The 71,707-nt window shown below is 36.9% G+C and overlaps 4 protein-coding genes, 1 long non-coding RNA gene and 1 pseudogene across 13 annotated transcripts; all 6 read right to left on the reverse strand.

Moving 5' to 3' along the window:
- Positions 1-13,774: 13,774 nt before the first annotated feature.
- LOC121266996 lies at positions 13,775-18,220 on the reverse strand (annotated as a pseudogene).
- Positions 18,221-23,909: 5,689 nt separating this feature from the next.
- LOC121266997 lies at positions 23,910-25,104 on the reverse strand. The gene is made up of 3 exons (XR_005940959.1): positions 25,055-25,104; positions 24,945-24,976; positions 23,910-24,814 (listed from the first exon to the last, which is right to left on the reverse strand). It is a non-coding gene; the product is annotated as an uncharacterized LOC121266997 (long non-coding RNA).
- Positions 25,105-25,114: 10 nt separating this feature from the next.
- Positions 25,115-27,371, reverse strand: LOC121266995 (kinesin-like protein KIN-4C). Of its 2 annotated transcripts, none has more exons than XM_041170883.1 (3): positions 26,007-27,371; positions 25,808-25,924; positions 25,115-25,364 (listed from the first exon to the last, which is right to left on the reverse strand). In XM_041170883.1, the coding sequence occupies exons 1-3, from the start codon at positions 26,106-26,108 to the stop codon at positions 25,329-25,331; spliced, it is 255 nt and encodes an 84-aa protein (XP_041026817.1). In that variant the 5' UTR covers positions 26,109-27,371; the 3' UTR covers positions 25,115-25,328. The 2 variants fall into 2 exon arrangements, with proteins under 2 accessions (XP_041026817.1, XP_041026816.1); XM_041170882.1 differs by having other exon boundaries at positions 25,115-25,441.
- Positions 27,372-30,055: 2,684 nt separating this feature from the next.
- LOC121266994 (QWRF motif-containing protein 3-like) lies at positions 30,056-33,298 on the reverse strand. Its single transcript, XM_041170881.1, has 7 exons — positions 32,508-33,298; positions 31,763-32,475; positions 31,236-31,355; positions 31,009-31,125; positions 30,838-30,927; positions 30,650-30,757; positions 30,056-30,361 (listed from the first exon to the last, which is right to left on the reverse strand). Exons 3-7 carry the CDS (start codon positions 31,344-31,346, stop codon positions 30,254-30,256), a joined length of 534 nt encoding a protein of 177 aa, XP_041026815.1. The 5' UTR covers positions 31,347-31,355; positions 31,763-32,475; positions 32,508-33,298; the 3' UTR covers positions 30,056-30,253.
- A 4,745-nt stretch (positions 33,299-38,043) lies between these two features.
- LOC121266992 (protein EMBRYO SAC DEVELOPMENT ARREST 30) lies at positions 38,044-52,287 on the reverse strand. Of its 5 annotated transcripts, XM_041170876.1 has the most exons (12): positions 52,190-52,287; positions 51,667-51,919; positions 51,412-51,496; positions 48,414-48,484; positions 48,250-48,338; positions 47,925-48,162; positions 41,920-42,032; positions 41,517-41,607; positions 41,102-41,230; positions 39,864-40,417; positions 38,743-38,916; positions 38,044-38,681 (listed from the first exon to the last, which is right to left on the reverse strand). In XM_041170876.1, the coding sequence occupies exons 2-12, from the start codon at positions 51,832-51,834 to the stop codon at positions 38,558-38,560; spliced, it is 1,836 nt and encodes a 611-aa protein (XP_041026810.1). In that variant the 5' UTR covers positions 51,835-51,919; positions 52,190-52,287; the 3' UTR covers positions 38,044-38,557. The 5 variants fall into 5 exon arrangements, with proteins under 5 accessions (XP_041026810.1, XP_041026805.1, XP_041026808.1 ...); XM_041170871.1 differs by having other exon boundaries at positions 38,044-38,916; XM_041170874.1 differs by lacking the exon at positions 52,190-52,287 and adding an exon at positions 51,995-52,183 and having other exon boundaries at positions 38,044-38,916.
- Positions 52,288-56,239: 3,952 nt separating this feature from the next.
- Positions 56,240-69,540, reverse strand: LOC121266993 (probable glycosyltransferase At5g03795). 4 transcript variants are annotated; one of them, XM_041170879.1, is made up of 5 exons: positions 69,382-69,540; positions 68,853-69,105; positions 68,637-68,721; positions 62,710-63,277; positions 56,240-56,970 (listed from the first exon to the last, which is right to left on the reverse strand). In XM_041170879.1, the coding sequence occupies exons 2-5, from the start codon at positions 69,018-69,020 to the stop codon at positions 56,490-56,492; spliced, it is 1,302 nt and encodes a 433-aa protein (XP_041026813.1). In that variant the 5' UTR covers positions 69,021-69,105; positions 69,382-69,540; the 3' UTR covers positions 56,240-56,489. The 4 variants fall into 4 exon arrangements, with proteins under 4 accessions (XP_041026813.1, XP_041026811.1, XP_041026812.1 ...); XM_041170877.1 differs by having other exon boundaries at positions 68,829-69,105; XM_041170878.1 differs by lacking the exon at positions 69,382-69,540 and adding an exon at positions 69,199-69,364 and having other exon boundaries at positions 68,829-69,105.
- Between the last annotated feature and the right edge of the window lie 2,167 nt (positions 69,541-71,707).

Consider the following 71,707-nt stretch of genomic DNA (forward strand, 5'->3'; position numbering starts at 1 on the left):
GTAAGGAACAAGGATTATTAATGATATTATGTATTGTTTTGTTTTTCATGTATGAGATTAATTATAGAATGAATAATGATATATGCAAATATAAAATGTACAAGGCTTGTGCAGACCTTTCATAAAAAAATGGATTCAAAATGTGAAAAATTCACTTTTTTATAGTAGGATCCTGGACCCACCTTTTTTACAAAAAGTTTACGCAAAATTTGTGTATTTAAAACTTGTCTCTAGCATTATTTTTATCGCAACATGCTCATAGTAAAGTTTGTAATAGTCATTGATCGAGGATTGACCAAGGCATCGTTGTCATATGACAGACCCAGCCAAAGCATACTTAGATAGCAAAATTAATTAGAATGGCTTTCATCAAATCATAGTGATTTATATGTGCCCCCCAACCAATAAATATTCATTATAGGATTAGGCTATCGTTGCATTCTTATATTTTTATGGTTTTAAGTTCATAATACCTTGCCTCTCTGCTAGGGTTGTAATATGGTTGAGTTCAAGCAAGTTATGACTTGTGAAACTCGACCACATTATACCAAAACTAATTCAAACTTGAAGTTTTTTGAACAAGTTCCAATTGAGTAAAACATAGCTTTGTTTGTTTTGACAATTCCTCTCAACTCATCTCATGTTATCTAATCATTGTAACTTTTTTAAATTCTTACACAGAAAGAAAAAAAATTCAACTTTTTCAAATCTTAAAACAAAAAGAATATTAAAAAAATATATTCTAATAATATTTTATTCAACTTTTAACTTTAATCTCAACTTGTCTCATCTTATCTGCAAAAACAAACGTGGTTGTACAAGTTCAAACTCAAACTTAGATTCGACGACAACTTTTGCTGAATACTAATCCAGTACTAGGCTTCACTAATAATAATAAAATATTATTATATATAACATTGTATCAATTAAATCTTTTTTTAATATGTCAACAAAAATTCCAAACAATCAAGAAAAGAGGGCAAGCGTGTAATTTCAAGTAATTTCCCGTTACTTGACATGTTTGCCTTTGAAAAGAAGACACCCATTTTATAAAGCGTTCTTCTACACTTAAGCCGCTATAGTAACTAACACCACACACTGCCTATGTGGCTTTTTTTTTGTGTTATTTGCTACAGTAAAACAAGGTGTTTTACTCAAAACCCATCTTCCCTTTCCCCCCAAAACAGTGCATTCAAATTTCTCTCTTCCGCTCAGTTCCTGCAACCCCATCTGCGTGATGTCTGCTATCGTTCGCGTGTCGTCTGCATGTCGTCTGCCTTATGTTGTGCTGTTTGCTCAAAACCCATCTTGCCTTCGAATTTCTCTCTCCCGCTCGGTTCCTGCAACCTCGGCCCTCCCGCTCAGTTCCTGCCGCTCCTCTGCCATTGTCCGCGTGCCATCTTCTGTCGTCTGCCTTCTGTCGTGCCTTCTGGGTGTGCTGTGCGTCTGCCATCTACCTTCCGCCCTCTACATTGTGGTCATTCATTTTACTGCTTAATCTTCTTAGGTTGGATTTGTTGAGATGTTTCTTAGTCTTTTATCTTAGGGAATCTGATCCATGGGGTTGCACCAACAACACTTTTGGTTATTGCTACATTTGTGACTTTTCTATTTTCGTATGTTTTAGTTGGTTTTCTTCAGCATTTTATATTAAACATTGTTAGTTTAATTATTTTGGGAGTTTTAAAGTTGAAAATTTGTATTCAAAACAGCATCTAATTTACTTTGAACTTTACAATTCAGTCAGTACCGTAGCCCATTTAGCATAACATGGTATTTGATTTTCTTTTGAGTATTGCATACCATTTTCACTTGCTAAATTAGCTAAATGTAAACTGAAAGTTGCTTGGAAAACTCTTTAATACCCCGTAAATAAGCTTTCAAGATTTAGGAGTATTGCATACCATTCTCATTTACTTAAAATGTCCTCAGTTAGATGTATGTGATGCAAGGATAAAATCATAAAATTACTAATTCTAAGATTTCTTTGGGCAGATCTAAACCATATGTTACCCTCATAAAATCAAAGGTTGTTTTAAATATAATCAGAGGCTGTTGTGAGGTTCAAAGTAAACTAGAGGTTGTTTTAAATACAATTTTCCAACCTTAAAACTCCCAAAATAATTAAACTAACAATGTTCAATATAAAATGCACAAGTCAGATGCACACTAAGAAGACCAACTAAAACATACAAAAATAAGATAACAATACGCTGAGCTGCAGAGCATAGAAAAGTTACAAATGTAGCAGTAATCAAAATTGTTTTTTTCTAGTAATGTCGATTTAATATTATGATAATGGACTAATGGTTTTTTTCTTGTAATGTCGATCTAAAAACTCAGTTGAAATAACATGATGGACAAAGAGGAAGATAGAAGGCCACCTAGGCCTTCTACACCAGTTCCACCGACTCAGGTATGATACATTGGTCATTTATAAAAGGAAGGTGTCTCGATTCCAATAGTTAATGTATTTTTATTTGTGTATTGTAGGTCTCTCTTTGTCCAGGAAATGTTTACTACCCCCCATTTATGATTCATCCAAATATATATCCGAATTCATATACGTACGCATGGGGTAGCCAGGTACATTCCATTTTAAACTTTCAATTTTTTTTCTTAAGTTCATTGTTACATGTTCTAACATCGTGGACGAGTATAGCCCCCACCAATGCCACATTTTCCAACAACGTTCATCTACCCTCCGTCGACTAATGCGGAGGAGTCGGGTTGTGTTCAACAAACGATCCATGTATATTCCTTTCTAATCTTTTATTTCTTTTTATGCGTGCATTTTTATCCGTTCTAATATTGTGCCTGACTGCAGCCCCCACATTTTCCAACAATGATCATCTACCATCCGTCAACTAATGCGAAGGAGTCAAGTCGTCTTCAACAAACGATCCAGGTAGATTCCTTTCTAACCTTCCAAAGTTTTTCCTAAAGTGCATTGTTACCCGTTCTAACACCGAGTCGAATTACAGGCCCCATCAATACCACTGTTTCCAACAACGTTCATCTACCCTCCATTGACTAATGCGGAAGAGTTAATTCGTGTTCAACAAATGAACCAGGTAGATTCTTTTCTAATCTTTTATTTTTTTATGCCTACATTTTTATCCGTTCTAACACCATGCCTGATTGCAGCATATGAGTATTTCGAAGATGTTATCACCTTCAATACGACATACCTAACAAATAGATACGATATGTTGTGTGCTCCATTTGTTGGTATAAATCATCATGGGCAATCTATACTGTTAGGGGCTGGCTTGATTTCAAGCGAGGACACAAGTACTTTTGTGTGGTTGTTTCAAGCATGGTTGGAGTGCATGGATGGTCGGGCTCCAAAAGTGATCATAACAGACCAAGACCGAGCAATGAAGGCTGCTATTGCGTTGGTATTCCCAGACACGCGCCATAGATATTGTTTATGGCATATAATGCGAAAACTGCCTGAGAAATTAGGATCTCACGCTGCCTTCAACGTAGGGTTAAAGACTGCAATCCAGAGTGCCCTATATGATTCACAAACATGTGATGAGTTTGAGGAGAAGTGGGGGTAACTTATTCAGAAATATGAGCTAGCAGAGAATGCATGGCTGCAAGGGTTGTTTAACGAGAGGTCGTTCTGGGTACCGATGCACCTTAAAGGAGTTTTTTGGGCTGGCATGAGCACAACATAGCCTTTTGAAATCATGAATGCTTTCTTTGATGGGTTTGTGCATTTTGGTATGACGTTGAAAGAATTCGTCGATCAATTTGACAATGCACTTAGGAAGAAGGTGGAGGTCGAGACGATAGCTAATTTCAATTCCTCCAACCAAACCATCCCATGTTCATCTACGTTCCGCATTGAAAAGCAGTTTCAAGCAGTGTATACGAATGTAAAATTTAAAGAGGTTCAAAGAGAGGTCTAACTGCATACTTATCAATAAGGAGGGTTGCATTTACACCTATGATGTTTTAGATGAAATAACAACAGATGATGACCATGTCAAGAACATAAAGTACACAATTTACTTTAATGATGAGGAGATTGATCTAAAATGCAAATGTGCATTGTTTGAGATGAGAGGGATTGTCTGTAGGCATGCATTGAACATTTGTCAGATGAATAAGATTCATGCGCTACCAAAGAAATACTTGTTGGATCGATGGAGAAATAACTTAAAGAGGAGATACACAGTGGTAAAAAGTAGCTACGATGACTTGCGGCAAAATGCGGATTCACGAAGGTATGAATTTGTGGTGAAACGATGTGTGAAATTAGCTACCCATATATCATCGAGTGATGACAATGTTATTGCATTCATGCGCCACTTGGATGAGTTTTGAGAATCAATTTAAAGGATTAACACTTGAGTCCGATTCGACGAAAGTAACAGAGACTATGGTCACGAATAAGGGTAAGAAAATATTAAGCCCACACTTTGTCAGAAAGAAAGGGAGGCCGCCAACAAAAAGGAAGGTTCTGCCTGTTGAGAAGGCTGCTACCAAGCGAAAGAAGAAACATGTAATAAATTTTCTCCAAGTATTTATTACATGCATTGCTTTCCACTGCATGCATATTTCTTTTTAATGGATGTATATTTTCATATTTGAAACTTATTTAGACACATAGAAAAATATGTGATGATACGAACCAAGATTGTGAGGTGTTGGAAGCTCCAGAAAATGTTGAGATAAAAAAATTTTATGTTTATTAATTCTATATTGCTTCCCACAGCATTCATAACCACTCTCTAATGGCGTTTTTTTTTTTTTTACTTTAAATTAGGAGCAGATATCCAGTGCAGCCGTGCCTAATTTTGTGGTTCTAACACAGTGAAGTACTGTCACACAACCAACGCCATCGGGCAATAAGTAGCTTCTCCAAGAAGATTGTGATGTAGAAAATATGTAGTTTGGATATTGTTTTGTATTTTTATGGATTTTGGAAAACTGTGATGTGTAGTTTGGGTATGTTTTGTATTTTTATGGATTTTGGAAGACTTTGATGTATTTTTATAGATCTTGGAAGACTGTGATGTATTTTTATGGATTTTTGGAAGATTGTGATGTATTTTTATGGATTTTTGGAAGACTGTTATGTATTTTTGTGGATTTTGAAAGACTGTGATATATTTTGATGTAGTTTGAGAATTGTTTTGTATTTTTATGGATTTTGGAAGACTGTGATGTATTTTGATGTAGTTTAGGTATTTTTGCATTTTTATGGATTTTGGAAGCATGTGATGTATTTTGAAGTAGTTTGGGTATTTTTTGTATTTTTATGGATTTTGGAAGCATGTGATATATTTTGATGTAGTTAGGGTATGTTTTGTATTTTTATGGATTTTGGAAGCATGTTGATGTATTTTGATGTAGTTTGGTTATATTTTGTATTTTTATGAATTTTGTAAGCATGTGATATATCGCCACCTATATTAGGTGTTCTGATGTAGTTGGGTATCGTTTTGTATGCTCATGGTAGTGATTTTAGTCCTGATTAACAATATATGTGTCATCCTAAAGCAGTGCAGTAAAACAGTACAATTAACAAAAGATTTCTAACACAGGCCTTAACATTAATGCAATTAGTACAATTAATATACATTAATCTCTACAATTTACTTCTTCAAAATATATTTATAGTCCAAGGCAACCAAATATTATTACAATTGATAATACCCAATAAATACATAATAATATTCATGCACATCTATTCTCTATGAGCTGCTTTCCAATTTTCTTCTCTTACTTGTAAAGAACATTCTCTCTCTCGACTAGTTTATCTTTCATTTTCTGAACTTTATGCTTGTGCAACAATAAATCGTCCTCCCTTTTTCGAGCTACATTATCTCTTGTGCGTATTTTCTTCTCTACCAATTAAAGTATATCTGCCCGTATAAAGAATTGACACATTTCTTCTCCCTGCATACAAATTGTCAATTCCAAGATTGTTAAATATGACAAATTAAAAAGTAATAAAAAATTATGATAAAAAAAAATGTTTTACCGTGTTATACTTCGGGTAGGTGTAAAATTGCCTTCCAGGATTTTTGTTAATATGAGAGGTCTTCAATGGGGCTTTCAAGCCACACCAACAAGTTGGTGCTTCCATTTGTAACTCATCAATAACACATGATGATTGACTCGAGGCCATAGGTGATCTAAATGAAATATTCAGCACATTCAATTCCAATTTAGAGAGAAAATATATGACTCAAGTAGTCGCATGTACATTGCCCCCCCCCCCCCCCCCCTCCCAACTCAAATGGTAAGAAACATGGATTGGTAATGCATCATCATCTCATTCCTTATCTGTCATCACATGGCCCACCAGCACCACTCCACCTTTCAACCAAGACCCAAAAATTCAATAGCATAACAAAGATCCATTTCAAATAGGCAGAGCAACTATAATTTGCATTTTTCAGAAACCTAAAGCTTAATACACAACATGTCACAGAATCCAAGCATATGAAAACATTCACATTTCGTGTGATATGAAGTTTTAGTTGTTGCTCAACAGGGACCATATTGTTGTGGTGTTGGTGCTGACAAAGCCTGGGGCATTGATATAGTGGACTCTCATTACAAGGTTTGTCTATATGCAGGCATCAACATTATTAGTGGCATCTATTGGATGACTAGGTTAGTATCTTATACGTTCCTCCAATTGTAAGGTTGGAAAATGAATTTTGACAATATATGCAATTGACAGGTACATTCTTTGCAACCCAAAAGATTGATTTACTAAGCCAATCAAGATCCACATGCTCAAATGCTTTTACATGCATATGTTTCAAAATATACTTGAGCATTACAATGCTAGGAGAAAAAATGACACTAATTTGACATGGCCAAACTTTCTATCTAGCTGAACTGCCGCAGATAAACTGAGTTGGAAATGAACCAAACAACTGAACAAAGCAATGCTCAAGTATAAGGCTCCCTTCTCCCAATATAGTGAAACAAGCATCATACACCAACAATGAGTGAGCAGTTCATATTTCTATCGAATAATGAAGCATTAATACCCATATCGAATAATGATAAAGATATTTCTGCAAATTTAAAGAAAATAATACCCAAAATATAGGAGAGCAATCATGAGAAGCAATTAGTAATTATCCATAACTAATTAACTACTTCCTAAATAATGCATACCTCAGAAATCATAATCATAATCAAAAATAAAAAACCAGCTCAGAAAGCATACCTTTGAGCTACTTCATTTTGGCAGAGGGAGGGAGGGATGGTGTCGACAGGGAAGAGGGATTCAGTAGAGGGAGGGAGGGAGGGATTTTGAGGGGGGATTTTGTAACCCCCGCTCCTTTCTTCTTATGTAAGCTTCTCTTTTTCTTACGTAAGGCTCCTCCTTTCTGACGTAAGCAAATTTCAATGACGGAATTATGCAACAGTCTGCCATTCTTTCTGGCGACTGCGAGCATCGTCATGTGTGCCGAACCATGACGACGTGCCTCTCGAGATATTAGGTGACTTCTAAGGCACGCCCAATGTTTTAAATGTACTGAAAATATTTATATGAGGTATTTCCAGTATCGTTGAGTTAAACTTGTTTTTAAATGAGACAATTATAATATTTTGATGAGCTCCAAAATATTATAATTGTCGGAGATCATTTTAATATTAATTATTAAAATGATTCCAGTTATTTTAAATATTATGGGATTTAAATTATATTGAAGGCTTTAATTAATTTAATGGTTTTATTCTCTTAAAGATATTAAATAAGACTTCATCATTTTATTGATGATGAAGAAATATTATTTTATAAACTAAAGTTAGTTTAAAATAATATTTACCTTAATTCCTCTGAGTGCTTTTAATTAAGTTAACATTTACACATTTTCAAATCAGTATTTTAATATCTCAACATTAGATCGTTTTGAGGACCCAAACACGAAGGGACTGGATTAAGTACCCAGACCCCCTCTCTTTCCCCCTCACTTTTCCCCAGCCCACTCTCTCTCCTCCCTCTCCCCAGTGTACGCGATACGCGGCTCCCCCCTATGCCCGAACTGCTCCACGCCTCAGCCCAGCGCCGCCGTGCGTCAGCAGCCCTCACCGCCGGCACCACCAGCTCCCCCTTCCTCCGGTGAGCCTCCCCGTAGCAACCTCTCCTTCTCACGCTCTCTCTTCCTCTCCGCTAGAAGCATAATGCCCAAATGGGCTTGCTGTCCTTAGCGCCGCCGTGCGCCGTCCTTCGGCGCCACCACTTCCACGGCAGCTTCCTCTGCCACCGGCCACCACCCTTCAGCAATCTCATCTCCTTCCATGCAGCCACCTTCCTCCTCCATCGCACACATGCACACACGAGGAGACCCACGCACGGCTTCACCATGCGCGGCCTCTAGCGCTGCCGTGCGCAGCACCCACGACCACTAGGAGCCACCATGGACCTCCCTCTACCTCCCCCTTCCTCCTCCACGTGAACCATGGCCAGTAGCCTCTCACTCATGCATGGCCTCCCTCTCCCTCACACGCATGGGTTGCACACCGTGCACCGCCACCCACGGTGGGTAACGACCGTCATCAGCCTCCTTAGGCCACCACGAAGCCAACCCAACCTTCCATGGCCCCAATTTGCCACCCATGCACGCACACTCTCTCTCACTCTCCCACGGCTTCTCACCCACTTCACGGCCTTGAACCGCCGCCGTGAGCCACAGTGGCGCCACCTCGATGCCACCACAAGAGCCACCACATTTCCCTTAGCCGAACCATAGGTCCAAACCACCACTTTACGTGGTGGGTAATCACTGCACGTGATGGACAGTCACTGCATGTGACTGACCGCCATTGTACACCGTTAGGTACGCTGTGTACCACTCTTCATAACCACCAACACAAGGCCTTCATGAGCCCTTCCAAGACCACACTTAGCTATTCAAACGCCCAAACAGTCAACGTACGTGGGTTAGCCGCCACGTATGACCTCTCCAACGTCATTGGCTGTGATGATCAACGGGCAACGCACAGGTTAGTCCGTCGATAGTATAACTCTCTATCCCTTGTTAATTATGTTAGATATTGATTAGTTGATTAGATTGTGGACTGTGTTGTTAGTATTAGGGGAATGACTGGGTTGTATTGAGATGCGCTATGTAGTGCGCTGTGAAGTGTGGGCATATCTGTGTAGTGTGGTGACGTGAAGTGCTGTGTATGTGAAGTGTTGGGCATATCTGTGTAGTGTGGTGAAGTGTTGGGCGTATTTGTGAAGTGTTGTGGACTGTGCTGGGTAATGCAGTTGTGGAGGTTGTGTTGTAATGATGGCGTGGTTGTGCTGTGCAGTGTAGTTGTGGGGCATGTGCTGTATGGATGTCGTGGCATGTGGAGTGGGAACAATACACGCTAAGTGTACTCTGTGGGATAAGAAGAGTATATATAGAATATACTCTCTTGGCATATGTGGAGTGGGAATAGTACATGCTGAGTGTACTCTGTGTATATGTAAAATATACCCTCCTGGCGTATTGTGGAACGGGATGAGTACACGTGGAGTGTACTCCATGTAATGGAGTGACGCACTATACGGCGGGTATGTCGTAGTGGTGATGTAGCGTAACGTGGGAAAAATGGAGTACACACAGAATGTACTCCATATGGTGGAGTAATGCACCATGTGAAAGGAGTATGTGAAGGGAGTTATACTTCATGTGGTAGAGTGATGCACCATATGGCGAGTATGTCATAAGGGTGATGTGGCGTAGTGCATGTAAATGAAGTATGTGAAGGGAGTTGTACTCCATGTGGTAGAGTGATGCACTATATGGCGAGTATGTCATAAGGGTGATGTGGCGTAGTGCATGTAAATTAGTATGTGAAGGGAGTGTACTCCACATGGTAGAGTGATGCACCATAAGGCGGGTATGCCATAGTGGTGATGTGGCATATGTGAAGGGAGTATACGTGGAGTGTACTCCACAAGGCAGCGACACTCCGTGTGACTTGTCGTAGAGATAAGGATGGTTGTACAGTTGATGGGCGTAGAATGTAGTGAATAGTGTCGGGAATTGTGGAACAATGTCCCAAAGTAGTTATGGTGCAGCCTGTAGTCTAAGGTAACAAGTGTCACCGTGATGGACTTATAGCTAGGAGTATGCGTGAAGTAGCAGAACAAGTGTAAGAGTACGCAACGGAAGCATGACTGGGCAACGTCACGAAGTGACGTGGTTATTGACAGTCGTGCTTGTGATGGATGAGACGCTGGCGTAGAAAGTGGTGAGTTGTGTCGGGAACTATGGAACAGTGTCCCGAAATAGTTGTGACGCGGCCTGTAGTCTGAGGTGACAAATGTCACTGTAATTGACTGCGGCTGGAAGTATGGGTGTAGTAATAGAATAAGTATAAGAGTGCGCAACGGAAGCATGATTGGGCAACGTCACGAAGTGACGTGGTTACGGACAGTCATGATTATGATGGGTGAAGAGTTAGTGTGGAAATGGCGTAACGGGAACGTGACGAGATGTCAAGATGTGACAGGAGTACGCGAGGAACCGTACTTGTGATGAGTTAGGAGTTGGCGTAGAAGTGACGTAACAGGACGTCGGGTGACGTGACAAGGTCACGGTGTAGCTTGAGAGTAGTCTCGAGCTATATGACGTGACATAAGGTGTAATGGTGATTAGAGCCTTGTCGCACAAAGTGTTGGGATGAACTGTAAAAAGGGACGGATAGCATGAAGAGTCATGCTAGCCGGGTCAAGAGAATGTTGGTATCAGAATATGACCCTCATCCCTACGAGCAGGTGATCAACATGTTATATGTTAATCTTAGGTGATAAAGGGGTAAGGTATATGTGTAATCTGGTGAGACACGTGTACCAGACGGATTCACCATATGTAATGGGTAGTCTGTCCTGAGCACAGTTACATAGTGCTTAAGCCTCAGAGCTGGCTTAGAGCCGTGTGGCTTGTATGGATGAGAATGAGGATTAGTATGGGTTAGGATGTATGGCGGTAGTGATGGGTGTATTGTCTAGGATTGAGATGCGTGACTTAGTTGGCCTAAGTCATGCATCAAGATGAGTTCAATAAGGAGAATAAGACGAATGTCTTAGTGTCTTAATCCTAAGGTGAATCATGGGTTCACTTTAGTGGATAAGCACTCAAGGCAAGACGTTGAGTTGGAAGATGTGGTGACCGTAGTGGTCCCCGAAGGTTTTAACATAGTGAAGGGCACGTAAGTGCACAGGATAGAAGGAGAGTGTTTCAAGTATAGTGTAGTTCTATTTCTAGTTCAGTTGCCTATATACTAGATAGAGAATGACGTTAAGATTATGTATGCATGTAGGTTGCCAGCTGACACTCGCATGAATGGACTGCATGGTATGAAAGTAGCATGGAGTCCAGGTAAGTATTATGTTCATGCCCTTCTGGAGTTTTCTAGAAATTACGAAAAGAAAATGAAAAGCTCTTCTCTTTAAGAAAATGCTTACGAAAGAAGATGCCATGCTTTCAAACGTATAAGTACGTACGGCCCCTCCATGAAAGCCCATTTTTACGCACCCAAAGTTATTAATTGTACGCATGCGAATAGATGACTATAAGATGTATCTATTGTACATATTTTCAAAAAAATGAACTGATGTAAATGCATGAAAGACGAGCTTGAGCCGACGCCTTCGTGGATCCTACGGACCGACGTCGTCGCGAGCGCTACAAGGTGATGCTTGCGGATGCTGCAAAAGGCGAAGTTTAAGCCCGTGCTTTATGTTTTATGGATGGTACAAACTGATACTTTTATGAATGCCACGAGGTGATGCTTGTGGATATCATGAAAGAGGATGTTCAAGCCCATGTTCATGAAGTGATGTTTTCTCATGAAAAAAAATATTTTCTCATGAAAGGACTGTTAAATGAAAGAAAGAACTGAATGAAAGCTCCAGCTCTTTAGAGCTGACATGAATGAATGAAAGAATGAAATGAAAGCATGAAATGTATGAAGATACATAACGGCCACATGAATGAATGAAAAGGGGTACCCAATGAACGAATAGGTAGATTGCAATACTGGGTAGTAGTACTGGTAGTGCACCCAGTGCTACACCCTAACGGAATGGGATTCCAACACGTGGCAACGGGCGAATCCATTGGCCATAGGGCCGTTAACCCTAACACACGGGGCGTAACAGTGTGTACTGGCCTATGAAAGTGAAAAGAAAGAATGTATGTACGTATGTATGCACGCACGCACGAACGAATGCACTTTAAGAAATGAAGGCACTGACGAGTGAAACGTTTTACGAAAAGAAAGGAAAACCCCGTCCAGTGACGTTTTCAAATGAACGCACGTATGCACGCATGCATCTATGTATAGTATGTACGAATGATGAATGCATGAATGAAAACCTACGTTGTTATATTTTAACTGCATGAAGTATGCTTACGAGTCTTCGACTCATTTTAGTTTTTATGCATGTCCCTCTCCCCAACAGGGAAGGAAATGAAGTACGCGTCGGGATGGACACGGCCCATGAGGAAGAGCACGGAAGTCTAGGCAAGAGGCTTAAATGTAAGAGAGGCCTTTTATTATTAAAAATGATGTTTTCAGTTGTAAACCTCTCTTATCGTAAAAGTAAATTTTATTTTATAAACGTAGAGTCTTACACCCTGGGAAGAAGCAAAAAGTTTTAAATTGGACAGTAATTCCCATCGTCCTTTCTCAAAATATTTTACAAAAAGACCCACCACAAGGACGGGCGTTATAGATTTTTCTTAGGGTTTTTTGCTTCAGAAGAGGGAGAGGGATTCGGCAGAGGAGGGAGGGATGGATTCGAGGGGGATTTTTCTTAGAGTTTTTCGCTTCGGAAGAGGGAGGGGAGAGAGGGATTCGGCAAAGGAGGGAGGGATGGATTAGAGGGGGATTTCTCTTAGGGTTTTTCGATTTGGAAGAAGGAGGGGAGAGGGATTCAGAAGAGGGAGGGGGAGAGAAGAGGGAACACGGGGGGAGGGTGGGAGAGCAGAGCAAATCGTTTTTTTTAGTGGACCGGGTTTGCCAGATCATCAGTGTGGTGTATGAGAACAGACCGGCCTAGGAGTAGAATTTCTCTTTTATAAATGGGAAATGATATGAATCCAACTATTTTTAAATTTCTACGCAACTATTGAATAGATTATTATTATTATTGTATAATTCAAATCTATTGAAATCAACTAAAATTCGAATAAATTTAAAAAATAATAATATTCTATTAGAGTTATGTAAAAGTTTTAAATTAAATAGTTGTATCTATATATTTTTGTTTATAGATACGTGAGGTAGGAATGCTTTGTTTCTTTTTCTTGTTGGACAACATGTCCTCTATATGCAAGCCAGCATCCTTCAAAGAGGCAGCAGCTCTACAACAATGGCAAAAGTCTTATTTGTTTTTACAACTTCTATTCAAAAAAAATATATTCTAACAATATTTTATTCAATTTTTAACTTTAATCTCAACTTATTATCTCGTCTGTAAAAATAAACAAGACCTTAATTAACTACATATATCATAAGTACAATAAACGTATAATAAACAAAAAGATATATATATATATATATATATATATAGTACTTGTTATAAAATATGTGTTTTGTTTTCTAATAAACTATTCGGCCCACTTGCTACAGTCCTAAACCAAAATAATTTGACTGGACCTAATTACATTATATATATTGCTGGTATGGCGCTAATTAATTTAACTGGAACTGAAATCACCAAATCACATCAACACAACGGAGAGAGAGAGTGTGTAAAAACTGGGAATAAAAATTTCAGCATGTATTCTTCTTTGTTTGTTATGTACCGTAAGTCTAACAAAATTACAGAAATGAGATCCCAAAACTCTGATTGAAAATTTCAGTATGCAGTTTTCCTCGTAGGTTCTGTACTTAAAAAAATTACATAACTGACTCTCGAGCCTTTTAAGTTGACCCATGGTGAAAGATCAACAGGTAATATTGTTATCAGCTTGCCTTCTTGACCGCATCAATCTTTCCCCCAGTCATACGTTTGGAATGTTTTGATGCATGAACAGGAGGATCCACCAACCTTACACAGAATAAATTTGAATGCCGATTTCCTCTGGACGGGTTAGTAGAAGCCGCTGAATGATAAAACAGTAAGAAATCGTTGAATATCAAATACCGCTGCAAATAGTAAGTAATCTGCACATCCTATTTTAGTCATTTGGGTCCATTTCCTCGTCCCGGTCCCAGACCAGAGTAACATTTGATTTACCACCACTGTCATAAGATTCTGGCAATTCAACTACGTCAATTTCATATTCCAATTCATTCTCAAAGTTGCCCCCCTCTTTTCCAGCTGACTCTGAAACAACAGCTTTGTCGCCACGTTCCATCCATTTGGGGCAATCATCTTCCCCTCCATACAGAATCCTGCCATCGTCGACTTTTACATCAGTTGGAATGTCAGGAGAAGATGTTCTACAAGAGCATTCAGGGAGTGGATGTGAGAGGAATGAAGCTGGTTTTGATAAGAGGGACTGTCTTGTAAGGCCTTCCTCACCCAAGCTTTTGTTAAGATGTTCCCTCACTATGAGCGTCCAATTGTACTTGGTATGGTACATATTGTCACGAGTAGTGTTGAAAAGTTCTGCAAGAACTTTCCTGTTTGAAAGACCAGATAATGTCAGAAAATGGAAAAGAACGATACAAAAGCAAAAAACCATTCCAAGTAAAAGTTTCATGAAGATTTTTTGTAAGAATAGTAGCAACCAAAAATTGGTCAAAGTGCAACAAAACTGTTTAATATCCATAGAAAGTTAAGGTTTCAACTGCTAAACGTTTTTCTTGAAGAAGATACCTAGTAATTCTGCCCAGAAAAGATTAAAAATTAAAAAGAAAATATAACAGACGGAGAACCAAACACTAGGTCAAATAGGAAAATTACATTTACAAGCCAGTGTGGAGGATTTAAAATACTTAATTTGCAACAGGATTTAAAATCTTAAACTTCTCTACAAATTAAATCTTGCCAATTCAGCGGATACCCTCCATAACAGATTGCAAGTAGAACTCCATTAAATAAATATAATAATTTCAATAGTGATGCAGATACCCACGAATGGTGATGCTGAAAAAAAAAAACTTCTTCAGTCCATGTCTATGCGCTCAAGCATCTGTAGATCTAGATACAAGGCAAAATACTACAAATGAAAGCACTGCTTTGGCAATAACATTATTCTCACGCAATAAAAAGTATAGGTTGAAGGCTTCCATGTATGCAGACAGATAAAATTCAACCAAATTATATTTGTTGTATGATTCCATACTGAACCACCCATTATAACTTAAACAAATCGAATTTGTTCAATTAGCTTTTGATTCTTTTGTGCGGGATGGGCGGATGCACTAACAAAGGCATTTTAAAAATTCAAAATTGTGAAAAGGCAAGTAAAGGCATATCAGTTTCATGCACATCTTACCTGTCTGGTCTGTATGTTCTAGAAAGACCAGTCTCATACAATCGCTGTCCCATGGCCAGATTTCTCAAGAAATTGAGAAATCTGGCCATCCACTGCCATCATGGTTAAAACCAGGAAAGAATGCATCGGCTTCCACAGAGACAATATAACCAAGAGCATCCCATAGTAACCTGTGCGCTTGCATCCTCAGATCCACGGTCGATAGGTCTGGTTCTGGTTCTGTGTCAATCTCAGTAATCCAACCATACCAGCCTTCCTTTTCATGTTGATAGATGGGTCTATCAGGAGGTGGAGGCAGAGGCCGAGGCCGAGGACCAGCCTTTTTCCATTCTTCTTTAAGTTCTTCCTCACTTTTGGCAGGAGGCATTTGGAAAAGATCTAGAGGAAGTGGGGTTTCAGGTCCAACCAAGTCATACAACTCTTTCTTGCTGCAAAGGGAAGTGCGATCGACTAAGTTGGTAAACATGGCACGAAGAGGGATCAGAACACCAAAAGTTTCAGAACCAGCCTGGTATATTATTGTCTTAAGGAGGATAGCCCATTGCTAGAAGGAGAATTCCAACCTGCAGAGGTTATGCATAAGCAAATTGATGCACTACAAAATAACCATACTAAAATTATGTGGTGCATGTTTTTTAAGCATTGGGGCATCTGTTTCACCAATGCTCGGTTATTTTCACAAAAGTGAAAATCAATGAAAGGCGCAATGCAGAAGAGAGAGATCCATTGTTATTACAAAATAGGCAGGAAGTTAGGACTTGCTTAAAATTAAACCCTAAACTTGCAAGCATTAACATGGACATTGCAATATACTCTTGTCGAGTCTCTATTGACTAAGAGTGACTGAGACCCGTGTAAATTACACTTGATGCTATTTAAATAATAAAAAGTGCTCCCCAGGAATGCCGAACAGAATTTCAGTGTAGAAAAAAACACACACAAATTGTTATTTTTTACACATGATTAAGCTATCTTGCAAGCCTTTATAAGTTGCAAAATACCACCTGCAATTCAGATACCTGAGTCATAAGCCTTGACCACCAATTGTGCTTTTTGACCTGTCCTATTTACAATCATTTAACCGATAGAATAAAGAATTCTGTTTAGATGTAGTATAATAGTTGGCTTAACTATATTATACTAAACACGATATAATTAGCCAAATATAGTGTGTTTAGAATCTGGAACACTAGAGACTAGTCAGGACTACATGTAGTATAACATTAGTTCCTCATTAACAATTCCTCGTTTGATCATCTGTGCCCTCCGATACTGTATAAGTTCAGTATGAACATCCTACAAAAGTAACGAGTAACAAAGATAAGGAAAGCTAGAGATTGAATGAAACCTTTCTCAGTCATGATTTTGAGGTAGAAACATACGGGAAATGTGAAAATATCTTTTTTACTTGAAGTCTAAAAAATGAATTAGTTATCAAACAAAGAAGCACAAGAACATTCAAACAACAATTGATACTATTTAGAGTAACCAATAGTAAAATGGACACTTTGATGCTTGACAATGATACATTAGAGAAAACTTAAACGTCCAATACAGAAGAGAACAGGCTCCAACAGCTGACCTGAAAGAGTTCTGCACAACCATGATATGCCAAGGTGTCCCTCAATAAGCCAGGATGAAAAGCTAAGAAAGGTTGGCCCCATCCTCGTAACCTGTGGAAAAGCACAAACCAAATACTCATGAAGCGCAGGCAAATAATTTCTGAGATTTGGGAGTCATAGGCAAACAATTTCTGACTTTGGTTTTACATATGCATAATGATAATGACATATAACAGCAGTTTTCCTCTAAAGAAACCATTTATTTATTTTCTTTGGTTATAAACTTTTCGTTGAAATCCCTCTATTGGCAAGCTAAGGCAATTTTGACACTTGGACCATTATCATGGTATTCCCCATGAGAGCAAAGACCACCACAAATTTAACACATCAGGATTTGTTGTCCTCTAAGCATCAATATTTGTTCCATGATGTTGGGAATAAGTGTAGCTAAGACTAACTCGAAGTATAGTAGCAGAACTAAACGAAAGAAATTGATGACAATCACACAGAAAGAACACCAAGAATTAAGTGGTTCGACTCAAAATGAGCCTACGTCCACTGGTGGGGTCGGTATCGAAGATTTCACTATCAACAGAGATGGAGTACAAATCAATACAACAAAACTTCACAAGGAAGTTATCTCTCAAACTCACTCTAGACTTCTCTCTCAAGAAAACACTAAAACAAGAGCAAAATGTATTCTGAAGAAGATAGAAAGGAAATGGGCGCCGTTTGATATTTATAGGAAAAGTGAGAATTCACTTTTGTGAACATTGGCTCGAGCGAACGTCGAGCGAGTGTCGAGCGAACGTAGATATTCTGCACTTCACTCAAGCTAACAGTTGTGCGAGACTCGAGCGAAGCTCTCTGCCTGAACTCGCTCGAGCTGGGTGTCGAGCGAGGATCGAGCGAAGCTCTCTGACTTGGATATAGCTCGAGCTGAATGTCGAGCGAATGTCGAGCGAAACTCTCTGTCTGAATTCGCTCGAGCTGAGTGTCGAGCGAATGTCGAGCGAAGCTCTCTGTCTGACTTCGCTCGAGCTGAGTGAACCTCCGCTCGAGTGAACCTACGACACATGCACTGTTCAATCTGAATTCAAGCCACCTCCTAACACATGATTCATACCTCTCCAGCATTCGGTGCCCAAGAATCTGAATATCTGTACGGAATTGCAGTGCATGGAAGGCAACTCTACATCTAAGCCTCTGAAACTCAACCATGCTACCCCGGTTTTTAGTGTTTCGTTTCCTACCCCGGCACTTTGCTGACTCTATTGTTATGAGCCTAAAGAATAGGGAGGCTGTATGAGAAGTAAGGGCTACGTGGGATAGGGGAATATTTATTTGTTTGTGGGTATATTTGTCTTTTACTCATTTGTTCAGTTGAGTCCATAGGAATGGGTCAATGGGCCTTAGTGGTAAACGTGGGTAATGGGTCTGGCACCAGTCCGTGCACGTAGAAGGGTCGTTATTTCTAATTCCTGCATTGCATTGATGTATTTAAAGTACTTTATGAAGTAATGGACAGATGTTTTTTGAGTCCCAAAATTCCGTGTGAATTGTGGAGGTTCTCTGGCTCCTTGAATTGCCAAAATTTATCCTAATTAATCTGAAGGGGATCATAGCAAATTGGTTTCAGAGCCGTGTTCCTGCGACATGGCAGAGGGCACACGTAATGCGCAACTAGCAGAGGCAGTCGCCACCTTGCGTGGGGAAAATGCTTCCTTGAAGGAGGAGCAGAGTACACAAAGAGCACTATTAGAAGGAGTATTACAACAACTTAACAATTTAGCCTCAAGCTATGATAGCTTGGTACAGATATCGGCTAAATTGAGTTCAAGAGAAGGAACTTCAAGTAACATGAGGATGAATTCAAATCCTCTATTTGATGGTCAAGGTGGAATCCAAGCAAGAACACTTGGATTGGATTTTCCACACTTTGACGGTGGAGACCCAAGTGAGTGGATTTTGAAGGTGCATCAATTCTTCGCGTACTGTCAAACTCCAGAAAACCATAAGCTGCAGATTGCTTCTTTGCACATGGAGGGGAGGGCATTGACATGGTATTACTGGCTGATGGAGTCCTGCCCGGTGGCTAGCTGGGAAGAATTCTTGGTTGCTCTTCGCATCAGATTTGGACCCTCCGCATATGAGGATCTAGTGGGTGGTTTCACCAAGCTGCGACAAATAGGAAGTGTGGAGGAATACCAAACTGCATTTGAGAACCTGTCAAATAAAATCACTGGGGTAAGCGAAGAATTTCGAATTAGCACTTTTATAAGTGGACTAAGAGATGAATTGAGAATTATAGTTACCATGTTCAAACCAAATACACTCTCAGCTGCTTTTGGTTTCGCCCGATTGCAAGAAGAGGAAGTAGGGAGGAGACCATCCAACCACCGAAACACAAACACACAGCATAGCTCATATTCAACCACAGCCAAGCCTCAAACACTAAGACTACCCGGACCCAATCCCATACCAAGATTACCAGCCCCTCCAATAAACCCAAAACCCAACCTGAACCATCCTAACAAAAACTAGTACCCCATAAGGCGCATCAGCCCCACTCAAATGCAAGAAAGGAGAGATAAGGGTTGTGTTATTATTGCGATGACAAATATCACATAGGGCACAGGTGTAGCAGACCTAAATTGTATTTGCTAGAGGGTATGGAGTTAGAGGTGGAGGAAGAGGAGGAATTGGAAGAAGAAGAGACCCACAACCAGCTTGACACCGTGGCCATACTAGTGGCACAACAAGCGGAACTACTACGCATATCCTTGCATGCTATTGCAGGAGCTCCTTCTCCCAAAACCATGAGGTTAGTAGGGAAGATTGGTACATGTTCAGTCATTGTTCTCATTGATACTGGTAGTACGCACAGTTTCATAGATGTAAATGTAGCAAGGAGAGCAAAGCTGCCAATGGAAGATGGCCACCTGGTAGTCCAAGTTGCTAATGGGGATACTCTTCCTTGCCGAGGTTGCTGTAAAGCAGTGTTCTTAAAATTACAAAGTTGTAATATTTTAGCCAATCTGTTTTTACTAACTTTGGGAGGGTGTGATGTTGTATTGGGGGTAGATTGGCTAAGAAGTTTGGGAAATATCCAGTGGAACTTTGCAGATTTAAGCATGAGTTTCCTTGTGGAAGGAAAGAATATGTTTTTGCAGGATTTAAGGCCGCCCGAGAAGACCTTAGAGGAAGAGGAACACAATTTGAGCAAGACTACACTGATAGAAGGAAGAGGGATCTGGTTGCAGTTCATGGAGGCCAAAGACACCAAAGGAGGAGTACCAGTAGAGCCTGCCATACAAACTGTTTTGGATGGATTCAAAATAGTGTTTGTTGAACCCTGTGGACTCCCACCTCCTAGGAGTCACGACCACCAGATCCAACTGCAGGAAACAGCCAAACCGACATGTGTTAAACCCTATCGATATCCCTACTACCAGAAGGAAGAAATTGAGAAGCTGGTCAGGGAAATGTTGAAAGCAGGGATCATTCAACCAAGTCAAAGTCCCTACTATTCACCAGTCCTCCTGGTGAGGAAGGCGGATGGGAGTTGGCGGATGTGCATTGATTACCCGGTTTTAAACAAAGATACAATCAAAGATAAGTTTCCCATTTCCAATATAGATGAATTGTTGGATGAGTTTAATGGTGCTAAACTTTTCTCTAAGCTTGACTTGAGATCAGGCTATCATCAGATCAGGATGAGGCCTGAAGATGTGCCCAAAACTGCCTTTCGCACACATGATGGGCATTATGAATTTTTAGTAATGCCCTTCGGGCTCACTAATGCCCCATCGACCTTCCAGGGATTGATGAATGAGATATTCAGGCCATATCTCAGGAAATTTGTGTTGGTTTTTTTTTATGATATACTTGTATACAGTAAATCTGTTGAGGAGCATGTGGTTCAATTAAAGGTTGTTCTATAAGTTTTAAGACACCACCAGCTGTATGCTAAGGCCTCAAAATGTGTTTTTGGAAGCCGAGAAGTAAAGTATTTGGGTCATGTTATTTCTGAAGAAGGTGTCAACGCAGATCCATTAAAAATTACAGTGATGTTAGAGTGGCCTGAGCCTAAAAATCCTAAAGCCTTAAGGGGATTTTTAGGGTTGACAGGTTACTACAGAAAATTTGTGAAAGGATATGGGAGCATCGCAACCCCTTTAACAGCATTATTAAAGAAGAATTCTTTCAGTTGGAATGAGAAGGTCAGTCAAGCTTTTGAAGCCTTAAAGGAAGCTATGGTGACACCTCCTATCCTTTCACTACCAGATTTTTCAAGAACATTTGTGGTGGAATGCGATGCTTCAGGGAATGGACTAGGAGCTGTGTTGACGCAGGAAGGAAGGCCACTAGCCTATATAAGCCAGGCTCTAAAAGGAAAAAATATGTTCTTATCAACTTACGAAGAAGAGTTATTGGCTCTAGTCCTGGCTATTCGAAAATGGAGGCACTATTTACTGGGGCACAGTTTTAAAGTAAGGACAGATCAGCAAGCACTGAAATACCTACTGGAACAAAGAATTGGAAGACCTTTTCAACAGAAGTGGGTCGCAAAGCTGTTAGGCTTTGATTTCAGTGTAGAATATCGCAGTGGGAAAGGAAACAAGGCAGCGGATGCACTCTCAAGGCTACCAAGTGAGGAAGAAATACCAGACCAAGAGAGGAGTTCAGTTATGGGTTAAACCAAAGCAATCAGTATGGTCACTGTTAATTGGTGGGAAGAGCTCCGTCAAGTTTACAATCAAGATCCCCAGTTGCAAAAGTTACTCAACCATTGCCATCGGGGTGATCTTGACCCTCTTAAGTACCAAGTCAGAGGAGGGTTCTTATTCCATAAAGGAAGGCTCCACCTGGGAACCCTACAAGCACAACAAGAACAGATCATGCAACAGTTTCACGACGGGCCCATAGGAGGACACACCGGGTCACTCAAGACACATTCCAGGATAAAAAGGGAATTCTTTTGGCATGGTATGAGAAAGGACATCAGAAGATACATAAGGGAATGTGAAGTATGCCAAAGAAATAAAACAGAAAATCTCAAACCAGCAGGGGTCCTACAACCACTGCCCATACCCAATAAAGCATGGGTGGATATCAGTATGGATTTTGTGGAGGGATTGCCTCCATCAAACGGGTACAATGTAATCATGGTAATAGTGGACAGATTCAGCAAGTATAGTCATTTCATACCACTAGCTCATCCATACACAGCAGCAATAGTCGCAAAAGCATTCATGGAGAACATATTCAAGTTACATGGCATACCACAAAGCATAGTGAGTGACAGAGATGCAATATTCACCAGCCAATTCTGGAAGGAGATCTTCCATTTAAGTGGCACTAAGCTTTTGATGAGCTCGGTGTACCACCCCCAAACAGACGGCCAAACAGAAGTGATGAACAAGTGGTTAGAAGGATACCTGGGGTGCTTTACCAGCGATAGACCCAAGGATTTGGCCAGATGGCTAGCTTTAGCCGAATGGTCATATAATACCTCAGAGCACTCCTCAACGGGATTTAGCCCCTTTGAGGTTGTGTACGGTCAAGCGCCGCCACGGCTACTTCCTTACGAGCCTGGGTCCACGGCAGTGCAGGCCGTTGAAGAGGAAATGAGAAGCCAAGACGTCATACTCACTCTGGTGCGTGAAAACCTACTAGAAGCTCAGGTGCGGATGAAAAACTATGTAGACAAAAAGATAACACAACGCGAATACCGTATCGAAAAATGTCCGTCGCAGTAAGAAGAAACTTGAAGCTATCACCCAAATATTTCGATCCGTTCCAGATTATACAAAGGATCGGGAAGGTAGCCTACAAGCTCGATCTACCCGAAGGATCAAGGATCTACCCAGTATTCCATATATCATGCCTTAAAAAGAAGCTAGGAGCTAGGGTAAACCCAAACCCTAAGCTACCATCAGTTATGGAGGATGGAACCTTGGCTCCCAGACCAGAAAAGGTACTAGAAAGAAGATTAAAGAGGAAGGGAAATAGAGCCGGAGTAGAGCTCTTGATTCAGTGGAAGGGATCATCAGAGGAAGACGCATCATGGATGGATCTGGAAGAGTTGAAAAGGAAATATCCAGACCTCGAGGGCGAGATCTTTTGAGAGGGAGGCCGTGTTATGAGCCTAAAGAATAGGGAGGCTGTATGAGAAGTAAGGGCTACGTGGGATAGGGGAATATTTATTTATTTGTGGGTATATTTGTCTTTTACTTATTTGTTCAGTTGAGTCCGTAGAAATGGGAAAATGGGCCTTAGAGGTAAATGTGGGTAATGGATCTGGCACCAGTCCGTGCACGTAGAAGGGTCGTTATTTCTAATTCCTGCATTGCATTGATGTATTTAAAGCACCTTATGAAGTAATGGACAGATGTTTTTTGAGTCCCAAAATTCCGTGAGAATTGTGGAGGTTCTTTGGCTCTTTGAATTGCCAGAATTTATCCTAATTAATCTGAAGGGGATCATAGCATCTATCCATTTGTCATTAGTAGTTTCCCAATCCGAATGAGAGAAGGGAGTTACCGACGGTAGTGCGAAAATCGTGAGGAGGACGTCGACGGTGATAGCTCCAAAAACCAAGGGTTAAACGCACGGTGAAGGGAGAGAGAAGTTGAGAGGAAACCGATTGAAAAGTGTCTACTGAAAGGTGAGGATTTTTGGACTTGAGAAGAGATAAAAGCAACTGCAAAATCATGGGTTTGGTGCGTACGGGTTGGAGAAATATGCGGAATTGCAGTACAAGAGGGAAACCGTGGAGAAGAAAAATAGTGCAGGAAGAAGTAACTTACCAAGTGACACCGTTTCAAGATTTCTTCAAGTGATAGCTTGTCGTGGGCCGGGCTTCATCAATTCTGGGCTGGGCTTTGGCCCAGGTGTTACATCATTCAAGTCTCTTATATCTCAATTCTTCTCTATGATTTATCGTCTCAAATTTCCAGACAAAAGAAAATGAAACAAATTAAACATGAAAGCCTGCTCCTAAATTAACATGCCAACGAAACTATGTTGAATAAATTTCAAGCATTTGAGACGATATTGAATCAACATAATTTAACCAATGCGGGATAGAAATTTAATATCTCATTATTCTCATCAATTGAAACATACCACCAGAATTAATACCTGTTACTAATTTATAGAATATTAAAGTTCTATTTTCACCTCACGAGAATAACAAGAATCACTCGAAGTTCTGAACTTATTGCCCCAATTCTCACATCACTTGATCTTGCAACAATTGTGTCTTGCCGAATCGTGTTACTACAAACTCTACCTCCTGTCAAAGTTCTGGATTCATTGACCCAGTTCTCAAGATTTGATCTCACAATAATCATCTCCACATTCCTCATGCTTTAGCAATCATTTTCCATGAAAACATTTCCTTAATTAACGTCTTTTGCCCTTTTCTTTTCTTTTTCGTTGTTAGCCAACTATTTTATAGATATCAATGAAACCTCAAATACATAACAGACGCTAACACACTTGTTTAGGCTTCGGACAGAAAATTCAGGATACGACAAATAAGAAACTGTTTCAAGTGTTTTTTAAAATAGATTAGCCTGCAAAAATATTAGTTACTGACGGTTTCTAATCTAGCCATTAAAGAAAAGAAAACCACTTATTATCTCCACAATGACATACTCAATAAGGCACAAAACCTCTATATGGATTCATGAAGTGGAAGGATTAAATAAATAACACTCATTCTTCCAATTGACGCTCATACTCAGCACATATTTCATATACCCGCACGGCGACTTCAAGCACATGTTCAATTGCCAGCATTAGATTCTTCTCAATAACAAGAATGTGTTAGTCATCATTATATAACGCCAAATCATTTAGTCATCATTGCATTCACAAACCAATCCTTCAAATACAATTTCTTTCTACGTTGTCCTTATACGGGTATTATAAATACCTGAATTCCAGGACCATTTCCATTTGCAACATCTGCATATAAAAGATATCCTGTCAACAAGTTATAAACATTGAAAAAAATGAACTGCATGATGCAGTATATCTCTTAACTGGAAGTTTCGCATGAGGAGGAAACCTTTTGAGATTCTAGAAGTCGTTTCACAACCTTGTCGGTTCTATGTTTTTGTCTCAAAACTTGAGCAACTTGCAACCCAAAGCATGAGTCTAGTCTCTCAGAACTACGAATGCCATTGAGACTTGAGATGGCAGGGGCGATTCAATATTCACCTGTGCCTCCAGGATATTCAACTTTTGAGCACCATCATCAAGAGTCGATGAAATATTTGCAAGATTGCATCTCAGTTCCTCAATATATTCCTTCCAATTAATAATGGAGTAGAGAATGACTTAGTAGAATGACCTATCATTCACAGAAACAGCACTGGCTCACAAAGACTTATTCTCATGTTCTAGCTCCTGAATCTTCTTTTTGTAATACTATTTAAGAATCGAAGTATCAACATTTGTAAACCGAGTAAAATATGAAAGATGTACATGATGTCAGAAACGAATTAAAAACATACAAATCCAAAGGTCATAAGAGATATAGAGTTTTGAAACAAAATCTCATAAACAAATATGTAGATGGCCAAGAAATAGATACGGTTTTTAGTTCTGATAAGCAAGAGATTCTCACATTTAATCAAGTGATTTATCAGATGATTTTTGCAAAATCAAATAGGCGATCCATGAAAAGGATTTTTAAAAAACCAAATGGCACATTCCATCTGTAAAAGCCAAAGGTTAATAAACATCTGAAACTAGCAAATAATCACATACAACTTTTCTTATACAATGATATACCTGGAGTTCCTCAAATAGTGAACCGACATCCCCACGATAAAATAGAAGCTCAGCCTGCGACTGCTCAATTTGTCTCCTCATTCTCTGCTCCTGAGCTGCCATTGGATCACGGTTGATCTACATCAAGAAAGAAGGCAAGTTCGTCAGGAAGAGAAGCACGACATGACATGCAAAAATAGAAATACAAAAGAAAACTTACAACTGCCCTGTTCTGAATGTTATGAGCACGATTTGCATACTTCAGAGTGTTTATTGTTTCCTCAACATTTGTATCAGTAGGACTGACACAAGCTTCAATCATAAACAAATTATGAAGCAATAGAGAGAAAAAAAGGTTCTAAATTCATCTTCAGCAATTTCCAGATTATTCTAAAAGCTCTTGGTGAAACAAACTCATTTTAAATAAAGGAAGGAAATAAATAATTACATATCCTATATAAAACCTCAACCAACGTGGAGTTTTAGCACCTGAATCATCTTGGTATGGTGGGAGAGGGAAAACAGAATGTATTCAATCACTTTCAATACCTAGCATAAGCAATGCATTACAAGAAAAATTACATTCATCAAATCTGTAGAAGTAATTCAAAACGTGTACAAGAAAAATTACATCCATCAACTCTAACTTTCAAAACTACATTCATCAACTGGCAAATAATTCTCCAACTCATCTGTAACCCATAATTTGCCTACGCATTCACATCCATCTATTCTTAAAATCAAAATAATTACACTAAGGTTGGATACAATAATTCTCAAACCACTACAAACAGCAAAATACCAAATTTGGATATAACCTAATGCCAAACAGATTACGCTACAAATTTAAACATCTCAAAATTCTTCAACTTCCAATTTGTCAACTGCAATGACAGTTCCATAAAATATGCATTATCAAGTGAGCATCAATCCTCTCGTTGGAAAGCAGGCTTTTGAACTTCAGCGTCTTTGCATGTTAAAGCTTCATTGTTTATACATGTATCAACTAAGGGGAAAAAAAAGTCATGACAATAACACATACACTAATAGCTACGTATATACCTGCAGCTACAATCCACTAAAAAAAAGTCATACTTACTAATATATAATGCTAACAGCTACGCAAATTCACAGGGACTTATTTGCAATAAGTTCCAAGTGGCACGCACGACATATCCCGAAGGTATTAACAATAGCAAATTAAAAATATTGAACTAGGAGAGTAGCCCACATTATTCTTTCATATGTATCAATCAAATCTAACCATGTGCCTCTTCAACCACATCATTATTCATTCTTTACTGGTGGAATATTTTTTTTTGTTACATATTTGTGATCATTGTTATAATTTCTAATACTTTTTGTTCAATGCTGATTTGGTCTTTAATTTTGTGACAAAAAACCAAAATAACATTCCAAGAATCTAAAACCAGATGGGTCCATTATCATCACATGCCATGACACTATTTATGTATATATTTTATCACAAGCTATGTTTCTTTAGATTTTGAGAAATTAGCTGTTAGCATTCTGGGTTAGACCTGTTATGTTTTCTGGGAGCGAACAGATTTGAGCATGCATGGAATTATTTATAATTTATGTGCATTAGGTGATTTTCTTTTCTCCACGCATGAATTAGAAAAATTCATGTCTCTACAGCTTTGCTTGTAGAGAAGGTCTTTCCTTACAAGAAAAGAATTTAAGTTGTAGCTGGATTAACAATTGCCAGATTTTTAGTTCCGTAACAAATAATTAAAATAAATTAAGAAACTTTTGTTGTCCGAGGTTTGAAAGAGAATTATCTTTATATTTAGAAATTTTTATGATTTAGTGCAGAGAAAAATTAAATAATGGAAGGAAAAGAGGCAAAGATTAAAAAAAAAAACTAAAAAACTCAAGCGTCTGTTGGTTATCTCTTTGGAAGGAGTTCGCCTGCATTGACAACAAATGTTGCCTTGATGTAGCTCAAGAATGCAATAAAAGTGCATCTTGATTGCTACTTAAAGACTACCAAAATTAGTTTTTCTATATGCAAATTATTTTCTATATATTGATATACATTGAAAGACGTGGGGATTAATACGTTTTCTTTTGGTTGCTTAATCCTTTTGCACTGGAACCGGATTACTTCATGCTATTCACTTGACATCCAAATCTAACAGATCCAATGTCTTTCACAATTTTTTTTTTTTGAAAAAGAGAGCTAAAAAAGAAGACATATTGAAGGTGTAGATTATACTAAATTTGTGCAGAACAAACAAACCTATATGGAGTGTCCCCACCAAATTTCTTTCGATTGACAAATCCAGAGAGTAGCTTTATGTAACAACCATCACATTCAATATCCTACTCAAATCTTATGGAGTATTGGAGGACCAATGTTCTGTTCTTATTGTTGAACTCTGGTATCTTTGCAAATATTGCATCAAGATATGTCTGAATACCTATAAAAGTTTTATTTCTCTTCAGAAAACTACTTTAACCGCCTATGCCAACAAGGTTTCTCTTTATTAGTGATAACATATTCCTAAAACAGAAAAAATGCAGTTGATATTTTGGTTTCAACCCTGCTTCATCACCAAATTCCAGTGTTGATATTTGGGGAAGAAAAAAATAGCTATAAATATTTTTGCTGCAGCTAGCAAAGATAACAATTAACATCAAAGTATTTGGAAAATGTGTCTAGTTATAATATGGGGCCTAATGCTCACTCTTCTTCTTTTATAATTGTTATTATGAGTCTTACTAGGGGAAGATCTAGTTGTCTGATACTGCGTAGACTGATCCATAGCAAAATGGGGCCTAATGCTCACTCTTCAAGGCTGCATTATTTTTCTATGAAGAATGATGCATAATATTATAGTGCATTATAGTTTCTTAACATTTTCTCATCATGCTACCCCATTAAAAAACACTTCAATCTTTTGTTCATTTTAGGAGTTTACTTGCCATGCTATATAGATCTGAAGAAATGCTGTAAAATGAATTGGTGGAAGCGTTGTACATGTTGAATGCACCAAGATGTAGTGGGGGAGATACAAGTGAGGGTTACCTAGAACTACAATCCCTTAAAATTGTTGGGTCCCCCATTAACACTACCATCTAAATTTCTGCTGAAATATTATTTAAAACAATACCTGTAAATTTTAAATGTTTTGAGTATCCAAATATGAACCCTAAATTTTGAAGGTTCAAATTCAATGGAAAATTGCACCTTGATCATATGGTTTTATTTAAGTATTCAAAACATTTTTTTTTTGGCAATATAAGATTAAAGTTATTGACGGTAATATATTATTTAAACCAATGTCTTGGAATATTACTTCCGAATTCTGTATTCCAAATGGGGTTGTCCAGCATAGTCTATTACATTACCATGTGTTTATAGATATTAAAGCAAAAATGATTGATTATATACAAGATATTATAACAAAGATTTTTACAATGAGCAGCAGTGTAGTCATGCTACAGATTATTGGCCTTATAAAAACTGTCTATATAGCCTATATTTCTTATTAATCACATTCAGATTTATTTAATTTCATAAATCAATTTTAAAATGGAAAAAGTCAACTAATTTTGTTGGTGAAATGATGTTCCTTTGACCAATATAGCTGACCTTAGTAAGCAGAACATGTTCCTTTGGTAACTAAATCTTGATTTTATTTAATATTTAGTTAGCTACACAAATTCAGATGTTATCAACCACAAAAAAACCAGTGAATGGTATACAACATCAGCAAACAAAAAACAAGTGAATGGTATACGAAATCAGCAACCAAAAAATTGGTGAATGGCATACAACATCAACATTCCAAAACCCCCACAAAACATAGATCAAACAAGCACAAAATCGCAGATCTATTAAACACAAAAACACACAATATGAGTAATGCTAGAAATGGAGATATGAAATGAAAAGAGAAAAATAAAAACACTTTTCTTTCATTTCTTACCTTGTCGGTGGAGCCTGACACCAAACGACAGATGGTGGGTGTCAGCGGCAAGAATGCCAGCAGAGGACTGAAGCCGTGCGGAAATGGTCAAGCCAACGGAGAACTTTTGTCACACAGTGCCGGAGTGGTGGAGCCACACAATGCGAGCGGAGGGTGAGGCTGGCGAAAGGACAAAGAGTTGGGAGAGAGAACACGGGGGGGGGGGGGGGGGGGGGGGGGGGGGGGGGGGGGGGGGGGGGGGAGAGAGAGAGAGAGAGAAATTGAAATGAATCTGCAGACCAAACACGTTTAAACTTAAAAAAAAAATTAAAAGATGCGTAGGCTGGTGTGTGGAGGTTGAGTGAATAGTAGGAAGTTGTATAGCATAACTCTTTAATAAATCTGTTAGATCAGATGGAAATGAATCATCTATACATGATGAAGGAGGAATTGATAATATCAGATTGAGTAACATGTATATGTTCTATCACAAAATTTATATGCGGATCTCCACTAATTTTGTCCGCAAAGGCTAAACCTCAAGTGTATACAAAGGGATCTCTTCTTGTTTTTGTTGTTGTTGTTGTTGCCGCAATAATTTCAGTTGAATATTACTGCACTTGAGACTTCTTTCTTGAAGTTGCTCACAAATTTATAAAGGAGTTAAACCCGTGCATGCATTCAACAACTCTTGGAACCTATATTTGATGTTATGGTTTTATAATTTTGGTGATAAACACATGTCCCTTATTTTTTAATTCGTAACAAATGCAAAAACCAATTGATGAAACCCAAGAACTTCTGAAGTAGTGGGGCACATATTTAACACAGTTTTGTTCTGCCCAACCATATATCATGTAGAAAGTCTTTATCAAAATTGGGTGGTTTGATATATGGAACTCCTGAATATTTGGTATTCATAAATTACCTCGAGGGTAGATGTGGTTTTAAGAAGTTCCAGACACCACTCTAAAAGAAAATTTTCTTGAGCAACAACCTCTGCTAATTCGGATAGCAGGGTAACAGTGTTTTCAGTCTATTTGATCGGAACCTCAGTTTAATCCATATGACATATGACAAGACAATAAGCATCAAAATGGTACAGTTTTAACATACCGAGGGTGCAAGATTGGTACAAATCGACTTGATGGAAGTTGTGAGATCCAATGTCCCTCCAAGTGTAATTTTAGCTAATTCTATGTCCACCCGAAACAAACATGCAATTGTGTTTAACAAGAATACACATTAGTTATCACAAACTGTCTTAAAAAAGGGAAAAATGCTTACACCTGAACCATCTGTGAGGGGTACTTTGCTGACAACAATGTGCAGACACTCAACAATCCTGGAAACTACTGATATGTGTGGCCTTTCCATATCTTCCCAGGCTTCCAATAGCTTAATCTACACAAATGATCACTTCTTGGTCTCCATAAAAAATATCATTTTGATGGATCATTATGATTTTCAATTTTAGGCCAAGGAAATTGTATTATGATTGGTTTACTACTTACTTGGGAACATAGTATATTGTTCAGCATCATGTCAAGCTTTTCTTTCTCAACCTGTAATTTTTTCTCTACCACAAAATGCTGCAACTTTGTGAGAGCATCCCAAGCACACATAAATTTTCTCTGCACAAAAAATTGAAAAAGTAAGAATAATTTTCAATTAAGATTGATGTCACCCTAATAACCATATGGAAAGAAGATATAAATCCTGTCTCATTCTAAGTAGTAAATTGCAGGAACAAAAGTGTAATCCCAGATAATACGACTTGTTTATAAAGCCGGAGGGCAAACACCACCCATATATAGGATTGATCTTAGATAAATTCAACCTGTGTAGCATAGTTCCTACAAAGGACGTTTAATTTTTACAATGCCCTTATGCATGTGTGAATGATTTCAAAGGTTCCCACAAATTTAAGATACTCTTCTAAAGTATGTGTTGTTGAAATATCATGATACAAAGTCAATATTCATGCATAAACTTAATAACAAAATATACCGATCAACAAAATAAGAGCCATGCACATTACCTCTGCCTAAAAAGTTATGCTCCCATTCACAGCCTCAACTCTAGCATTGGCATACCGCCATAGCAGCAACTGATTATGAAGCAGCTAAAGTTGATGAATGTTTTTTAAATTGCCCGACCGCTTCGACAGCAAGCTAGATGAAGAAGTTTTTTTACGTTTAAGCAAGTCGAACCCCATGTTGATTAATTTCTCCACGCTCGTTGCCATCGAGGGACCGCTCTGAGGTTTCAAGCTTGAGAATGGCAACGATTTCCCCTTACTCTCCACTAACATTAATGGCAGGGAACCGGATCGCCTTCGCGACAATGTCCACTGTGACTTGGCACCAATAAACAAATTCAATAAGAAGAATGAGAATAACTTTTTCCTGGAAATGCAAATTTTCCCGTATATCTCATAGACCCTCCAAGACTTGGTCTATGATTTTCTTTGGTCGCTAATTTTCCCGTATATTTCATAGACCCTCCAAGACGTGATCTATGATTTTCTTTGGTCGCCAATGAAGGCCATAGTTCATGTAGGATTCTGGATTCCTCGAGGCTCCTATGGGGATCAGTATTGGTGAAAGCATTGGGTTTGCGTCGAATAGGTGAGAAAGTTTGACTGTTTGGAGATGGGAGTCCCGTTGTTTCTTGCGAGGTGATGTTTGACGTTGGAGAGAGAAACTGAGAGCTCACCTCGCCGGATGATCTTTGAGGTTTCGGAAGCATCACCTTTGCCGCCTGCTCGTTTTCGGAAGCATCACCTTCGCCGCCTGCTCGTTCTCATTCTTCTTCTTGCTGTTTGTTTTCTCTGGGAGAGAAACTTAAAATTAGCAAGGCCCAGGAAATATAGAAAAACACAGAGATATGGAGTTAGTTACGAGGTACAAGTATTGAGGATGTTTTCGGATTTTGCTTTCAAAACATAAAAAAGGGGATAACATGAAAAATAAACGAAGGCGGTGCTTTGAAACACCCCCACAGACGAAACACCCCCACAAAAAAGAGAACACGGTGAGAGAAAGCTAACTTGAGGAAAGAACCGAGAAGGGTGGAGATACCTTGTGATGGTTGTTCACGGAGGCACGAGCTCTATATAGTGGGGTGACGAATGCTGGAGAGAAGAGGAGGAAGAGAGGTGGCGGTTCAGGGGTCTTACTGAGAGGGACAAAGAGCTAGTGGTTAGAGCAGAAGTCGTCAGGGATAGAGACTGCGGGATGGAGGATACGCGGCGGTAAAGCACGACATGGAGCAGCCGAGAGGGGGGTGGAGGACTGGGCTTTCGTGGTGGTTGGCAGGGTACTCTGTTTCGGAGTAGAAAAACAGAGTTTCGTGTTGCGGGTTCAGCCTAAAATCGTAGGAAGAACGAGAGAGAGGTGAGTGGCATCTGCTGTGAGTTTGAAAGATAGCTAAGAGAAAAAAAAAATAAACTACAATGTAAAGGGAAAAACCACTGGATCGTGGAAGAGAGGATCACAGGTGTAGGCAAAACTGAAAATAAAAAAGAAAATGAAGGTGAGAAACCGTTGGGGTGGGGGAGAAGTTTGCAGGGTTGCTAGCTGAGTACGGTTTGAAAGAGTGATGGGAAGTTGAAAAAAAAACAAATATTCTATATGTGGGAGGGCTTGGGCTGTTGATGCTCTGAAAATGGAAGCGGAATAGTTTCATAATTCATCTATATTTCTTCGGTGGTTTGTTTTCGTTTGCCTCATTTTTTTTAATACATTTCCACATCAGCCGATTTTTCCAAAGATACCCAACCTCGTGTACAAGTAGCGGAACTTTATTTTTTAATAATAATATTTTTTTTTCATAATCTTGTTATCTCTGTTTCCATATTAATGTGATAAATTTTAACTCACTTTATGCAAGTATAACTCCCCATTAAATCCAATGATGAGTTTGGCTAATTGATCTAAAAAATAGTCTACATTAGATTAGGCAACTTCAAAAGAATAGGACTTTTAACTACAGTAATTTGAATTTGGTGGTCACTATAGCTAGACCAAATTGATTAAAAAATATTTTCAGGTACTTGCTATTTTCTTTGCTTTTCTTCTGCACAATCTCCATTTCTTATTTTGTTTATTTGCACTTGAAGAAAGTTTATGATGAGTTTCGTACTAAAGAGTTGTGTTGAGTGTGAGACAAGTATTAGTATATTTGTATGCGGAGTATAATGTTGCATTCAGTTCCACTACGAGTACCCAAGAACATGACTTCGACATCTAAAATCATGAATGATGGCGATGACAAACGTGAGACCAAAAGATTTTATGAGTAGTATAAAACATCTTCTGCCATGGGATCTACTATTTCCAAAATAAAAGTGGATCGACATTTATCAAATGGTTGTAGGGCACTCAACCCATCATTTGACTTGTTGATTTGATGGAAATTTAATGAGCCTAAGAGCATTAGCATTGGATTCATCATTTTTATCTTTAAAATGTGATGAAAAGTACATATTTTTCATAAATCAAAAACATCTCTATCTATTACCCCATATTGGATTAGCTATTGGATTCATTACAATAATAATATAATATTATTTTGTTAATAATAATATTTTTAATTTATTTTTTTCATATTTTGTAATTACAAGATGAATGTACTGTAGCTAAAAGTTTGACATTTAAGCATATGGTGAATCCAATGCTAAGATTTTAAAGCTAAAATCATCAAATTTTAAAGATTTAACTCATTTGATGAGTCCAATGCTATTGCTCTAACTATTTTATACTCGGGAGGATTGCACGAGACTTATTAGTCATGCATGTTTCCACGGTTGCGTTCAAGTCAGCATTTAGTACGTGAGATCGTGTGATTGATCATTTTTGGAGTTCATTGGCTCCAAGAACCGTTGAGACACTTATTAGTATTCAAAATTGGTTAAGACATCCGTCAACAATCATTGATATCCAGGAGGCTATGGATAATATGGAGAGTTTCATAGTAGAATCAGGTAATGTTTCATTTGCTTTCATTATAATTTAATTTTAGTATTTTTTATAATCCAAATTCACTAACATTTGATGTTTTGTTTTTATTATTAATATTTGTATATAGAGTTGGGCGCACAATCAAATGTGACAACTATTGAAAATTGAAGGTTGAAGCAGCAAATATGAAGATCACGCTCAATTTGTTATCATTTATCTATGTTATATATATATAGATATATATATATATATATATATATATATTTATATATATTGCATTGTTGGTATCTTTAAGACAATTTATTTTGATTTATTTATATCACTACAAAACAACCGTGATTTGTCGGCGTTGAAAAGCGCTGGCACGGTTAAAATAAATGCCGCTAATCGATTAACGGCATTTATTTACTGACACAACCAAACGCCAGGACTTAAAAAACTCATTACCGGAATTTTGATAAACGCCGCCACTTACCACATTGTATGAATTAGCAACGTTCAACTAAACGCCACCACTAGTACATGATCGGCATTTGTACAAACGCCATAACATGAAAAACTCATTAACGGCATTTTTGTACAAATTAATGACGTTTAGATAAAAGCCATTAATAGCACTTTATCAGAGCATTATATAAATGCTAATAGCTATATTCTCTTGGAATTTCGTAAAAGCTACCAAATAATAGTCATTGACGTTTACAAGCATATGTTGAATTTTAAATAAATGTCACAATATTTACGTTGTCGTTGTTTTTTTAATGCCACTAAATTTAGATGAAAGTCGATAATGGGTAATTATTGATGTAATAGAGAAAAAAAAAATCACAAATCAAATCACATGGAAGTAATTTAATAACAACTGCTATATATAATATTATTACATGTGAAAGAGAGACTTTATTTCTATTGATTTCTACAATTCCTTGATTTCTCATCGGCAGCTTCAATATCTCCAAAATCGTAATTTTAAGCTGTATATTCCATAAGTGATTCTAAGACTGTTCATCTGGGCGGAAATTTTTTCTGACCTAGTTCAAAACCTTGAAAATTAGATTCCGAATCCGGGTTCCGGCCTGGAATAAATCTGGGCCTTATTCCGGGCCGGAACCCAGGTCGTAAAACCCGGGCAAACCCAGTCCGGGTACCGGGTTTTAAACCCAGAACCCGATTTTTTTTTTTTTTTTTTTATTTCTCACTCAACCTCTACACCGATTTCAATCAATGGGAATGTTGTCAAACTTGGGATATTGCAAAACTATGTGTTCAACATTAGCAACAATTCATTCACCAGCCGGTTTGATTCTCAAATTTGCAGTTCCTCCAATGAAACCAATTTTCTGCAAACTGCCAAATGTGTTTAAAACCAAGATTCATCCAGGTTTAAAACTCAGGTTCATTCGTGTTTCAGCCCGGATTTGAAATTCGAATTTGGGTCAGAAGCGAGCGCTGCACCATTTGTACGCACTTCTGCCTTTGGCGCTCTCGGCATTGATGTGTGCAGTGGATACCACTACAGAGAAAGAGAAGAGAAGACCTACTAAGATTGTTGGATTTTTACTTCTAAGGCCGATGGATGGCCTTTCGCATTATTTTGTAAGAAAGAGGTCTCAATGACAGTTTTGTAAGGAACAAAGATTATTAATGATATTATGTATTGCTTTGTTTTTCACGTATGGGATTAATTATAAAATGAATAATGATATATGCAAATATAAAATGTATGAGGCTCGTGTAGACCTTTCATAAAAAAGTGGATTCAAAATGTGAAAAATTCACTTTTTTATAGTAAGATCCCGGACCCACCTTTTTTACAAAAAGCTTATGCAAAATTTGTGTATTTAAAACTTGTCTCTAACATTATTTTTATCGCAACATGCTCATATTAAAGCTTGTAATAGTCATTGATCGATGATTGATCAAGGCATTGTTGTCGTATGACGGACCCAGCCCAAGCATTCTTGGATAGCAAAATTAATTAGAATGGCTTTCATAAAATCATAGTGATTTATATGTGCCCCCCAACCAAAAAATATTCATTATAGGATTAGGCTATCATTGCATTCTTATATTTTTATGGTTTTAAGTTCATATTACCTTGCCTCTCTGCTAGGGTTGTAATCGGGTTGATTTCAAGCAAGTTGTGACTAGTCAAACTCGACCTCATTATACCAAAACCAACCCAAACTTGATGTTTTTTGAACAAGTTCCAATTGAGTAAAACATAGCTTTGTTTGTTTTCACAATTCATCTCAATTTATCTCATATCATCTAATGATTGCAACATTTTAAAATTCTTATACAGAAAAAAAAAATCAACTTTTTCAAATCTCAAAATAAAAATAATATTAAAATAATATTTTAATAATATTTTATTTAACTTTTAACTTTAATCTCAATTTATCTTATCTTACCTGTGAAAACAAACGCGGTTGTACAAGTTCAAACTCAAACTTAGATTCGACTATAACTTTTGCTGAATACTAATCGAGTACTAGGCTTCACTAATAATAATATAATATTATTATATATAACATTGTATCAATTAAATCTTTTTTTAATATCTCAACGAAAATTTCAAACAATCAAGAGAAGAGGGCAAGCATGTAATTTCAAGCAATTTCCCGTCACTTGACATGTTTGCCTTTGAAAAGAAGACGCCCATTTTATAAATGGGAAATGATATGAATCCAACTATTTTTAAATTTCTACACAACTATTGAATAGGTTATTATTATTATTATTGTTTAACTCAAATCTATTGAAGTCAACTAAAATTCGAATAAATTTAAAAAATAATAATATTCTATTAGAGTTGTGTAAAAGTTTTAAATTAAATAGTTGTGTCTATATATTTTTGTTTATAGATACGTGAGGTAGGAATGCTTTGTTTCTTTAACTTGTTGGACAACCTGTCCTCTATATGCAAGCCAGCATCCTTCAAAGGGGGAGCAAGCTATCCTCCAATTGCTTAGCCTCGTTTTTCACAATTCCTCTCGATTCATTTCATTTAATCATTATAATTTTTTTAAATTTTTACATAAAATAAAATAACCAATTCAACTTCTTCAAATCCTAAAATAAAAATAATATTAAAAAAATATTCTAACAATATTTTATTCAATTTTTAATTTTAATATCAATTTATCTCATTTCATCCCATCTGCAAAAACAAATGAGATCTAATAAACTGTGTTTTGTTTTCTAATAAACTATTCGGCCAAAATAATTTGATATATATAGTTATATAATTTGACTATTTTATGTTATATATATTGCTGGTATGGCGCTAATTAATTTAACTGGAACTGAAATCACCAAATCACATCAACACAACGGAGAGAGAGTGTGTAAAAACTGGGAATAAAAATTTCAGCATGTACTCTTCTTCTTTGTTTGTTATGTACCGTAAGTCTAACAAAATTACAGAAATGAGATCCCAAAACTCTGATTGAAAATTTCAGTATGCAGTTTTCCTCGTAGGTTCTGTACTTAAAAAAATTACATAACTGACTCTCGAGCCTTTTAAGTTGACCCATGGTGAAAGATCAACAGGTAATATTGTTATCAGCTTGCCTTCTTGACCGCATCAATCTTTCCCCCAGTCATACGTTTGGAAATGTTTTGATGCATGAACAGGAGGATCCACCAACCTTACACAGAATAAATTTGAATGCCGATTTCCTCTGGACGGGTTAGTAGAAGCCGCTGAATGATAAAACAGTAAGAAATCGTTGAATATCAAATACCGCTGCAAATAGTAAGTAATCTGCACATCCTATTTTAGTCATTTGGGTCCATTTCCTCGTCCCGGTCCCAGACCAGAGTAACATTTGATTTACCACCACTGTCATAAGATTCTGGCAATTCAACTACGTCAATTTCATATTCCAATTCATTCTCAAAGTTGCCCCCTTCTTTTCCAGCTGACTCTGAAACAACAGCTTTGTCGCCACGTTCCATCCATTTGGGACAATCATCTTCCCCTCCATACAGAATCCTGCCGTCGTCGACTTTTACAACAGTTGGAATGTCAGGAGAAGATGTTCTACAAGAGCATTCAGGGAGTGGATGTGAGAGGAATGAAGCTGGTTTTGATAAGAGGGACTGTCTTGTAAGGCCTTCCTCACCCAAGCTTTTGTTAAGATGTTCCCTCACTAAGAGTGTCCAATTGTACTTGGTATGGTACATATTGTCACGAGTAGTGTTGAAAAGTTCTGCAAGAACTTTCCTGTTTGAAAGACCAGATAATGTCAGAAAATGGAAAAGAACGATACAAAAGCAAAAAACCATTCCAAGTAAAAGTTTCATGAAGATTTTTTGTAAGAATAGTAGCAACCAAAAATTGGTCAAAGAGCAACAAAACTGTATAATATCATAGAAAGTTAAGGTTTCAACTGCTAAACGTTTTTCTTGAAGAAGATACCTAGTAATTCTGCCCAGAAAAGATTAAAAATTAAAAAGAAAATATAACAGACGGAGAACCAAACACAAGGTGAAATAGGAAAATTACATTTACAAGCCAGTGTGGAGGATTTAAAATACTTAATTTGCAACAGGATTTAAAATCTTAAACTTCTCTACAAATCAAATCATGCCAATTCAGTGGACACCCTCCATAACAGATTGCAAGTAGAACTCCATTAAATAAATATAATAATTTCAATAGTGATGCAGATACCCATGAATGGTGATGCTAAAAAAAAACTTCTTCAGTCCATGTCTATGAGCTCAAGCATCTGTAGATCTAGATACAAGGCAAAATACTACATATGAAAGCACTGCTTTGGCAATAACATTATTCTCACGCAATAAAAAGTATAGGTTGAAGGCTTCCATGTATGCAGACAGATAAAATTCAAAAAAATTATATTTGTTATATGATTCCATACTGAACCACCCATTATAACTTAAACAAATCGATTTTGTTCAATTAGCTTTTGATTCTTTTGTGGGGAATGGGCAGATGCACTAACAAAGGCATTTTAAAAATTCAAAATTGTGAAAAGGAAAGTAAATGTTAATGTTGTTTCAGCACACATATTTTCAAATGCAATTTAGAAAACAATCTATTCACTGAATTAATTCCCGTGGATCATCTTATCAATGCCATAACCACTTTTTGTTTTGGGCCAACCTCTTGACCACTCAATGATATCAGTTTCATGCACATCTTACCTGTCTGGTCTGTATGTTCTAGAAGAACCAGTCTCATACAATCGCTGTCCCATGACCAAATTTGAGAAATCTGGCCATCCACTGCCATCATTGTTAAAACCAGGAAAAAATGCATCGGCTTCCACAGAGACGATATAATCAAGAGCATCCCATAGTAACCTGTGCGCTTGCATCCTCAGATCCATGGGCGATGGGTCTGGTTCTGTGTCAATCTCAGTAATCCAACCATACCAGCCTTCCTTTTCATGTTGATAGATAGGTCTATCAGGAGGTGGAGGCAGAGGCCGAGGCCGAGGACCAGCCTTTTTCCATTCTTCTTTAAGTTCTTCCTCACTTTTGGCAGGAGGCATTTGGAAAAGATCTAGAGGAAGTGGGGTTTCAGATCCAACCAAGTCATACAACTCTTTCTTGCTGCAAAGGGAAGTGCGATCTACTAAGTTGGTAAACATGGCACGAAGAGGGATCAGAACACGTTGACCACCAAAAGTTTCAGAACCAGCCAGGTATATTATTGTCTTAGGAGGATAGCCCATTGCTCGAAGGAGAATTCCAACCTGCAGAGGTTTTGCATAAGCAAATTGATGCACTACAAAATAACCATACTAAAATTATGTGGTGCATGTTTTTTATAGCATTGGGGCATCTGTTTCACCAATGCTCGGTTATTTTCACAAAAGTGAAAATCAATGAAAGGCGCAATGCAGAAGAGAGATCCATTGTTATTACAAAATAGGCAGGAAGTTAGGACTTGCTTAAAATTAAACCCTAAACTTGCAAGCATTAACATGGACATTGCAATATACACTTGTCGAGTCCCTATTGACTAAGAGTGGCTGAGACCCGTGTAAATTACACGTGATGCTATTTAAACAATAAAAAGTGCTCCCCAGGAATGCCGAACAGTATTTCAGTGTAGAAAAAAACACACACAAATTGTTATTTTTTACACATGATTAAGCTATCTTGCAAGCCTTTATAAGTTGCAAAATACCACCTGCAATTCAGATACCTGAGTCATAAGCCTTGACCACCAATTGTGCTTTTTGACCTGTCCTATTTACAATCATTTAACCGATAGCATAAAGAATTGTGTTTAGATGTAGTATAATAGTTGGCTTAACTATATTATACTAAACACGATATAATTAGCCAAATATAGTGTGTTTAGAATCTGGAACACTAGACACTAGTCAGGACTACATGTAGTATAACATTTATGGTAATATAACCAAGCATACCTCTTCAGGCATGAGGGGACATGAACCATTTTCTCTATGCAAGTGAGAATTCACGCTTAGTTCCTCATTAACAATTCCTCGTTTGATCATCTGTGCCCTCCGATACTGTATAAGTTCAGTATGAACATCCTACAAAAGTAACGAGTAACAAAGATAAGGAAAGCTAGAGATTGAATGAAACCTTTCTCAGTCATGATTTTGAGGTAGAAACATAAGGGAAATGTGAAAATATCTTTTTTACTTGAAGTCTAAAAACTGAATTAGTTATCAAACATAGAAGCACAAGAACATTCAAACAACAATTGATACTATTTAGAGTAACGAATAGTAAAATGGACACTTTGATTCTTGACAATGATACATTAGAGAAAACTTAAACATCCAATACAGAAGAGAACAGGCTCCAACAGCTGACCTGAAAGAGTTCTGCACAACCATGATATGCCAAGGTGTCCCTCAATAAGCCAGGATGAAAAGCTAAGAAAGGTTGGCCCCATCCTCGTAACCTGTGGAAAAGCACAAATCAAATACTCATGAAGGTCAGGCAAATAATTTCTGAGATTTGGGAGTCATAGGCAAACAATTTCTGACTTTGGTGTTACATATGCATAATTATAATGACATATAACAGCAGTTTTCCTCTAAAAAAACCATTTATTTATTTTCTTTGGTTATAAACTTTTCGTTGAAATCCCTCTATTGGCAAGCTAAGGCAATTATCATGGTATTCCCCATCAGAGCAAAAGACCACCACCACAAATTTAACGCATCAGGAAGTGTAGTCCTCTACGCATCAATATTTGTTCCATGATTCATACCTCTCCAGCATTCGGTGCCCAAGAATCTGAATATCTGTACGGAATTGCAGTGCATGGAAGGCAACTCTGCATCTAAGCCTCTGAAACTCAGCCATGCTAGGTGGAAGGATGGACTGAAAGAAGATGAAAATTGCTTGAAATAGATCCTTAACAGTTTAATAGAGAATAAATTTAAATAACCGACAGCATAGCAATGTAACTTAATAAGTATGCAGTTAGCAACCAAAGAAAAAAAAATAAGGCATGCACACTAGACATCCTAAGCCACAAATTGGTCAATCATCCCGACATATTACAAAATCGAGATCATTATTAAATGGTGGGAATGGTAACTCTGAGAGGTAGACAATGAGCAAGTAAAAGTCTCAATATATGTAAAAAGACAGGATCATGACCAGGCATTTAACCCATCTAAGCAATTCTTCTGTTCTTTTTTTTTTTTTTTTTTTTTTTTTTTTTTTTTTTTTATATATATATATATATATATATATCAGTAAACAAGAATTTTATCAATGATAATAATCCACTTAGCTATTGACTTCTCTTGCACAGTACTTTTATGCATTAAATATATGTTTCTTTTCAGCCAATGCTGTATATGAGAGAAAGTAGACTGTATACGGGCATGTTCTCAAAATGCATCACCATGCTAAGAGAAGAGGGAGAGAGACGAGAAAACTCAATATTACAATAATCAATTCCATCTCAAACAATTTAAAACTTTTATCAACTGCCAAGTTGAGGATATAAAGAACTAAAAGAACTTTTCTACAAAATACTATTTGTATAAGCAAGAGGAAGAGAACCTCCAAAAATGGTTGTTCTGTTCCCACCTTTTTTGCTTTAATGATTTAAGTGAAATTTTATTCGAACCCATCAAAAGGTGCAAGCCATGTACACCGGAAGTGTAAAACCCAGGTCTTAAAATCCTTAGGATTGGCGTGGATTTGACTTTAGGCCCACGGATCCATGATTTATGTAAAACCTCGTAAATATTTTTACCTAATAATTTTATTTGGGTTAAGCCCTCAATAGAAGGCTCAAACCACTTGGCCTATATTCTAAAAGGACTAGTCAATGATACAATTGGAGCTCCATTGGAACCTTATAAAAAACAAGAACTTTTCCTTCCCAAGCAATGTAGGATCTCATATACCACCTACCCTTATCATATGGGGTATCACAATCTCTCCCCCTTAAATTTCTGACATCCTTGTCGGGCTAATCCATCATAAGTGGCATGGCTCAAGTCCCACATTTACAGATAGGAAAGGCTCTAATACCATTTGTAACGCCACAATGGAATAATGTGGGATCTCATACACCACCTACCCTTTATCCTTATCACATGGCAACGCCTTGATGGTTCACTAGATGTGCACCTAGTGATGTCCATTTCCTTTTCTTAAGGGATTTCACTCCAAACTTCGAGTGAAATCATGATCATCGAGATCACCAACCCATGCGCATAAGGGCTAATATATGAATCTAATGGTCTGTATGTAATGTATAGTACGATAGATGTCCAAAATTATGCATGATGATTGCAAGAAAATGCTTATATTTATTGTACAATGTGTGACGTACTGAGTATTCAACTTATTGTTTTGTGTTTATGTTGCAACTATCCAAGGTAAAGCGCCATATGATGATGAGTTCACAGGTCAGGAATAGCCAATAATGAACATGCCAAGACCAGATTTTATTAATGATATATGATTTTACTTGGAACTCTTCTGTGAAACACAAAAACTATGATTTTTTATAAGCGTGCACCTTCATGACCTTTTGAATATACGATGGATTTTTTTAAATTTCTTTAATGCTACGGATCTTTTATACTTGGCTCCTAAGCAATTTTAAACGTTAGTAGCATTCTGTACCTCATAAGGAAGTGGGTATTACAGGCAGAATACAAAAAATACACCTAAGCAGTAAATGGAGAAAGGATAAAATCTTGAAAACTAGGCACAGAAACAGAAGTATGCGCTACCATCCAAAGATAAAAAGGATTTTAAGGGGATGCTTAGGGAATGAGTGGGATGAGAATTTTGTAAATGGTAGTAAGATGGTTTGTGAATAGTAGTGAGATAGTTTGAGTTAAGCATTTATTGGGTTTTGGGAAAGGAGAGAGAAAAAGTTGAATAAAAAATATTATAAAGTTAAAATATTGTTAGAATATAATTTTTTAATATAATTTTTGTTTTGGAATTTGAAAAAGTTGAATTGTTTTTCTTTTTTGTGTTTGGAAATTTGGGAAAGTTGTAATGATTAGTTTGATAGTGTTGTAATGATTAGTTTGATAGTGTTGTAATGATTAGTTTGATAGTGTTTGTGTTTGAATGATGTTTGGGAAGGAAATGATATTGGATGAGATGGAAATTGTTTCCAAACATCCCCTAAGAACAAAAGCTTTAAGCTCAACCACTGTTTCCTCACGGTCTTTGAAGCTGATCATTTCTCTCTCCAGATAGACCACATTCAGCAAAACGGAGTCCATTTCCACAAAACTGATTCTCCACTACTTTGCACATACAATACCAATCAACCACCAACACTCGCCTCTTTCTCAAGTTATCCATGGTAATAATCTTTCTTAGTCCTCCAAATACTTTTCCAATAAAACGAAGCATTAGTATGGGAATAAATAGCTTCATAGAAAGATCAACTTCAAAGACTCCATGCTTGGAAGAACCCCACCAATCTTGTCTAGTCAATCCCTCCACTAACTTGTGGGTATATGGCCATATAAAAAAATGAAAATATTGACATCCCAATCTCGTGCTGACCAGATGAAAGAGGCATTTGTATTGTTGAGAATCATTAAAGAGTTGTAAATTATCTGCCAAAGAAGCTTCCTAAAATAGGCTATGAAGAATAAACTCTAAAAACATTCCTTAAGTGGCTAATCTCCACACCATACCTCATACCAAAAATGAATCGCAGTATCACCTTCTATTTTGAAACTAAAGCAAGAAACTTCCCTCCACACCCTCCTTCTATACTTACAAAGGCCAGATCCAAACGAGCCATTCACCTCATTAGAACACCACCCACCCATGAAATACCATAATCCACCAACCTTCTCTCTCTTGCAGGGTGTCAAACATTTCACCAACAAAACTCAAATGAACAAAAGTAACTTTTGGACCCCAACAAGGAGCAATTCAGACTTGGCCAAATTAACCTTCATACTTGACACTGCCTCTAGACATAAAAAACAGCATTGTAATGTATTGAATAACCCAATCTAATGTTATTAGGGATTGAATAAAGATAATTTTATTGGGCCTAAATTATATTTAATAAGCCCACGAGCTATTATTCATGGGTAAGCCCATGAGCATGATCCAACACATTTGCAAGACCCATGACCCGACTACCTTCTATATATATAGACCCATCTACATCGCCAGCCATCATGCAAAACTGAGAGAAAGCCACACGCTAGCCCTCCTCAGGTAACAGACCAGAAAACCATACACAGCAACAATATCCCGTGTCCACTACGCCATCTCTTTCTTCCTCCACCTCAGGCTCCTCAAGTCCACACCCAACCTCTCCACTCACGGATAGATTGCCTCCCTCTCTCGTTTTAGCCTCTATGTTACGTGGAAACCAGTTCGACAGAAACAGAGAGTAGCCCTCTCATGCAGCAGCCTCGTACCCACATCTAGCACGCAGCAAAGCTCCCACTGCCACCACCAGCCCACAGCAACAACCACCAGCACCCAGCGGAGGACCATCATCTCACAGAGCAAGCAAACGGGCATGTCTCTGTTTTACACTCATGACACTCACAGAACAGAGCAGCCTCATGGAACGAAAAGCTACACTGGACGCCACCCTCCTGTGACACCCCGCCAGGAAGCCGCCTAGCTCAACCCAAAAAGTCTTGTAAAAGACCAAAAACGGCAGCATCCAATGGAGACAACAACCACTAGTTTATTCGCCTCGGACCAAAGCATGCCATTGGCTCACGCTGAAACCATTGTGGTTAGCCTCCACTGTCTACCTGCCATCGTGATCCTTCCTCCGCAAGCTAGAATCTACACCACCGAGTTGTGCCCTCCTCTCTTTCCCTCCACCCCTCATGCACATAAACCACCCCATGCACGGGATCATAAAGACCAATCCGAAGTTACACCACCCTTTCCACATCTCGGTAAGGTTCTCTCTCTACATGATACATCTCACTCTCTTGATTAGTCTCCCTCTCTCTCTCTCTTCCTCCCCCGACATAAGCTCTCTCTCTAGGTTAGCTTCCTGTCTATATCTCTCTATGTTGTTCTCACTCTCTCCCTCTCTTAGATAGCATAGATCTAAGGGTGAAATATTGCTAGATTAAAAGGTTCCAGTCTAAGTGTCTTATAGCTAAATACAAAAATACCCATGCCTTATTAGTGTTGATCGTAGGTTTTATTATTTATGATGATTTCTTATAATAGAATCAAGAGAAAACAGATGTTTGGATGCAGAGGTATTTTTAGGGTTACGAGGATTTCAGGCTTTAGGGAAATATAAGTTATTCTAGTATTTCAGGCTTTAATTACAAAGTATTTGTTTAATTAGAAATTTTCATAAGCTACATGTCTATTTTATAGGTAACTGGCTTCACCCCGAAAATATTGGATTAACGCTGCAAGGTAAGTAGCATGATCATACCCTTACACATATGTACGGTAAACGACATGTCTTTTATAAAACAATTATGCATGTGCATCGTCCATTGAAATTGGTGTACACGTCAAGCGTGGGAAGCAAGTGAAAAATAAAAAAAGTGAAGAAATGCCATAGTGGCATGTACACGTCAAGCGGGACTCAAAATTGGTGTCTAATAACAGTGGCTGTAGCATTTTCCTTATAAAAACTAAAAGTGAAGCCAACAATATTCAAAACTATCAGATCATAGACAATGGTATCTATCTATCGGCAAAACATGAAATAGCTTTCGCCTTTCCAACTCACCAACTCTAAAGCAATCACTATGCAAAATCATAATCCCAGTATCAACACGACATCTTAGTATATTCATTTCCAAAACCAGAAGAACTGAACTAGATCCATCAAACTGCATGATTCAGGAAAAAGAGAACAAGAAAAAGGAGGCTGAGTAAAGGAACAGGTGTACTGTTTCATAGAACAGGTTAGTAACTGAACTGGCAGAACCTTTCAAGGAGATTCATACCACTAATTTTCTTACTATACTTATGTTTTGTGATACCACATATGATAAGGTTAAAGATAGGTGGTGAATGGGATCTCACATTGCTTGAGAATGAGAAGTTCTTGCTCTTTATAAGGTTTTAATGGGGGCTCCAATTGTATTATTGACTAGTCCTTTTGAGTATAGGTCATATGGTTTGGGCCTTCTATTAGGACATTACAAATGGTATCAAAACCTATCCCAACCAGAAATGTGGGGCTTGAGCGGAGCCACCTACGACAGATGAGCTCGACGAGGATGTTGGGAATTCAAGGGGGGAGATTGTGATACCCCATATGATAAGGATAAGGGTAGGTGGTGAATAGGATCCCACATTGCTTGTGAATGAGAAGCTCTTGCTCTATATAAAGTTCCAATGGAGCTCCAATTTTATCATTGACTACTCCTTTTGACATATAGGCCATATGGTTTGGGCCTTCTATTAGGGTGTTACATGTTTCCTAATAATCATTTACATATAAAAACAAATTATAGAGGGAGTCTCAAGAAGCACTGTTGAGAGGAAGATCCTTGGCCCCACTTCATTCTATATAGGGTTCAAAACCTTTCTTCAACATAGGTGACAGAGAAGTTTATTCTTATGTCCTTTTCTTCCTCTTTCTGTCAATGTTGCCAATTCTATTAATACTATAATGTATAGTGGACCCTTTATATTTCCATGCTTGACCTCAACAATAGATATTTTCTAGATTTGATAATGGAAAATCTATGCCCAAATAAGCAAACATCCATATTGCACACAGGTTCAAAATTTATATGTATAGAACATTAAAATTACCTGCAGGCATCCACCATCAGTAAGAACCAATCCAACAACCTTGGCTTTCTTTAACTTTGTTAGAATTTCTTCCATATAATATTTTGGAGAGGCTGAACTTTTGGGCCTAAAGGTAGGAAATTCATTCCTCCTTGCCTTTAGGTTTTGAGGTAGGCTCTTCACAATCATGATATCATTTTTTAGCGATGATATAAACTGTTCCTCATTATAGAGATAGGAAAAGCTCTTGAACTTAGAACTGGAAAAAAAAAAAAATAGTAAGAGTTGCATGATTAGTATAGAAACTGATCTTGAAAGAACTGGTCAAGAAAGCTAAACAGAATACCTAATGCCTTTTGAACGAGTACTTCCTTGAATCTCTGGAATGACAAGGGTTGCATTTAGAAGCCTGGATATGGTGACCAGATCACATATCTAGAAATAACAAAATTGTTATGACTTCTTATAGAAAATTTAGGTGAGATGAATCCATGCATTAATGAGTCATACCGAAGATCTTATATTTGCAAACCCACCAAAAACTTTTGCATAAATGAAACCATTGCTCCGTTCCTTCGGAACTGCAAAGAAAAAAAAGATATAGTGCATGAAATCCCGGATTAACAAAAAAAGGTGATTAAATAACGAGGAATCATGACATCCATAGAAACCACGACGTTAACAATTTCTATAGCCAAAAAGAAGCAAGCCCACCAGGACTGCTCATTTGAACCTTTTCTGTTTATACAGCTGAGTAATAAATATGAAAAACAAAATGAATAAAAATAAATATACTATTACACCCATATTTTACTCATTTAAGAGCCCTGAAAGTTAGTATTTCAAAATCAACTTAATAGGCGGTAAAGCTGAATAGGAAAGTGGCCGAGCAGACTGATGAGTGCCTTTAGAAGGCCTCCTTCCAAGGGGGCCCGAGCTGTCAGGGAGATACCACTCTGGGAGAGCTATTTTTGTTATCTTGTCTCTCTACCAATCAAAGCCTTATGTTGCCCATGAAGCACTAGGATGTCATGGATTTTTTTTCACTTCTTTGCTGCTGTCATCCCTCGTCTCTTGTTCCCTACCATCCGTCAATAAATGTAGTTAGATCCAATGCTGCTCCCACCTAATATGGGACCCTACCATTCAGCATTTTTGCAGGAATTGGCCACTCTCATTCCTAATGAATAACATTATGTTTGGGAACCAAACATTTCCCAAAAGTTTCTCAAACATTTCCCAAGAACTTCCCAAAAGTTTACACCAAAACATTCTCAATCATCGAACATCATACTTTGATTCCATTACAAAATAAAAAATAAAAAATAAAATACCAAAACAACTGTAGCAAATTAAAATAAAAAACTCTCACAAAAATTTTCTTCCCTTCGTATTTTCAATTAACTTTTTCAGACCCCAATAACACCATCCTCAAAAAATTTCTCGATCTAAACACATTTTTATGGGTCCCACAACTTTTACAAAACCCCATAATCCATCTTTAGAAGTTTTGTCAAAAGTGTCAAAAACGTTCAAGAAAATCTTACATCAAACATCCCTTAAAAGCCAAGTTGCTACTGGGCAAAAATTGCTGGAAATAAAACATAATGTTCATCTATTTAAATGCAATTCCTTTGTCAACATCAGTCAATTCTTTTAGGTAGCAGTAGTATCGGGAACAATAACGAATCGGAAGGATAATAAGTGTACAAAAGAGATGAATGCAGTTAGGTTGAGCAATTTAGAGCCATAAATTGTTAACAGAAAACAAACAACAAAAGATCATCCGAACTCTGCTCAATAAATTCCATTTAGGCAGAACATACCCAACCGTTCCCATCTACACCACCCAACATAACAATAGGGCCTCATTTCCCTCCACCGCCATATTCTCCCACTATCAAATAGGGACTGAAAGCATTGGAACACTGTTGGGCCTGGTAGCCGCTGCATCTGACACTGATGTCTCGAAACACTCTTTACTAGCCCCTGACTGCACACTTCCTTCCGCCGTCAACGCCAGCCAATCCACCATGACACTGCCTAGTTGTAAGTATTTCACCACCTTCCAACTCCTCACAGTGATTCTTATCACACCAGCTCCCTCCAATACAAACTCAAAAATCTTTGTGTCCACAATTAGCCTTCTCAATGAGCACATTCTCAATACACAGGGGATAAGGTAAAACCCAAGATGACAAGAAGATATTTCCATCAAGAAGTGCCGGAAATTGGGTGAGCAACAAAAGGAAAAGAGTCAATTCTGGTGAGAAGCGTCAGAAGCATCCACACTCCAAACTATAGCAAACTGTACTTTAGGATGCAAAAATAAAATGGTCTTCACAGCTAAAAGAAGTATCCACAGTCCAGTATAGAGGTTAGAGAAAGTTCTGCCAAATCCAGAACAAAATTATGATGTCATATAGTCTCTTGCAGAGCAAAGAAAGAAATACTTAATAATCTTATACAAAAGATCGGAACTAGACAATCAAAAACCCACATTAATGGATCAAAACTAATATGTTTCATTTGGGGAAAGAAATTCTGCTAATATTCTTCATTCCTTCGATAGTGATTTCCATTAACAATGACTACTAAATATATTTAAGCATTTCTGTTCATTTAAAATCCATTTGATATGTGGGGATCCTACAACTAACATCCATTTTGAATCCTATCAAATAAAGCGTAGGAGAGGGTACAAGAATTTTCCTTTTCTTTTTTGGAAAATTCAAAATCTTACGTCCATTCTTATTATTTTAATTTAATTTCGGTTTTCGATACTAAATGTTCATAGTTCTAGATACCCACCACTTAAAAAATAAAATCCAAACATCTTTCAGACCATTCATGGCCTTTAGAGTACCTGACTTCGTTTTACCTTTTTCTTCTTCACCAAAAGTCAACCGCTTTGACATTGCGTACTGCTTGTGTTTGAGATGGATTGCAAATTACACAACAGCCCAAAGTCCCAATATGAGGCAATCAACTTTGTATTAACCATCAAACTTAAAAGCTCTACTGTGATTTGAAGGAAGGGGTACAGAACTCCATGATCCAAAGAACACACAACAGGAGTACATCATTTTATGAAACAATGAAACAAGAAATATGCGGGCCATTTGGAAGACAAGCTTGGAATGGCACTTCAAACACATGAGATAAGGTACTTTTAGTGGCAAGTAAAACGCCAACTTCATGATCCTACTACCACCATTAAAAACAAGACAGCTTATTTGATTATAGCAACTTAAAAAAGGTTATAGCGAAAATTATGTGTCTTAATGAAACTTAAGGTAGCCATTTTACAGATCACATAAAGTAGAACACCTCAATGACATTGTTTGGAATAGAGAAATCTGCCATACCTTCTCAATGCTATGTTATGAATAATCAAATAATAAAGAGAAAATTCAAAAATAAAAAAGATAAACATTACTCATAATAGGGTGCTTGAGAGTTGAGCATAACTACTTATCAAAAAAAAGAGGTTGAGCATAACTATTACCAGGATAGCTGCTTCTGGGATTTGCATAAGGCTGTAAAGACTCTAACGACTTCACAACCCCCCATATCTTCTTATTCCTGCTGAACTGTAACATTGCAACCAAAACAATCGTAATTGGTTTTCTTTTATAGTAACCAAAACAATCATAATGGAAACAACACATCAAATCCCTTTACAAATACCCAAAAACGAATGCACATGCATATAAATGTGGACCAGTAAGACACTACCATAAAGCAAGTCATAACAGCATACCGGTGATCCTATCACATTAGCAAAATCGGCACGCAATCCAGCCATTGCACTGTACTGCACTAAATCAGCAGTCGAAAACTTTGTGACAGAAAGGTGGGTCAGCAGAGATAACAAAGACAAGATGAGGAGGGAAAGTGTAACCCATTTCATCTTAGATTTGATAAACATCTTGCCTCATCAAGCATGGGAACGCATTCCAGAAACCATATATCCAATTCCGATTCCCAATTGGAAATCAAATTCAAAACCACCTCTGCATTTAGAAGAAGCGTCAGAGACGGGTATCAAAGTCAAAGCGCGATTAGAACAACAAATTAATTTAACGAACAAGTAAAATCTCGCAACTCCTCTTAACTACGCCATGTTTGGTTGCCCAGATTACGTAAGGAAAACCAAAAAAGATTCCGAGTCGGGGTATGAACGGACAGAAGAAGTAGGTTCAAGAAAGAGATTGGGATTCTTTGGAATTGGAGTGAGAGAGAGAGAGAGAGAGAGACTGAATTTGAAAAGGGTTGGGAGAAACCTGCAATCCGATTCTTGCTTCGCCTGGCGCGTCTCTTTGTTTGTGTTGTCTTTGTTACATCAGAACTGAATCAAGCCGCAACTACGACAACAAATGAACTTTTAGTTCAGGGCTGTCAATTTTTTATGATTTTTTCTTTTTATGCTACCCTCCAAGCACGAAAACATACAAACAAAACAAAAAATCATGCATAATCGGGTATGGATCGATTCAAATTTCACCCGATGCATAATCTGTCCATATGATTGACTGATCAACTTCCATTCAAATTTTACAACTCTACCCAAATTATTTGATTGGTCAAAAAAAAATTATCAAAGTATTAAATATTTAAAGATTTCATAAAAATAAATTAATAAATAGATATAGAATAATGCGTTAGATCTATTTTATAATAAAAATATATTTATAAACTAACATATCACATTATAATACATCAATTTGTATATTTATGTTTATAAAATCTATTTATAATTAAAATGTTTTTCAATTGTTATTTATGTCAATTTAAATTATTTGGATCACGAGCCGCTTGGATCATATCGATTGATCAAAATTTTTAATTTTTAAATTATTTCTTGAAAATGTTTTTTTGTAGTCTTTGTCGAAATGATCAAATATTTGTCAATAACTTTTTTATTATCCTTTCTTCATGTTATTGTTTTTAAATGGATCAAACGGGTTAATCCAACCCAATCTGAATAAATAAACAAGTCAAACGAACCAGATCCGACAAGATTAACACTCTAAAGTCTAATGGAGGAGAAACTACTCCACGCTGTTTTATTGTAAGAAAATAAATTGATAATGAACGTAAAAATAGGTTCTCAACACAATCGAATAAACATTAAACGTCTAGTTCCTATTAGATAGGCCATGTTTGGATCCTTAGATGAGATAATTTAATCTAAACTCAAAACTTTTCATAATTTTCTTTTTAAAAATTACTCAAGCACAAAGCATTTTTTAATTTTAAATTTTCAACTTTTTCATGTAATAATTACAACTTTCTTAAACTTTCAAACAAAACACAAAAAATAATACAACTTTTTCAAATTTTAAAACAAAAATTATATTAAAAAAGTATATTCAAACAATTTCTTAACTTCATAATATTTTTCTTCAACTTTTTTTCTCTCATTTCTCAAAACCCAATAAAATATTTTAACTCAAAGCATTTCATTACCATTCACAAACCATTTTACTACTATTCATAGATCATTTCACTATTATTCATAAAATTATATCTCATCTCATTGTTTGTAGGTAGTTGCTCTCTCATAGGAGTATAAAACTGAGCCAAAGTTGTAGATGCAGAGAGAATACCAGAAAGTGGTTTATAAGTGGTCTCTCCCACCAACTGGTTTCTTAAAAATAAATGTAGATAGAGCATTGTTCTTTTATAAAGAAAAAGTAGGTGTAGGGGCTATCTTAAGAGATTCCAATGGGGAAGTGTTAATGGCAATCAGCAAAGTAGAAGGTGCGGTACGTGAACCAAAAAGCATGTAAGCATTGGCAATGTTAGAGGTTTACAGTTTTGTGTGAACATGGGAGTTGATAATCTCATCCTTAAAAGTGACTGTTTGTTGAGGATTAAACAGGTTAATAGTGGAATTGAGTCTTTTACTCCTAAAAGAACACTGGTGTAGGAAATTAGGAGTCTAATGCAAGGCTTTAAGGGATGCAAGCTACAACATGCCAAGAGTTTAGCGAATACATGCATTGGAGTGCTACTGACATGCAAATTTGGTGGCAAAGTGCACCTTGTTTTGTTGAAAATGTTGCTTTGATTGATAAACATTTTTGTAATCTGTTTATGGTTTGTTTCCACTATGAAATGAAGTTGTAAAAGAAAAATATGCCCTAAAAAAATAGAGATACTTTAGATACAAAGGGGTTACACAAAAATAATCTCACAAACTAACGTGTCTTGATGTGATTCGTCAGATTGTAAAATTACTTTTATTGTAAAGTAAAATAACGGATCACATGAAACTATGTTAGGTTATAGGATACTTTTGTAGACTCCCTTTATACTTTGGTGACAATTCAAACTCCCCTATACTTGGGAAGTAGACTTATATGCACCATAGCGAGGGGGACTATAGGCATATGAGATGGCGGTATAGAGCTAGCACAAGAGAAGTCTCATTTGATTTCTGCAATGCCCTTTTTCTCTTCAGTCTTCATCCTTGATCAACAGCAAGAAGTTGGATGGTTGTAGTTGTGAAGTGGCAATTGAGCATGGAGGATCGAGATCGATTCAATTGCTTAAAAAATTGACCTCATTGCAAATTTGATATTTCGGTCTTTACCAATTTGCAAAAATATTTATATTTTGAAATTTTAAAATTTTATAATGAGAAAATCTTCTCAACAGCCAGTTTACTAGAAGCACATCGCACACTCAAGACAAATCCGGCCCATCATTGCCAGCTCACAATTTAATTTTACTCACTCCCTCCCTCCCAACAAAAAACACTCACTTTCAACACTGAGGATATTTCTCCCTCCCTCCTCGATCTGCTCTCTCCCTCCCTCCTCGAGTTCGAGGATCTCAACAGCACTAATATGGCTCGAGGAGAGAGAGAGAGGGCTCAATGAGATAGAGAGAGAGGGCTCAAGGAGAGAAAGGGTTGTGTGTGAGAGAAAAAGGATTCAGTAAGAGAGAGGTCGAGGAGGGGGAGAGAGAGAGATGTTTCGAGGAGAGAGAGACGTGATGGGAAAATGGGATTACAGGGGAATGGGCAGATGATAGAAGAAAAAAGAAATCGAGAGAGTGTGGTCTAGAGGTTGCTGTATAGCAATCCTCTTTTATTTATTTATTTTTTTTAACAATACCTCTGTATTTTATTTCTAACTGTCAAGTAATACATCTTTTATCACTATCCATACTTCTTGCAACAAAATCTGGTACATCCTTTATCCAACTATTTTTTCTAACAAAGCTAAAGCTGACTTAGCTAAGGTATGAGTCACTATGTTTTTTTTCTCTATATGCAAACTGAATTTTCCAATCTGATCTATTTTTTTGAAAAAAAAAAAACTTTACAAAGCACAAAAACTGAACTTTCCTCTTCCAAACTCTGCACTGCCTCTATGACAATTCTTGCATCTCCTTAAAAAGCAGCCTTGTGTATATTAAGTTCATTGCAAAGCTCTACAGCCATCCTCAAAACAAAACATTCTGCCACCACTAGAGTGTCAACATTGGCCTTCTGATCACAAAAAGCAACTAAAGCTTCTTCCTTCTCGTCTCTAACTATGATCCCAACCCCCATTCTTCACTCCTTCAAATTTAATGAAGCATCCCAGACCTTCACACATCCACTCTCTGGTTTCTCTCATCTCATAACACTTCTTGCATTGCTAGTTTGCCATTTCACCACTTGTTTTGTAAGAATTTGAGCTGCCTTATATCCAAGTAAACTTTCTAAAGCAATGAGGAATTCAAAAACTAAATTAATTAATATATGCTCCATTTCTTTTTTGGGTTTGTTTTTTGTAAGAATTTTATTGGCTTTCAAATTTATAATATATTCATAATCTTGTGGATGTCGCCATAGTAGTAATGTATGTTGAGAAATAAAGCAAATGAGAAAATATTTCGTGAAAATGCAAATAATAATAATATATATATATATATATATATATATTTTTTTTTTGAGTTGGAGGGGGGTTTCAAACTCTAGACCTCCCCATTTTAGAGGCTGGAGATTATGCCAATTAAGCCACAAGCCTTTGGTGCAAATAATAATTATTTAAATGAAGTATAAAACTTGCTTCAATTCCTAGAGAATAATAAAAAGAAGGTTGATTAACACAAATTTGATGAGTCAACAAAATTCCGAATGACCCAAACCCGATTGACGCATTCATTCTTGACCTAAACCCAGTTGAGCTTATACAAACCAAATGATCCAAATTGCCATAATCATAATCAAATCTACCATTAGATACACGACCAAGGATCCCGAGGCCGTGGAAGTTTAAACGCAAAAAATAAACAGAAGTAGGAAATTAGAGAGGATGGAGAGAAGCATTTTATCTATCACATTAAAAAATTCTTCCTTAATAATGTACACTCATTTTCCATAAATGCTAATGATCCACAGACTTTACAATAAGATTCTTGTCGAGGTCGATCAATAAATTTACTGTATTTATTGATATGGCATGCGCAACTATGTTGTCGCAGTACAAATTAATGGGAATTTATACAAATAAGGCTAATGCAATTGTGATACAACAAATCACTTGACAATAACCTGTAGTCATTGATTGCTATTAACAAAACAACTTAAAAGACTTTCACAGAACTCCGTCGAAGCCACAACTCATACATAACCATGTAAAATGCATCATAATCAACAGCAGGAAAATGCCACTGGAAATGTTTGCGCACCTTCAACACATTACTTCGCAACATCAAATATTCTTCGGAGCTAATCCCTTTCAGGATTTCTTTAAGCAATGGGATATCTAAGGTTGCAACAACGATCGAGAAGCGTTTCCAGTTTAATATGTCTCCAAATGGGAGATCATAGTAATTGGCAATACTCACAGGAACACAACCATAGTACAGTGAATCTGCAATGCGAGCTGTATTTACTTCGTAGCCTTTAACATGGAGGCAGAACTTGCTCCCAAGCAACTCATCAGCATAAGGAGTTTTGAGACGGCCAAAGTGGGCAAAGATCTCAGTGTCATTTCTCCACACTTGGAGAAGTTTTTCTCGAACTGGGGAGTTAATTTCTCCAGCAAAGAATGCAAGCTTCTTCCTGTAATTTCATTTGTGATGGAAGAAAGATGTGTTTCAGTTGATTTAGACAACACTGAAAATCATAATATGCTTTCTTCTCCTTGGTTGAAAATCATAATATGCTTTCTTTTCTCCTTGATAAATAAGGAAATTCTTGATGAATAAGTAGATGATTGATCCTATACTACTAGCAGATATGTTTAACCTACTGAACTGGGAGAATTCTTAACTGGTTCTAACTCCTCTAGCTATGTAAAGGATCGATCATAACTAATTGCACAGAAATATAACAAAAGGCAGGCCAAGTCAAGACTTTTTCCTATAACTAGAATGATCACATCCGCAAGGAGCCTCTGCTCCAGTTTCAAATCCACTAGTTTGCTCCTGTTTCTAAGTAGATGATGCCAAGCCAAAAAATATAAATCTGAACACAGCAGCTTGCCCCATCATGTTGCCATACAATTCACAGAAACGCTTCAGGATGAAGCCCACTTCTCTCCCTCTCTAGCAGTACCACTCAGTCTATACTGTTGCTCTTTCAAACTAAGCTCTTCCACCTAAAGGTATAGTACTCTTGCTAAATAGGCAAAAACAAGGAAAACCATTCTCCATGGTTGACACAATTACTAGTGGAACTTTAATCCCAGACCTCAAGAGCGATTCCTTTTTTATGAGAGCCTTTTCTCTATCAGAGCCCATACTCCAAAAGGACTAGTCAAAGTTATAACTAGAGCCTTTTTTTTCGTCCTATACTTAACACGGCATTATAATCTCCCTCCTTAAGCCTTAACTCCTTTGTCACACCGTTCTGTTATAGCTAGCTAGTTGTGATACCCCATATTCAAGAGTAGGTGGTGATGGGATCCCACATTGCTTGAGATGAAGAAGTTTTTGCCCTTCATAATAATTCTAATGGCTCCAATTGTACCATTGACTATTTCTTTTGGAGTATGGGCCCAGATGCTTCCTTGGGGCCCTACAAATGGAATTAGAACTAATCTGAACCAGAAATGTGGGACTTAAACTGTGCCACCAATGATAGAAAAGCCTGACAATGACAACAAGAACTTGAGAGGGAAGATTTTGATACCCCATATTGAGTAAGTGTGATCTCACATTGCTTGGGAGAAAGATATTCTTGCTGTTGATTTTGATTTGCATCACAAAGAACAAATGTGAAAAGTGAAGAATGTCCATACGAGTATCCCCACTGAAAAGCCCATCATAAATCCACCTCCAACATTAGCAGACGACATTCTACTTAAATCTTCCATGACCATGAAAAATGGTAAAAGAGATAGATAGTAGGTCACCATATCTCATCCTACGGGAACTATTAAAGAAGCTAAGTGGAGTGTTGTTCACCAAAACGGAGAACCCAATAGTGGAGACACAATGTGATCCAACAAACACAATTGTTCCCCAAATCCACACCTCCCTAATAATTGCAGCAAAAAACCCCAAATTATGTCATAGTCCTTTTCTATATCCAATTTGCAAATGATGCCTGGATCACCAGATCTCAAATGAATGTCCAAGCATTTGTTGGCAATGAGCACTGATTCAAGAATTTGTCTACCTTTACCAAATGCATTTTGAGGTTTTGAATAGTCTTCTCCAACATCTCACTCAAACAGTTAGCAAGGACTTTGATATAACCTCATACACCTCAGTCACAAGGCTGATAGGGCAGTAATCCTTGATATCTAATGCCCCTACTTCCTTGGGAACAAGCACCATAAAGGTGCCACTAAGACTTTTCTCAAACTTCCCAAATGTATGAAACTCCTGGAACACCTTCATAATATCTTGCTCTAACACATCCCAACTGGATTGGAAAAAAGCCCTAGTGAAGCCATTAGGGCCTGATGCAACACTTCTTGAACTTCATTTTCTTCAAACAGTCTCTCCAACTATACCGCTTTTTGGTGATCAATGGTCTTGAATGCTAAACCGTCAAGCTTTGGCCTCCACTCCACATCTTCACCAAGCATGTTCATAGAATCGGGCCACGTGGTCCCGAATCACATAATAGTCTAAAGAGATAAGACCATCAATGTTAAGCACCTCAAATAGCATTGTTCCTTTAATGTGAGTTAGCCATACAGTGGAAGTAATTAGTGCACTTGTCCCCCTCCTTTAGCTATTGTGACCAGAATTTTTGTTACCATGATATCTCTTCCATCAAAGTCACCCTCTCAAGTTCCAACACAACTTGGCTTTTCCATGAATTTCTTGGCATCAAAGAGAGCTCTACACTCTGCCACACTATCTAAGCCTTATAGTTCCTCCATTAAGGACTTCTTTTGGCTATCCACGTTACCAAATACTTGCTCCTTCCGTATCTTTAAGATTCTATTTAAAGCCTTCAATTCACCTGCAAGGATAAAACTTGGGGAACCAAGGACCTAATTGGAGGACCACCACTATCGACCACAAAGCCTTCTGCTTTCAGCCACATATTCTCAAATTTAATATATCTTCAAACCCTTCAATGCCCCCTGTAACATCCAGACCCAAACTTTATAGGCTTTGATAAAGATTTAATAAGTTTGGACCACAAGCTCAATTTTGTTAAGGCTAGGAGTACCTATTATTTGAGGATCTAGTATTGAGAAGACAGGATTGGATTGAAATTATGGACCGATATTAAAAATGAAGTAGGTTCGGCCCCAATAGGATGCCTAGCCCATTTGACATATATGGATGTATTTTCTAGCCAAAGCGCATTTGATTTGTTGGCTGTTAAATTTGTGAGAATTGGAAACCAACAATTTTTGGATAAGTTAGAACTAGATTAGGTGCCAAGAAACCCTCTAGATGAAGGCCATCCACACTACGATTGTTTTAGAAGAACTTATCTCTAAGGGAAGTTCACAGTACGCTCCTTCAACCAATCCATCTCTAAGCGTAATGCAAATCCATTTTCGTGGAAAAGCATTTGGAAGACAAAGGCCCCTTAAAGGCATCATCTTTTGTATGGACAACTTCTTTGGAGAAGATTCTCACTATCGACAACCTAGTGAGAATCCATCGATCATCTACTAATACATTGCGAAATTGCCACAACTTTGTGGAATGACTTTTTTGCTATGGTGGGTGTAGCTTGGGCGATGCCAAGAAGGGTGATTGACCTCTTAGCTTCATGATGAGTCTTCAAGCCACTTCTCAGATTGCCACTATTTGGAAGATGGTTCCAATCTGTCTATGGTGGTGTCTTTAGAGGGCGAGGAATGAGCAAAACTTCAAAGATCGTGAGTGGTCATTGGATGAACTTAGAACTTTGTTTTTTAACACCTTGTTCCAATGGTCGATTATAATTGATTTTAATGGCATGACCATTCATGAATTTCTTGTATGACTAGAACATCACTCCTAAGCATTGCTCTTGTATATGACCCGTGTACTTGGGCTTTTGCCTATTCTTACAATCAATAAAACTTTATTTACTGATCCAAAAAAGAACTTATAAAAAAAAGGTTGTTTTAGAATTCTTTTACAGCCTGCTAGGAATATTTGAGATAGCATTAGAGCTGTTCCAGATTCGGAGAAGTAGAAATCAGCCCCATTTATGACTCCTAAATAAATCCAAGGATTAAAAACATATTTTCCCTATAACCCCTAGCCATTAGGATTCATAAACCTTTAAAAAAAAAACTTAAATTCGTACAGCCCTATTATTAGGTTTTCCAGGTCTCATTAAATGCACTGTATGGCCTGAAAACCAGAAAAACAAAGCCTGCTGTGAGTCTAGAAAGTTTTTATAGCAATCCCGCCTGGTTCTTCAAGAAAACCAATCCCTGACACTAGATAACTACTGCAAATACGAAGGAAGATGCCAGCCTCGTTTCTTGAGGTTCTTGCTTATTTTTCAAAGAAAACCCTGGGAAAGTTGCTGCAATTTCAGGATATTGAAAAACCAACCTCACCCTATCAATTATAACCCTTTTTCAGCAACTTGCAGTAGGTGATTATTGACGCACTTGTTATTGCTAGAAGTAAAAAGGTAAGTAGCATGATCATACCCTTATATGTATGGTAAACAATGTTTATTTAAAGTATTACGTATGTATGACCCTTTATTGAAAACTCTTTTTTACGTACCAAGTTATGATGAAAGTGATTTTTTACTGTCATGGTATAATATGTGTTACATGCATCATGATATGTTTTCACTGACGATATTATTAAGAGTTTATGTTACTATGTGTTTTACATGCATCATGATAAGAAAGATAAAAGACAAAGTTAAGTTTTAAGAATGTCCATAAGGGATGCATGGTACCAATGTAGCTATCGGTGGGTGTACAAGCTACATACCTAAGACCACCCTAGCTATGTTATTGATTAGTTAAGCGGTTCCCCTTACGGCTGCAACCAGTGGAATCAGTACACAACCTTGCACATGGGGGATTAATGTGGGTTGGCCATAAAGATAATGATATGATTAAAGCAAGGGAAAGACAAGTTTAATGAGTTATGCATATTACATGTTACATGTTTATGTTATTATAAGTATGAGTATTAAGTATGCATGATTTTCAAGGAAACTTGTGTTTATTATGTTTACTGTATGATGTACTATTTATCGAGTATTCGACTCATTTTGGTTGTTTCTTTATTTGTTTGTTTTTAGAAGATGGTGCTGAGAAGCTTACAGCCAGGCATAGATCATTTTTCAAGGGATTTTTAAACTTTAAGTGGTTTTACACAAAAAGAACAATTTTAAATTCTCTTGCTATTAGAAAATTTTGATTTAATCATTATTCAAGGCAATTTTTATGTATATTTTCCAGTTTATCTTTCAATGAATGAGGTACTTTTTTATCAAGTTGGGTCTCTTTACTGGGCACAATTAAGAAAATACGCAACACTCCTAACCTACAGGAAGAGTCTGAACATATCTGAGGTAGTCTTTTTTGGCATAGTTCCGGATAATGCATTTTCCAAGCTGGAGAGTAAAAATCTGTCCAATCTAGACCCAACATGATTATTGGGCCATGTGAATGTTCCACCCACAAAAGGAATATCTATGAGGTCCAACTCGGATATAAAATCCAGAAACTCCACCATAGTTGGGCAAATACAAGTCTCCTGATCTTCTGCTTGGAAATCAGGTAGTATTGAAACCCCCTTCGATACACCAGGGCATATATCCCACCAAAGATACAGGCCTGCAATCTCTTCCAACAAAAAGCACCTTTCATTGTCCCGATTTGACCCGTAAATTCCAGCAAAGGCCTACATAAAGCCGTCTTCTACATTCTTAAAAGAATGTGCCACTATATAATCCCCAAGATAATCCTCAACTTTCTCCACTACCCTTCTATCCCACATAACTAAAAACCGGGGGGGTATTACAAGTTTACATGGACAGTATCAACTGAGAAAATTACAACAGCACAGGGGACAGCGATCTGGCAAGATGCAACTGACAACCTTTACAGGTGAGAATGATATTCCTAAGCAGATAAATGCAGCTATCTCTCTCCCTCTCTCTCTTGAAGGAAACTCTAATGATGTAAACACTCTCATACCCAAATGACTTTTAAATTAAAAAAAAATATTATAAAGTAAGTCAACACAAGCAAAAAAACGTACCAAAGACAAAGCTACTGAGATTGCAAACTATCCACAACCTTAGTTAAGCCATGACATAGAGGATGAGAGTATACATTCCCAGTTCAAATAATGTTCACTATAAAAATAAATAAAAATTGAGAAACAGAAGTTTAACTAAATAAATAAACGAACATACCTCTTAGATGAAGCAAGATTGGGAGGGTCTCCTTGTCTCGGCCAGATTTGGGGAAGGCACGCATCTTTATGAGCAATATACCCAGATTGATAATAGCTTGAAGAACACACAACTTGAATGGAATTGAATTTCACTTCATTTGCTTTATCCATTGCTGATCGTCCTATGGAATGACAGGCAACATAAAAATGATCTGCTCCACCTGTCCGATTCCAATATGGGTACTTCCGACTAATATTGAAGATGTAGTCTCTTACAAAATCTTGGATACCTCCAACACCAACTCTGGGGTCATGTCGCAGCCTTGCAATTGAAAAAGGCAAAAAGAAAAGATCTGCCTTGGTTGAATCATTCGTGATGAAATGGCTTTTCATAAGCACCTTTTTAAAGTAACTTTCACTTGCATAATTGCCACTGGGTACAGAATCCACCGGCAACAGCACGTTTGCAAAAGGATCATTTCTCTTGTGAGGATAAACATATATCTTAAAGCTCCTATTCATTTCCTTGTAGTCTTCCTGGAAGACATCTCTATCAAAGAACACCTCGTTGTCAGTCGCATGGTTTCCTGAACAAAAAAAAAAAAAAAAAACAAAAACAAATTTCAAGAATTTTTGGATCAAGAAATAAAAGCTCATACACTAATCAAAGTTTCTCCAACCACCCCACACCGAACCCACAAAATGTGTTTGCACTTCACTTAGTCAACTGAACTGTAACACCCTTTTCCCACTAGGGATACAATACTATGCAACCTTCATTAATAAACTTAAACAGGGTAACATGTTGATTCAGCCAATAAAAAGAAACTCATCTAGAATAGTAAAGACTCCTTGTTGAAAAGCATCCTTTATGTAAAGACTCCAACCCTAAAGTCCATGACTTGTAGAATTATCTCCAATACCATCTAGAATGGTAAAAACATAAAGGCACAAGAGAATCTAGTACGTCATACATTAAAAAGAGTTTTCGAATATCCTTTACTGTTTTTAAAACCATAAAAACACAATCAAAACATTGTTCACTCAAAAAAAATTTCATTTAAAGTCTTGGGTAGCCTCCACACAAGTATACCCCGTGTGTGTGTGTTAATGATCACAAGGAATCCAACTCCATTACAGTGGCCATACCAGTGAAGTCATGTCTAAAATAGGGACACCACTCAATAAATGATGGCACACTTGAGTGGACCAAACTCGAGTGAGTTGTGAATGGCGTGATATGATGTAAATGAATTGTGAACGCTATGGTATGATGCATGTAATATTTATTATACCTCGAAAAACCAAGATATATGAACAAATGACTCAAACATTAAGGCTCAGTTTGGTTACACAATACAGACGTTTTCATCTCATCTCAGTTGTACGGATGAGGTGTGCTGGCTAACAAAACGGTGTAAAAACGTATTGTATCTCATCTCAAGGGTTTTCAGCACACTCTACTTTTCAGCAACATTAAATTGAGCTCTGACATCTCAACAGTGAAGCAGCAAGCAGCGTACCCGTGACCCGTCCATCACCTTCGTTTTGAATCCCATTCATTTCTCTCATAATTAAACTAATATATTTTACAACAGTTTTTTTTTTTCCTGAGATTATACAATAATTTTGTCCAACTTGGGAAACAAAATAGAATTTTTATACATTATTTTAATATTACTCATCAATATTACTTTTTTATCAATATAGTCATTATTATATAATCAATAATTATTAAATCATATCCAATCATTGGTGGGACCCACCACTTTATCAAATCCCAAAAAGTCAAAACTATTTCATCTCATCTTACTATCCAAACATATATTTTTTTACAAACTATCTCATCTCATCTGAACTCCAAACATCTCATTACTATTAAAAACATCTCATCTCATCTGCATGGCCTTGACTGGGCCAACCAGCCCAACCCTTTTCGGCGCTATTTCTATGCTCCTCTCCTCCCGCTTCTTCACTTCCCCACCAAGACCTAACCCCAAACCCAAAACCCAAGCCAAACCTATAAAACCATCACCCTCCGATTCCCAAGACTGAGCCAGCTCCGTCACGAACTAGGCCGACCGAGCCATCTCTTTCTCTCTCTCTCTCTCTCTCTCTCTGTGTGGCTCCGACGCTTTGACTTCGACTCTGGCAACTCCAACCAAAGTCAGAATCTGCTCTGATTCGGAGTCAAAGTCGGAGCTCAACTTGGCCTCCGACTTTAGTTGGAGTCGGAGGTCAGAGTTGGGCATTCCGACTCCGATAGAGTCTGAGCCCAGTCCTAATTTTAGGTCTTGAGAAAATATAGGTTATTTAAGTATTTCGAGTTTTGATTTCAAAGTATGCATTTAATTAAAAATTTTCTAAGATTAGAAATTGACGCAAGTTACGTGCCTATTTTATAGATGACTGATTACATGCCAAAAATATTGGATTAGGCTACTAGTAAGTAGTATGATCATACTCTTCCACGTATGTACAATAAACGTCTTTTATAAAAATATTATGTATGTATGCCCTTCATTGGAAGCCGTTTTTACATACCAAGTTATGGTATGATGAAAGTCAGTTTCAATGTCATGTTTTTTTTTATAAGTACGAGTTTCAATGCCATGTTAATATATGTTTTACATGCATCATGATATGTTTTCATGTATTATGCGTTCTACATGCATCATGGTAAGAAAGATAAAAGACAAGTTATGAAAGAAGCTTTATGAATGGTCATAAGAGATGCATGATACCAATACAGTTTTATTGGTTGGATGTACAAGCACGAACCTAAGCATGGTCTGCCATAGTACGTTATGATAAGTTAAGCGATTCCCCTTGTGGACACAAGCAGTGGAATTGGTGCACAACCTACACACGGGGGTTAAGGTGTGCTGGCCATTAAAGAAAGTAAGAGACAAGTTTAATGAGTTATCCATAGTACATGTTACATACTTATGTTAGTATAAGTGTATGTATTAAGTATGCACACCTTCCAAGAAAACCCTATATTTATTATGTTTATTATATGATGTACTATTTATTGAATATTCGACTCATTTTTGAATGTTTTTATATTTTAACCACCCTAGGTGAAGATTTTTTATGAGGATGGATTTAAAGGATGGGACTTGGCCCAGGGAGGTGAGGCCGAGGTCTAGATTATGTACAAAACGTTTAAGTTATGATTTTCATAGTACAAAGTTTGATGAATTTTAATAAGTGCTTCTGCAAATTCCCTTTTATATTTTCAATATTTTTAAACATGATTTGATTTATTATATGAAATCCTTTATGCCTGGTGCATCATTAAATATATAAAAAAAAATTTAAGGCAAGGTTAGAAAACCGATCCCTCAAATTTTGAAAATTTGAACTTTATTCTTAAGGTGACGGGATGTTGGACATTCAGTGACTTTATTATGTTATACTTTATTCAATATTGAATAAATGAACTGGAGTTCTATTTTTGAATCACTTGGCACTAAGGGCTCGTTTGGATACAAAAATCATCTCCTCTCATCTCATTATTACAACTTTCTCAAATGCTCACACAAAATATAATAAACAATTCAACTTTTTTAAATCGCAAAACAAGAATAATATTAAAGAATAATATTTTAACAATATTTTATTCAACTCATCTAAAACTATCTCATCTCACTATCCAAACGAGCCTAAGTTATTTAGTAGGTAGCATTTCCTAGTCCTATGGGAAGAGGTGTTAACATTAGTACATTAAAAGGATGCTTGGAGAATGAGATGAGATGAAAATTTTGTGAATAGTAGTAAGATGGTTTGTAAATAGTTTTGAGATAGTTTGAGTTAAATATTTATTGGATTTTTGAAAATAGGAGAAAAAGTTAAATAAAAAATATTATAATGTTAAAATATTGTTAAAATATATTTTTTTAATATTATTTTTGTTTTGAAATTTAAAAAAGTTGAATTATTTTTGTTTTTTATTTGAAAGTTTGGAACAGTTGTAATAATTAGTTTGAAAGTATTTGTATTTTACTGATATTTGGAAAGGAAATAAGATGGGATGAGATAAGATTAGATGAGATGGGATGAGATAAAAACTTTTTCCAAACATCCCCTAACTCTAATACATTCAATAGATAAGAGTCATAATGTTGCCTCAAGTGCTTTTTAGTTTCTAAACAATAAAACTTCTTACACTTGCACAATAACTCTCTAATGCATCCAAAATATAAAACTAAAATTGTTCCATCAAGTGCTTTTTCAATTCCTGAAAATTGAAATTCTACATGTCGACCAGTAGTAAAACTCTAACTGAAGCAAGAGGGGAATAGTTTAAAAGGTCTAGACAAAAGTATTTTGTAATTGTTTCTAATAGAGGTATTTTGGTTGTTTAGTTTGTGTCAGAAATAGTTTAGGAGATTCTAAAGCCCTGTTTAGGTACTTAGAATATCTGAATTGTAACACCCCACTTAAAAATACCTTAGGCCTTGACCCTAGTAGCTTTGACCCTAAGTAGAAGTTGGGCTATTTGAGAGTAAGAACATTTTTGGAGTTTGAGTTGGCAAAAGAGAGCCGTATACTTTGGGTTTAGTAGAATTATTAGAAGATTGTATACGTCCTGTGTACTTGGACTTATCCCTATTTCTTGGGAATAAAATATTTTATTACTTATCAAAAAAACTTATTAAGAGATTCTAGTGCAATATTGATTTTGAGGAAAATGAAATTTTTGGAACTTGATTGGTTTAGTAATATTATTTTGGAGAATTTTTAATGTTTTATTACTTTTGAGGATAAATGCCAAGAGGCCAATGAAAGAATGGCACATGGCATATTGATGGGCTAGGCAAATGGGTTAAATATTAGATGGATTTAGAGAAGCTCAAGAGTGGTTTAGTAAGGGCCCTAGTTTACCCCGTTTGGATACAAAAACGGTTTCATCTCATCTCATCATTATAAATTTTTCAAATTCTCACATAAAATATAATATACAATTCAACTTTTTCGAATCTCAAAACTATAATAATATTAAAAAATAATATTCTAACAATATTTTATTTAATTTTTAACTTTTATCTAAAACTATCTCATCTTATCTTACTATTCAAACGAGGCATAAGATGAGATGGGCTAAAGATAGACATTAAAAGCGTTAGGCCCAACTTGGACGATATAAGACTCTAGGCCTTTCATAAAGGACACAAGACATTAGGCCCAACTTAGTGGATATTAGACTATTGGGCCCAACTTAGTGAGATTTTAGACTTTGGCTCAAATGAGGAAAGACCCAAAGATTGGGACCCACTTAAAAGACTATTGAGGCCAAGGATAGGCCCAATAAATTTGGACATAAGACCCATGAATAAGTCCACTCCTAGGCCCACAACCAAGGCTTGTTTATATGGCCCAATAAAAGCCCAATCTGTGAAGCCCAAGCTTTGTATTTTATTTCATTCTTCCAAATAGGACCCACATACACCATACCATTAGTTTCCATTTAACCCAAGCCCCAACCACATGCCCCTAGGGTTCCCAATTCACCCTTGGTTTAGTTTTTAACTTGAGTTAAGATCACTATTCATCTCACCCATGAATAGTAACTCAAGCATCATAAATTTGCATAATTTTTTTGAAACCTTTTTCTTCATATTTTTTTTTTTTAAATCTGACATTATTGTCATTTGCACTTGTTTTGCATCACTCTTAGACAACTTTTGAAGGCTAGGATTAACCCAACCCATATCTCTTGAAACCAAGGCATGTCAATGCCAACTAAACCACCAATCGCCACCCAACCCATGCCTCTAGTAAAGTTCTTACATGACATAATTTGATCTGGAAAAGAAATATTAAAATTTGAATATAACAAATCAAATCATATCATATAAGTGATATGGGTGGTGTGCTCTACACACTCGTTGAAAATAGAGAAACATTAATTATGATAGGGTGCTCGAGCATAATTATTACCCGGATATCTGCTTCTGGGATTTGCATAAGGCTGTGAAGACTCTAACGTCTTCTCAACGCCCCATATCTTCTTATTCCGGCTGAACTGTAACATTGCAACCAAAACAATCATAATTAAAACAACACATCAATACCTTTATTAATACCTAAAAAACGAACGCACATACATATCAATGAGGACCAGTAAGACACTAAAAGAAAATCATAAAAGCATACCTGTGATCCTGACACATTAGCAAAGGCGGCACGCAACCCAGCCATTGCACTGTACTGCACTAAATCAGCAGTCGTAAACCTTGTTACAGAAAGCTGGGCCAGCAGAGATAACAAAGACAAGATGAGGAAGGAAAGAAAAACCCATTTCATCTTAGATCTGATAACCATCTAGCCTCATCAAACACGGAAACGCATTCCAAAAACCTTACATCCGGTTCCAATTCCCAATCGGAAATCAAATTCAAAACAACCTCTGCATTTAGAAGAAAAGTCAGAAACGGGTATCAAAGTCAAAGCGCTATTAGAACAACAAATTAAATTTAACGATCAAGTAAAATCACGCAACTCCTCTTAACTACGTCATGTTTGGTTACCCAGAATACGTTAGGAAAACAAAATAACGAGTCGGCGGGGATGAAGAAACAGAAGAAGTAGGAAAGTAGGTTCAAGAAGCAGAAGTAGATACAAGAAAGTGATTGCGATCATTTGGAATTGAAGAGAGATAAATTTGAAAAGGGTTGGAAGAAACCTGAAATCCGATTGTTGCGTCGCCTCCCGCGTCTCTTTCTTTGTTACTTTGGTACCTCAGAACTGTGTTAAGTCCCAACTACAACAAATAATGTATTGTACTGTTTCTAGTCCAGGGCTGTAAATAGATCCGTACTAACTCACCGGCCCGAGAATGCCTCTCCCGGCATGACGGTTTGATTTATTTATTTTTTAAGTAGTATTACGTATAATTGTAAAGTGGGTAAGTGTTATATAATTATTTAAAAAAATATAATTTATTATTAAAATTTAATTTTTTTCATATGAATTTTATATTTATTTAATTTTTTTTAATGATTACGCGATACTTACACATTCACGATTATAACTATTATTTTTTTTTATATCTTTAAACATTTAAAAAAATTATAATATTATTAAAAAAATATTTTATTAATTATTCAATAAAAAAATATATATCTGAATGGATGTTGATGGTTTAGCTTTTCTCATATTTCAATGATTTTACCCTAAATATTTGATGAGATAATAATAATAACTCATGCATACATTATAAATAGGTGAGTTTAAAAAAGTTGACCAAAATGAAAAAACATGAATATTTTTTTACTTTTTTATTATAAAAATATTAGATCAGAAGATCCTTCAAGATCCAAAAATCAAAGATCAAATTTCTAAAAAATAGTAGAAATTCTATCTCAATAATATATTATTGATTGGTGCAAGAGGATAATCGAATTCCAATTTGATCAATATTGTTGAAGGGGATAAAATATTACAGGACCAAATAAACCAACTTCAATATATTAAAGGGTCTCCACTAGAGAACAATATAAAGAGAAATAAAGAAGAGACAAAAAGGGGACAAAGAAAGGATAAGGGAAAAGCAGATGTCAGAGGGAAAAGAAGAAAGTGACAGAAAAGAAGAGAAAAAAGAAAAAGAGGGAAAACAAGTTAGACACGCGAGCAATGAGTGGAATAAAATTGTCATCCCTACCACTCCCAAGGCAAGGATAAAAAGTGATCAGATCGGACGAGAAAGGGGGGGCTTCCAGACTTCTTCAAGACTTTGACTTCTTCTTTAACTTCTTCTGTGGCGTCCCAGTCCCGGAGGTATGGAGAGTTATCTCATGTTACCTAAAATTATCTCCAATAACACAATTATATATACTCTAGAGACTCCATAACAATATTAACTTATTTGTTCATCACAAATATTCATGTTCCTCTACATGGACACCAAAGAAATATCTTAATAAAAATAAATTAAACTCTCAACAAAAAAATTTGAAAATATCCATGACTCAAAATACCACAATAACATCAAATAATAAATCTACTAAATATGACTCTCCAATAAATATTTATATTTTTTGGCACTTATTTCTCTACTATCATTAAATCTTGCTAAAATTTTTTACTCTTGACTTCTAGCTAAAGTACCAAAATTATCTGAAAAATATTGTGAAGATAAAAGATGAGTTATCAACAATTCAGTAAACAGAGAATACATACTAGTATGTAAATATGAAAATTTACAAAGTTCAGAATGCAGAATAAAATATTTTTATTTTCAGAATGCAGAATCAGAACATGTTATCAAGAATATTAGAGTGAAAATTTAAAAATATTCTTATTCAAAATTCCTTTGGTACAGCATAATTGAAACATCATATCAAAACATAATTCATGTTTAACCCCCGCAGTAGGGTTGTACAAACCTTGGCGACCAACCGAGCAGAAATAGAATGTGAATCTTTCCATTTTTACTCTCAGAGGCCCGAGTGTGCACATAGGAAAGACCACGCATAAAGCCACTTTGTTTCCAAAGTGGATGCACCAAAAACAGAAAAGTTGGTACCAACCTAAACTGATGTCACAGTTTTATACCTGTGGTAAGGTCAAAATGGAACAGAAATAGAATGTCATGCCAGGGGTTTTAGAAATCATATCATATCATATCATATCAGAGTATAGAAAATTTTCAAAACAGAGCAGAATCAAATTACAAAAAATATAATTTATGCACAAATTTTCATTTTCGCCCTCTTTTACACAGTTCAAAAATAAAATACCAAAATAGCTCATTATATACCAGTCATGCCAGAAAATACTTTATTTTTATACAGAATTTCATGAATAATGCCAAACAAATAATTGAAGTTATTTCAAATTTTCTTTCCATAACAAAATAGGCATATATTTCAAAATTAACCTCAGTTTATTTCTTTGATGCAAAGTCTAGCATAGGAATCTCGCTGACCAAGACTTTTTTGTTTTTCAGAAATTTTTCCACAACAGTGCCGAGCAAATATTAATCGTCACGTATACAATAAACACTAACT

This window comes from Juglans microcarpa x Juglans regia, chromosome 5S (assembly GCF_004785595.1).
Source record: "Juglans microcarpa x Juglans regia isolate MS1-56 chromosome 5S, Jm3101_v1.0, whole genome shotgun sequence".
Lineage (NCBI taxonomy): Eukaryota > Viridiplantae > Streptophyta > Magnoliopsida > Fagales > Juglandaceae > Juglans > Juglans microcarpa x Juglans regia.

What these genes read in the sequence shown, in the direction of transcription:
- LOC121266993 (XM_041170877.1), bottom strand. Translation starts at nt 69,020, where the DNA reads ATGGTTATCAGATCTAAGATGAAATGGGTTTTTCTTTCCTTCCTCATC. An exon ending in GCTTTTATGATTTTCTTTTA is followed by an intron (nt 68,722 to 68,828) that starts GTGTCTTACTGG and finishes GCAATGTTACAG; the next exon opens with TTCAGCCGGAATAAGAAGAT. An exon ending in TCCCAGAAGCAGATATCCGG is followed by an intron (nt 63,278 to 68,636) that starts GTAATAATTATG and finishes TTTTTTGTTCAG; the next exon opens with GAAACCATGCGACTGACAAC.
- LOC121266994 (XM_041170881.1), bottom strand. Translation starts at nt 31,346, where the DNA reads ATGTGTGCTTGGGATGCTCTCACAAAGTTGCAGCATTTTGTGGTAGAG. An exon ending in ACAATATACTATGTTCCCAA is followed by an intron (nt 31,126 to 31,235) that starts GTAAGTAGTAAA and finishes TCATTTGTGTAG; the next exon opens with ATTAAGCTATTGGAAGCCTG. An exon ending in CCCTCACAGATGGTTCAGGT is followed by an intron (nt 30,928 to 31,008) that starts GTAAGCATTTTT and finishes TGTTTGTTTCGG; the next exon opens with GTGGACATAGAATTAGCTAA.
- LOC121266992 (XM_041170871.1), bottom strand. Translation starts at nt 51,834, where the DNA reads ATGTTTATCAAATCTAAGATGAAATGGGTTACACTTTCCCTCCTCATC. An exon ending in CTAATGTGATAGGATCACCG is followed by an intron (nt 51,497 to 51,666) that starts GTATGCTGTTAT and finishes GCAATGTTACAG; the next exon opens with TTCAGCAGGAATAAGAAGAT. An exon ending in CTGATGGTGGATGCCTGCAG is followed by an intron (nt 42,033 to 47,924) that starts GTAATTTTAATG and finishes ATCTTCTTTCAG; the next exon opens with TCCATCCTTCCACCTAGCAT.
- LOC121266995 (XM_041170882.1), bottom strand. Translation starts at nt 26,108, where the DNA reads ATGATTGAAGCTTGTGTCAGTCCTACTGATACAAATGTTGAGGAAACA. An exon ending in ACATTCAGAACAGGGCAGTT is followed by an intron (nt 25,925 to 26,006) that starts GTAAGTTTTCTT and finishes TTCTTGATGTAG; the next exon opens with ATCAACCGTGATCCAATGGC. An exon ending in CACTATTTGAGGAACTCCAG is followed by an intron (nt 25,442 to 25,807) that starts GTATATCATTGT and finishes ATTCTTAAATAG; the next exon opens with TATTACAAAAAGAAGATTCA.